The sequence below is a fragment of the Medicago truncatula genome, chromosome 7 (assembly GCF_003473485.1).
Source record: "Medicago truncatula cultivar Jemalong A17 chromosome 7, MtrunA17r5.0-ANR, whole genome shotgun sequence".
Taxonomy (NCBI): Eukaryota; Viridiplantae; Streptophyta; class Magnoliopsida; order Fabales; family Fabaceae; genus Medicago; species Medicago truncatula.
The window spans coordinates 29274705-29330886 of record NC_053048.1 but is presented as its reverse complement, the minus strand read 5'-3'; the positions used below and the strand labels follow the sequence as shown (position 1 = coordinate 29330886).

At 34.4% G+C, this 56182-nt stretch overlaps 6 protein-coding genes and 1 pseudogene across 7 annotated transcripts; 6 read left to right on the top strand and 1 right to left on the bottom strand.

The window, feature by feature from the left end:
- Positions 1-403: 403 nt before the first annotated feature.
- LOC25498540 (L-type lectin-domain containing receptor kinase IV.1-like) lies at positions 404-1545 on the top strand (annotated as a pseudogene).
- Positions 1546-18594: 17049 nt separating this feature from the next.
- Positions 18595-21384, top strand: LOC25498537 (L-type lectin-domain containing receptor kinase IV.1). The gene has a single exon (XM_013593464.3). The coding sequence runs from the start codon at positions 18767-18769 to the stop codon at positions 20756-20758; it is 1992 nt and encodes a 663-aa protein (XP_013448918.2). The 5' UTR covers positions 18595-18766; the 3' UTR covers positions 20759-21384.
- Positions 21385-27643: 6259 nt separating this feature from the next.
- LOC25498536 (L-type lectin-domain containing receptor kinase IV.1) lies at positions 27644-29902 on the top strand. 2 transcript variants are annotated; one of them, XM_024770234.2, is made up of 2 exons: positions 27648-29317; positions 29457-29604. In XM_024770234.2, the coding sequence occupies exons 1-2, from the start codon at positions 27763-27765 to the stop codon at positions 29483-29485; spliced, it is 1584 nt and encodes a 527-aa protein (XP_024626002.1). In that variant the 5' UTR covers positions 27648-27762; the 3' UTR covers positions 29486-29604. The 2 variants fall into 2 exon arrangements, with proteins under 2 accessions (XP_013448917.1, XP_024626002.1); XM_013593463.3 differs by having other exon boundaries at positions 27644-29902.
- Positions 29903-38871: 8969 nt separating this feature from the next.
- Positions 38872-39927, bottom strand: LOC120577052 (uncharacterized). The gene has a single exon (XM_039827957.1). It carries the CDS (start codon positions 39925-39927, stop codon positions 38872-38874), a length of 1056 nt encoding a protein of 351 aa, XP_039683891.1.
- Positions 39928-41952: 2025 nt separating this feature from the next.
- LOC25498534 (L-type lectin-domain containing receptor kinase IV.2) lies at positions 41953-43083 on the top strand. The gene is made up of 3 exons (XM_039827956.1): positions 41953-41956; positions 42215-42342; positions 42541-43083. The coding sequence occupies exons 1-3, from the start codon at positions 41953-41955 to the stop codon at positions 43081-43083; spliced, it is 675 nt and encodes a 224-aa protein (XP_039683890.1).
- Positions 43084-48482: 5399 nt separating this feature from the next.
- LOC25498532 (L-type lectin-domain containing receptor kinase IV.1) lies at positions 48483-50638 on the top strand. The gene has a single exon (XM_013593459.3). The coding sequence runs from the start codon at positions 48490-48492 to the stop codon at positions 50503-50505; it is 2016 nt and encodes a 671-aa protein (XP_013448913.2). The 5' UTR covers positions 48483-48489; the 3' UTR covers positions 50506-50638.
- Positions 50639-53864: 3226 nt separating this feature from the next.
- Positions 53865-55921, top strand: LOC25498530 (L-type lectin-domain containing receptor kinase IV.1). Its single transcript, XM_013593457.3, has one exon. The coding sequence runs from the start codon at positions 53873-53875 to the stop codon at positions 55880-55882; it is 2010 nt and encodes a 669-aa protein (XP_013448911.1). The 5' UTR covers positions 53865-53872; the 3' UTR covers positions 55883-55921.
- The last annotated feature ends 261 nt before the right edge of the window (positions 55922-56182 follow it).

Genomic DNA, 56182 nt, shown 5'->3' with positions numbered 1-56182 from the left:
TAAAAATGATTAAAAAAAAAATTGCAAGATGGTAAACCAGAAATAACCTATATTAGAGGGAACAAAACACCGTTAACCTTTTTAAGAAATTAGACAACATTAATGTTTTAATTTCACATATTCAATTTTGCATCAAGACTTCGAATATATAAACGTTGAAAAACATTCCCCCACTACTACAGATGGAAAGAAAATTTGTGGTTCAAATGTGTAACACATTTTTTTCACTAAACTAAACAAGACATTACTTAATAGGAGTTGGATGCAATTTTAGTAACCATGTGATGGTTATTTTATTTACCCAAATTAGACATGCAATTTTTCCTTCACTTAGCACAAAATCTTATAAATAACAAACACCGAACAGAACTACACAAGCATTGTTCATTCACAAACTAAAATCATGTTCCTCAAGTTTGTCTTTATGTTATGTTTGCTTGTTACATTGGTAGCAAGTGAAGACAACGGTTTCATCTATAAAGGATTCCAATCATCACATTTATATCTTGATGGTATTGCTGAGTTAACTTCAACTGGCTTACTAAGACTCACCAATGATATCGGGCAAGATACAGCACATGCTTTCTATCCAAATCCTATAGTTTTCAAAAACACTTCTAGTGAAACTGTGTCTTCTTTCTCAACTACTTTTTTATTTGCCATAAAATCTGAATATCAAAAGGGCTACCAGATTCACTTCCAAACCAATACCTTGGTCCCTTTAACGATTCCAACATTGGAAACACTAGCAACCATGTGTTTGCTGTTGAGCTTGACACTATTCAAGATCTTGAGTTTGATGATATCAATAATAACCATGCTGGTATTGACATCAATAATTTGAAATCAGCTAATTCAACTCCTGCAGGATACTATAATGCTATTGGTCGATTCAACGACTTATCCCTTTCTAGTGGATATCCTATGCAGGTATGGATAGAATATGATGGAGTGAAGAAAAATATTGATGTTACATTAGCTCCAATTAATTTTGGTTGTAATGTTGTTAAACCAGCACGACCTTTGTTATCATTCACGAAAGATCTTTCTCCAATTCTCAACAATAGAATGTATGTTGGATTCTCATCTTCAACCGGGGTAATTGTAGCTTCCCATTATATTCTTGGTTGGAGTTTTAAGGTTAATGGCCAAGCTCAAAACCTTGAAATCTCTAAACTTCCTGAGCTAAGAATATTTGCTACTGAACTAGGAATATTTAATGAGAAAAAAGAGTCAAAAACTTTAACTGTTGGGTTGCCTTTGATTTTCCTAAGTTTGCTATTCATAATAGCTTTAAGGATTATGTATCATATCGAACAGAAGAAGTTTGCTAAGGTTCTTGAAGATTGGGAACATGAATATGGCCCACATAGATTTAAGTTCAAAGATATATACTTTGCCACAAAGGGTTTCATGGTAAAGGGGCTGTTGGGAGTTGGTGGATTTGGTAGAGTCTACAAAGGTGTGATACCAAATTCCAAACTTGAGGTTGTTGTGAAAAGGGTGTGTTGTTTTTGTAATTTTCAAATTATGACAGAGCTTTGAAACTATTACCGGGGTGAGTCACGATCAGGTCGCTTTCTTTAAGACGTTTCGCGGCACTATCTAAGTTGTGCAAGGTAGACTACCTAAGTCCTCCAAGATTTTTCATCTCAAGTTCAGTTGCCAATTGCTCTTGGAGTCTTGATATTTCTTCCATATCATCCCCTGTAATGATCATGCCATCCACATATATTATTAAGGCTGTTACCTTTCCCAAACGGTGTTTCAAAAATAGAGTATGGTCAAAATTACTTTGTTGAAAACCATACATTCTCATAGCTGCACTAAATCGACCGAACCATGCCCGTACAATGCTCGTTGCAACTTACACACTACTTCAGCCTTTGAAGATGTGTTGTACCCTGGTGGAATATCCATATAGACTTCTTCTTCGATATCTCCATGAAGGAATGCATTTTTCACATCAAATTGATGCAATGGCCAGTCTAAATTCGCTGCTAATGACAACAAAACACGAATAGTGTTTAGTTTTGCTACTGGTGAGAACGTTTCTTTATAATCCACACCATATGTTTGGGTGTACCCCCTTGCCACCAGCCTTGCCTTGTACCTTTTAATGGATCCATCTGCTTTGTGCTTAATAGAGAAAACCTATATGCACCCTAATGTTTTTTTTCCTTTTGGTAATGAAACTAGACATCATGTATTATTCTTTTGTAAGTAATCCATTTCCTCATTAATTGCTTGTACCCACTTTGGATCTGTTAAGACTTCTTGTATTCTACTAGGAACATGGAAGGAGGACAAAGTATGCACAAAAGCTTTAACAGGTTCTGATAATTTATGAGTAGATACATAATTAGCAATTGGATATTTTGACATTTTCTTCTCAAAATCTAGGGAGTACCGCTTAGGTGGCTTACCACGACTCTGTCTAAAAGGTAAGTTGTAACGGACAGATGTATCTAAATCATTTATACGAGGATATGGAGTAGGAATATTTACCTCAGGACAATTCTCAAGAGATGGGTCATCATGTACTAAGAAGTGAGTTGATGATTTGACTTATTTTCAATTTCAGCTTCTAGTTCAACAACTTGTGTCGCACTACAATCATTCACTTTTCTCTGCTCTTCATCAGTCATCATAAGGTCAGGTTCAACAGATTCAAAAGTATGCACAGCCAACCTCACTTCTTCATGTATAGGGTCATCTTCATATGGTGGCAAATTTACCCAATTTTGCTCTTCATCTTGTAACTCCCCTTGAAGAGGAGAATTAGATATGGGTGAAAAGGAATAGAAATATTCAGATTCCACAAATGTGACATCCATGGTGATGTAGGTCCGTTTCGTGATTGGATTGTAACAACGATATCCCTTCTTATGGGGGCCATATCCTAGAAAAACACATCGAACAGTACAAGGATCAAGTTTAGTGCGTTGATTTTTATGTAGATGAACAAAGGCAACACATCCAAAGACTCATGGATGGATCATTAAAACAGTAGGTAGTGGAACATGTTCAGTTTATCAAATGTACAGCTGTAGCTATTGCATCTGTCCAATAACTACGAGGCATATGAGCACCAATTAGGAGAGCACGAGCTGTTTCTAGGATATGTCGGTGCTTCTGTTCTGCAGCCCCGTTTTGTTGTGGTGTTTGAGCACAAGAAGTTTCATGAAGTTGGAAATAAGCTTGAAAATCCTTGTTGATTTATTCTCCACCATTGTCAGAACGAAGAATCTGAAGTTTAGCTGAAAATTGTGTCTTAATCATTGCATGGAATGTTTGAAAAACACTAAAGACATCATCTTTACGGCACAATGTATATAACCAAGTCATTCGAGTACAATCATCGACAAATATCACAAACCAACGAATGGCAGAAACAGTAGCTATTGGGGAAGGCCCCCAAACATCAGAGTGGACCAATGAAAAAGGAACATTACTTTTATTCAAGCTAATTGGATAAGATACACGATGATTTTTGGATAAAATACAAGTATTAAATTTTAGCTCTGTATCGTGTACATGTGAAAATAAATCAAGTAGTAAATACTTCATATAACCAAAGGATAGATGCCCGATGATGCCATAGCCATATTTGCCTTTCCTTAGTATCAGTATTGTGACGCATATGATGGGCTCTACCAGAACTGAAATCATCCACATAATATAACCCCCGAGAAAGTTTTTAACATAAGCCCTCAAGGACCCTACCAAGACCTCCTGAAACTTTTAACTGACCAAGGGTGGGGAAGACTGCTCCAACCTATCACCGACCTCAAAGTTGAGCTCGTGCGTGAATTCTACACCAATGCTCTTCCCGAAAACCTTACCGACCCATTCGTCTTTAAAACCTATGTGAGAGGTCGAACCATCCGCTTCGATCGCGAAGCAATTAACACATATCTTGGTGACCCATTTTCCGCTAAGTGATGAGGATGATATGGATGAATTCCATGAAAACCAAAACAGAGGCACCTTTGACATTGAGCCAATGAAAGAAACAATCAAGAGGGGTATCTTGTTAGAGGGTACAACATATGATGTGAGCGATGCTGGCAGAGAGTACCGCGCTCAGTATAAATTTATGAACAACACCTCTAAATTCATCCTGAAGTTTATCCTTCACAATGTCAAACCCAACAGCCACTTGTCCGATTGTATCGTGGATGTATGCCCACTAATCTACTACATTCTCAAGGGCATCAAAGTCGACATAGCCCACACTATTGCTTGGGAATTGAAGCTTGTCACACTTCAAGGAAAAGGTGAACCAAAAACCCGCCTCGCTTTCCCCGGACTCATTATGGGCGCGGTACTCTCTGCTAGCATCGCTCACATCATATGTTGTACCCTCTAACAAGATACCCCTCTTCATTGTTTCTTTCATTGGATCAATGTCAAAGGTGCCTCTGTTTTGGTTTTCATGGAATTCATCCATATCATCCTCATCACTTAGCGGAAAATGGGTCACCAAGATATGTGTTAATTGCTTCACGATCGAAGCGGATGGTTCAACCTCTCACATAGGTTTTAAAGATGAATGGGTCGGTGAGGTTTTTGGGAAGAGCATTGGCGTAGAATTCACGCACGAGCTCAGCATTGAGGTCGGTGATAGGTTGGAGCAGTCTTCCCCACCCTTGGTCAGTTAAAAGTTTCAGGAGGTCTTGGTAGGGTCCTTGAGGGCTTATGTTAAAATATTTCTTGGGCCACATACTCTGTTTAAGCAGTTCCCTGTATCTATCTTGGTGGTATCGAGATTTAAATCTCTCTTGGTCGTAAGGTTGGTTTCTAGGTAGGGGTCGTGGTGCGGATGCTTCTCCTTTCTTTCGTTTACCGGTGTTGTCGGTTTCTTTGGAGCCATACCTGCAAAACAGCCAGGTATGAAACTTGTGCGATATCACGGACCGTTCGACACCAAATATCATTCTAAGTTAAACGATAATTCGTTGTTTGTTTTAATAACTAAATTTCAAATGATAAAGTTGAGATTAATAAGGCGTGAAACTTGTTAGGATTAGAGTTCCTTGATCAAGCGTCACACGTAACCTAATGATCATACATGGATTCTAGCTTTTCTTTGATATTATCACGTATCCCTCGACAACACCATTCGTGTCCAAACAATATTGTGAAATCAATTGTATCATTCAATCGTCGATGTCTCAAACTATTGAATGATTAAAGAGTTGATCTTATCATTTAATCGATGATTTCTCAATCTATTGAATGGTAAGAAAGCTTTTAAGTTTGGATACAAAAGGTGATTATCAAAACATCAATTCCATGTCTAGAACCTATGTTTTGATAGATGATTATTCTAAACCTAGATTCAAAAGTATTTCTCAATCACAATTAAATCAAACATAAGCATTAAAGTGCAAGAATAACATCAATATCAAATCAAATGCTAGAACCATATATTTATAGATCAAAAGATTACATGTTAAGCTAAGATCAAGTACCTCTAATCCCAACAAAGGAGATTTAGCTACTCATTGTCATGGAAGCCTTGCAAGAATGAATTGAAAGGGAAGGATCCATTACACACTTGTGATCTCTCAACAAAATGATGTATAATCCACTTTCTATCACTCTCACTCTATCAAGAACAAGCCCTATCTCTCTCTCTAAGAATATTACAAGTGAAAAACTATGAAAAACTCAGTGTCCTAAATGAAATGATTGAATGAGCTATTTATAAAATTTTAATTCTGCATCAACTCGCCTCGCGAGCTCCTTCATTCGCCAGGGCGAGTGAAGTTCCTTCACCATTGGGTTTGTGCCACGTCAGCTGTGAGAAGCCTAAGCCGCCCTAACTCGCCTCGCGAGTACATTCCCTCGCCATGGTGAGTTGCTCCTTCTTTCATTCGCTGTTGCGAGCTGAAGGCGAGTGAAACACCGATGCTCTTTGGAATTGCTCGCCTCTGAAGTTCGCCTTGATCTCGCCATGGCGAACGTACCCGCTTTTTACTCGCCATTGCGAGTTGGTGGCGTGGGATCTTTGTTGGCTACTGGAATTGCTCACCTTTGACTGGCCATGGCGAGTTGGAGGCGAGTGACTTCATATCCTGCCTCTTTGTACTTTGCTTGATGTCTTGAGTTCCAATTCTGCACAAATGGGTGAAGTAAGATAGATAAAGCGTAAAAGGGCAATAATCACCTATCTCTCGGCTTTTCCCTCAATAACTTGCAAAACAAGTAATAAAAGTGCTTTGAATATTAATTTAAAATACAACTTTCTAGCACTTATCAGAGTGATTTTGGTAAATTCACTCGAATCAAATGTCATGTGGTCAGTTGCTCTTGATTCAATTATCCAACCATTATCAACTTCCTGGTTAGAATTAAGAAATGCATAACCATAGTTACCTTGTTCATTATTTGTCTTTTCAGTGTTATGAGATTCTATAGATTAAATGAAAGATAATTGAGGCTCTGAATTCATTAATGCAACTCGGGCAGACCCTCCATTAGTAGCAGCTTCATGTTGTTTCTTTGCTTTGAATTCGTTCCACCATTCTGGGTACCCATGTAACTTGAAATAAGTTTCATGTGTATGCTTCAACTTTCCACAATGAGTGCATCCTCCACCTTCTGATGGTGCCTTGGTCTTAGAGGCTGCAATTGGTTTTCTACCCTCAAGTGAAGGAGACATATGAAGAGAAGGCAGTGGTTTTTTTCAATCTTGACTCCTTTAGAGGGCATAACAACGCCAAAACTGTTCTCTGCTCCTGTTATCATTACTTCCTGTCTAATGTCTTCTCTTCTTACATGAGCATAGGCCTGTTCAACAGTAGGAAATGGTTGCAACTGAAGCACATCACTTCGAACTTTATCTAGTCGGTCATCCAACCCATCAAGAAAAACATACACTCGATCTTCTTGTATGATTGATTTATATTTTTGTATATCAATTTGACACACCATTGGGTTAGGACGACGAAAATCAATTTCTCTCCAGAACCTTTGAAGATCATTGCAATATTTTTCTATGGATCTTCCATTCTGTTTTATTTTGGTCACCTGTCTTTTTAGATCATAAACTTGAGATGTGTCAGAACCATCAAAATAAGTTGTAGATATAGAATCCCATACCATTTTTGCAGTTGGAAATCAAATGAAATTGGAAATCAGAGATGTGTCCATCGAGTTGATCAGCCACCCCTTCATAATTGCGTTTTCAGTCCTCCATTTCCGAAAACCCGGGTCTGTTGATAGAGGTTGTGGCAGATGTCCATTGATATACCCCAATTTGTCCTTTCCAGAGATATACATCTCAACAATTTGGGACCATACTGGATAGTTAGAGCCATCCAACTTTATGCCGATTTGAGCCGCGAAAGAGTCATTCGTTGTGTGGGTCTGCATAAACTCTAAAGAAATGTATGGACCATATTTGAAATGCACTAAACTCTAAAGAATGCCTTAATCCATGTAAGACAGATGAAACACTTTTTTTTAATCGGAAAAATTTATTAACGCCGACCCCGCAAGACGCAAGATATGGACGACAGTTGAAGCACCTAGTAGGAAAAGCCCACTTAAGCCTTTCTTCTAGTCAGTTGATGAACACAACACTCATGAAACAGAAATTCTACGTGATTTCAGCAACTCATTTTAATCGTAGATTCAGTGTGACATGCATACTAATCAGTAATCACCCGTCGACATTCACATTCACAATGAAGGCATGTTTAAGTTAGACTATGTAGCATTGACATTCACAATGAACGCATGTTTAAGTTAGAATTTATCACGTGATGTTACTAAAGGGAGTTCAAAATTCTAATTTGCAACAAAATATAAATGCACATGAGATTAAAACAAAGTTGTAAACAAGTAGAAAAGTCTTCGAATAACGATGGATTGGTCGTAGAAGAAAATAATGTCGAACAATCTAATGAAAATTTAAAAGATGACGATCCCATCAATGACAATGATAATATTTTTTATATGTCAAATATTGACGTAAGTATCGATAACTACTTCATCCCTCTTAAGATATCTATGATCCTAGAAATTAAGGTATTCTTGATAATAAAACCCTTGATATTTTAATTGAAAAAATAGTCTATTATGGAATTGAATATTACATTTTCTATTGTGAGTCGGAAGGAGGACTAAATTACATTTTGTTTATTTGCATTCAATGTAACTTTTCATATTCCAAAATAAATTGATAGTATTAATAAGAGGTATTTTGGAAGAAAAAAAAAGTAACAAATGCATCTAATAATTTATAGTGTGTCTTATATTTAGGGACTTTTTTATTTTTTTATTTTTTGTAAATAGTGAGTATGAAATTGAGTCAAAACCAACATACTTTTTTTGGTCTTATGTATAAGCAAAAACCAATGTATCAAGTCTATATATATACAAGATATCTATATATCTATATAGTATAAATTTAGGACCTATTTCAAGTCCTAATATAGAAGTAATTTTCTTTTCTCTTGGTGTTGACATGTGGCATCATAAATCAAACCAAATATTTATTTTTTTAAAGTGACATGTGGCATCATAAACCAAACCAAGCATTTTCGTGCATTTGACAATTAATGAAAAATGAATAATAAAGGAATATTGGATTAATGAAATGAACAAATTATTATCTTTATTATTTTTAAATATTATCTTTATTGAATTATAGTTCTGAACAAACCTATCATCCTCATGCATTTGGTTTTCAATACTCTTCCATATTAATATTTGTAACCATATGTATCATTTATATTATAATGAAATGCAATATTAATATTCTTTATACAAAATATTATTTTGACATTGACCAATTGCTACCCTATCAAATTGATTTTTGTTGGCCAATTCACATTGTAATGAATTTATAAATTAAACAAATGAACAAATTTTTTTTTTATTTTCATGATGATAATATATTAATAATATTGTGAGAGAATTTTATTATCGTATATTTTATAATTGATAGTAAATAATGAAATTTTAACGAGACTGTTTTACATGATATCATATTTCAATTATAATATTTTTAAATATGCAGAAAAATTGTATATATTCTTTTAACCTATTAAAAAGATGATCAAATTTATAATTTATCATAAAGTATAAAATCTAAAAAAAAAAATAATAGTACTAAAACAAATATTATTCACATTTTTATTTCTCTAAACTATTCTTCTTTTTTTTAAAGAAATTTTATTAAACTCTTCAATTTTTATTTTAGGACAGAAAAGAAAAACGGAAGTACATTGAATATGCATTAATCAAATTGAATCAAAGAAAATAACACTGAAATCTCACTTTTAAGTACATTGAATATGTATTAATATTACTTTTAATTTGGTCAATTTTATATTTGTTCATATGTGAATATGATGCAAGATCAGCAGCTGAAGCACATGATGGTTTCATGCCTGTTCTTACACGAAATCAGAAACAAAAACTTAAGGTACAACACGTTTTATCCAAGCAGCCTTCCAAATCCCGTGCACGGGGTGACACTAACCCGCATGCCCAATGATTTTTTATTGGTGAGATTTGGATTGACACTCTTCCAAATGAGGTGAAAATTGATTTTTATAGGATAGTTGTGGGTTACCCAATTATAGATTCCCTTAATCTACTTTTGGGTTGTTTATTTGTATTTTTCTGTTTCTTTTTCTGTTTTCTGCTTTTTTTTTTTGTGGGTTTTGGTATTGTCCCCCCACCTTTTTGTATGTAACTTTTTCCCCTTTTTTTAATAAATTTTTTGAGTTTGGCGGCATAGGATAGAGGTATCTCGGGGTGCCAACCTAGTTGGGATGTCGATGATGACTCCTTATGCATGTCCTCTCCTTGCTTAAAAAAAAAAAAATATTTGTTCATATGTTACTGTTTTTTTTGTACAAAAAGCGTTACTTATTTTATAAGTGGAAGTGTTACTTAATCATAACAAATATTAAAAATGCAGTCCAAAATATCCTTCGGTGCATTAAAATGTTTTCAAAAAATATGTTTCACCCAAATTAATAAACGCATCTAAAATTAATAAAATGATTCACCAAAATAAATGTTTCATATTTCAATAAAATGACACATTACCAAATTACCTAGTGAAATACGTCTATATATTAGACATCCGAATCGGTCTAATTTCACAAGACACACTTGTATCACTTTTTTTTTCTTTCTATTTTTCATTTTTGTTATGATAGAGAATCATGATCAAACACATTGCATTTCTACAAATTCGCTGAATCACAATCAAAAGCAAAGGGATTTTCACATAGGAGTGTTAATCATTTATAAATATTATGTAATTGAATTTCTACTGTGTTTGATAGTCCATTTGTCATCTTATTTCAGTTTGTATTTTTCTAAACACTTAATGCATGGGACTTTTACATGTAATTGAAATTTTGTAGTTATGTATTATGTTTGTACAGAAAAAAATATATATACATGTAATAGAAATTTTATAGTTATTCTTATGTTTGTACAAAGGAAAAATGATTTGTATTTGTGAACAATCATTCTTTCTAATTGACATTTCATGGTTTATGCTTTGATTTTTCTTTTTCATAATTATGTGATCTATATATTCTTATAAAGATCAAACGTTGACATCTGCAACAATATATATCAATGTTATTTTCTCTTTTTTTTGTTTTGATACAATTAGTTATATAACATCAAGGACCTAAGTATATTCATTTATTTTATTCTGGATAAAAACATTTGATGATCGAATGAAATCTTATTTTTCAAAAAAAAAATTGACTAAATCATAAAAATGATTACCAAAGAGTATGTTATTAGTTTTAATGAGAATTAATTATTTTCAAAAGAGTATGATCGCAAGATGTAACAATCTGACTACAAATTTTAAAGGGAATAACCAAATTGTCATCAAATTGAGAAAAGTTAGGCGATGATTTTTTTTCTTCAGATCATATTATTAATATTGGTGTCAAAATTAAAAATAGTATTGAATCATTAAACCAAGTTAAAAAAAAAATCGTTTTTAAATTTCACTCTCAAAGTTGACCACAAAAAAATCTTTAGTCTCAACGTACAAATACCATTAATGTCTGTCTTCTCTCCTTGCTTATCAAAAAAAAAATACCATTAATTTTTTATTAATTAACATCTTAATGTTAATTACTAAAATTAACTCACCAAAAAATATATTGAATTCGAAAACACCGTAATTCAAAATTGATATTTTTTACTTAAATATTATATTTTTTTAATTCGAATTTCAAATTTTGATGTTCTATTTTAATACCTATTTGATATGTTTGTTGAAAAAGGTAACAAGAGTCATGTTATTAAAGAATTTTAATCATTCCTATTCATGAAAATTTTATAAAAAATCATAAAGTGCTATTTTAAAGTTTCATCAAAATATGTGCAGTCAGTGATGGATGGGTAACCAATAAATAAAAAAGGTTCAACAAAATATTTATTTTCTTACAGAAAAAAGTGAAAAGAATATATTAATTTAAATCATTAATGTCACTTTTAAATTGTAACATTCTTATTGACCAAAAAATAAAATTGTAACATTCTTTGGACTTTGGCCCTCTTTTGTACCAAAATTTTTTTTTGTAACATTCTTTTCTATCATATAAAAGTGAAAAGAATACACTATTATACACATGCTGGATAATGAAATGATTTTGCAACTTCATTGTATATCAATTGCATTTTCTTGATAAGGTTATTGTAAAGGAAATAAGAATTGGTTATGAATTATTTAAGAAAAAGAAAAAGAATTGTGTTATGAAAAAATGTTATTTTTTTTTATCTTTTACAAAATGTTAATTCCATTTTATTTTTTTTGTCAGGTGTTAATTCCATTTTTATTACTGGCAATTTTAATGTGGAAGTAACAACTTTGATGGAATGCAATTATTAGTCATAATTTTTTTTTTTGTTACAATCATAATTTGACATTCTACCACTCTACTTTTTTTGTGTGTTAATTCTACCACTATACTTGATCTTTTTTTTTTTTTGTTACAATCATAATTTTATATTTTTTTTGTGTTTTTTGGAAAAATCAATTAAATGAACTGAAGAGAGTTCCTTTGATGATGATACCTATTTAAAAATAAATAAAAAATTAAGCAAACATGTTTCAGTATGCACGCCTACAGGTGTTCACGGGATGAGTCGGTTTTCATTGTAATCTATTACCCGATACCATCAAGTTTCATTAGGTTGGATCAATAAATAATTACGCGTAACTTTTTAAAAAAAATCTTAAAAATATATATAATTAAATGACATTCTATATTATACAAATTTCAAGACTTTGACTAGATTCTACAATTTTTTTTAGGTAAATCAGGAGAGAGGACATGCATCAACGACATCCCAACTAGGTTGACACCCGATGAACTCCCATCCTATACCGCCAATCTCAAATTTTATTAAAAAAAAGGGGGGAAATTACAAGAGGGGGACTAGGCCAAAACCCTAAAAAAAACAGAAAACCAACAAAAAAAACATACAAAAGAGAAAAAGAGCCAAAATCACAGCCTCCTACGGAAATCTAAACTGAGGTAAACCACACCGGTCCGCATAAATATCTTGCTGAAATTCTGATGGACTTCAATAGCAATGCATTGATCAGAGATATGACCTCTATCATTCAGACAACTCTTAGTAGCTCCAATATCATGCCAATACCAAGAAGGAACAAGCGAGAAACTAATCATAGGTTCAACCAAGAAAATAAAGTCATGTTTATGAGATACATAAAGATTTTTCAAGGCCACTTTGGTGTCCGAGTTACCAACACCACTGACATTCCAGTACATAATTAACTATCATTGATCAGAGGTGGAATTTAATTAAAATTGGAACACTTGAATTTAATTGAAACACTTTGAATCTCTATGACATGGACCGAGTATATAATAGTGTGAACACTGGGTCAATGCGTAGAAGAAACACATTGTATAGCTCACATACAATGTTAAATGAGCAAGGATGGATATATCACTGCCTGAATGCAGTAAAAAATAAGCAAGGGTCTCCACATCTTTGTGAACGAGTGTGGGTAAAGAAGTTAGTTAATGAGAGTATGACCCGTTTTAGAACATGGAATAAATTGGAAACAGTTGATGCTATCACTAAAATGAAAATTAATTTTATGTGCCAACAAGAAACTATGTGGGTAGGTGAAAAGACAAAAGAATTAGATAGTTCAAGATCTAAGCATTGATAAATTGGAAAAGTTAGATCGAGAAATGGTGTAGGCATTATTGTGGATAAGGAATTGAAAAAGGATATTGTGGATGTAAAGAGGATGTGAGATTTGATTGTATCCCACAAATTTTTAGTTTAATAAGACATCTTTATTTTTTTATTTTTTTAAAAGGAAATAAGACATCTTTGATGTTATGAGTGTTTACGCACCTTAGGTAGGTTTGGAAGAATATTCTAAAGTTAAATTTTGGAAGGATTTGAAAGGTTTAATTCAAGATATACCAGAAGGAGAAAATATTTTTCTAGGAGGGGACCTAAATGGGCATGTAAGGAGTGTTTGATAAGTTTTAAAGGCGTGAACGAGGGTATGGCCGTGAGGACATAAAAGCATAGGGTAAATCCATCCTAGATTTTTGTAGTCTTTAAATCTTACTTTAGGAAAATAAAAAGGAAATTTATTACATACAAGAGTGGGATTTCATGTTCTCAAATAGATTTATTTCTTATTTGGAATTATGACAGAAATATTTGTTTGAATTTAAAGTTTTACAAGGAGAGAGTTTAACTATCCAACATATAATATTGGTTATTGATGTAAGGTTTAAGATAAGAGCGGAGATGAGAGGCCATGATTGAGATACAAAGATCAAGTGGTGACATTTAAAGGATCAAAACCAAAGTGTTTTCCTACAAAAGATTTTGAAGGAAGATTGTGTGAAGTTACATATAAGCGAAAATGATACGTGGAACAAGATGACATATGAGATTAGAAAAGTAGCAAAAGAGACACTAAAAGAATTAATAGGTTTTGGACTTAGCTAGGAGTAAAGAATCTTGGTGGAACCAAAGACTTCAAATTAAAGTGAGAATCAAAATAGTACTTCACTAATAAAAAATAGGGATAAGGGTGATACATTTGAAGACTATTACGCATTAAGAAATTTAGCACATTCCAACCTTGATGACAAGGTTGTTTTCGAGGGGTGTGTATTTTAGGATATAATAAAGGCTTATTAGTGTAGTTTAAGGAGTTAAGAGGTACTTTTTTTAGGACATAGTAAAGAACAAACTAAGAGTTACTAACTCTACGACACCATTCAACATTTTCCATATTTTTTAGGCTGATATGTTTAAATATAAAGGACTCTCATATAAAGCTAATATTTTTTCTTTCTCTTCAACGTGCACACATATGCATGCAAAGGTGTTAATATTAATTTTGTGACTTTACATTTAATATGCAGATCTACGTATCGGTGACGTTGACTTGAAGAACCTGTGTTTGATTGAAATTGAAATGCTGCTTCAGGAAAACGGACGGTCGATTACTGACTTAAAATCTATGCCCAGGCTAAACGCAACAGATATGCTAACTTTCACAAACAAGCTTATCATTGATGAGCTAAATTACAACAAAGATGAACTGAAAAAGACACACGCTGATATGTTACTAATGCTGATTAATGAACAAAGATGTGTGTATGACAAGATCATGGAGTCCGTTGGTTCTGACGACGGTGGTTTCTTTTTCTTATATGGTTACAGTGGTCCTCGAAAAAAAATTATATGGAAAACATTGTCGGCTGCTATTAGATCGAAGGGGAAAACATTGCCCATTGGCTCTTCTCTTACTAGGTGGAAGAACCGCGCACTCGACGCTGACAGTCCCTATTGAGATTAATGAGGCATCATCGCTTACGATTGAAAAGGATAGTCCTAGGGAAGACCTGGTGCATGTAGCAAAGTTGATAATTTGGGATGAGGCTCCAATGATGCACCGATGGTGTTTTGAGGCAGTTGATCGATCAATGCGTGATATCATGTCCAAGAATGATCCCCTAAACGAGTTTAGACCTTTTGGTGGAAAGACAAAAGTTTTAGGTGGTGATTTCATGCAGATATTGCATGTCATCCGAAAAGGAACGAGGCATGATATTGTTGATGCCTCAATCAGTTCATCAAAGATATGAGCTTATTGTAATGTGTTGAGGCTTACTGTTAATATGGGATTGGGTGCATCTTTGGTACCTGTAGAGCAGGAATAAATTGCTAATTTTGGCAAGTGGATACTCTTAATTAGAGAAGGCAACGACGCTTCGGATGAGATGGTGAAATGAAGGTAGAAATTCGTGAAGATTTGCTCATATCAGACACAACAAATCTGTTGATGTCACTTATAGACATTGTGTATCTCGATTTAAATGATAACCTTGGTGACCTGCTATTTTTCCAAGAAAGGGGAATACTCGCACCAACGCTTGATTCTGTTGAGCAAGTTAACGAATATATGATGTCACTGATTCCAGGTGAAGAGAAAGAGTATTTAAGTTCTGATTCTGTTTGTCGATCGGGTGAAAATTCGTTGTTACCCTAAAATACAATATTTACATTAGACCATTGGTTTTGTAAAAAATAAAAACAAATAACAATCGGAGTTTCTGTAGCCCAAACTATATTTATACACACCAGTAAAAAATTTAACATTTGTATTCACAGACTAGGTGTATACATTTGACACTGACTATTATATAAAAAAAAATACAATTTTTTTAGTTTTTATGATTAATATAATACATTATGTCAACAAATAATAATATACAGTACGTCCGCGTATTTTTGCAAAAATATTACATATGCTAAGTTTAACAATGATTACATCTTATACTACAAATAATTAGTATAAATATAAATCCAAATACTTTAGTCGTTATGTGCAATGTTTAGATATTTTTAAATATATACAAAATTAACAAAATTAAGATGATACTTTTTTCCATATCAAATTTAAATTATAACCATACTTATATAACTTTAAGATAACATCTATACATTTGATAAAAAAAAAAGGTTTTTATTTCCCGTGCTTGGCACGGGTCACTCTACTAGTATCAGTTATTTCAAGTCGTAGTTGTATTTTTCGCACTATATAGCGATTCCCATCTTTTTATCTTTCCACAACGTATTCATTCATCATTTTATTTGCAGCATAATCAATGGTAACCGGCCAATTCCACACATTGATTTGCAGCATAATCAATAGTAACTGGTCAAGTCCACACATTCAAGTGTGAAATTAAAAATAAAAAACTATAAACGACATAGATGTTTTGATTTCACATATTCAATTTAGCATCAAACACTTAATATGTAAAAATTGAAAAAACATTTACCCACTACTACAGTTGGAAAGAAAATTTGTGGTTCAAATGTGTAACACATTCATTTTTCACTAAACTAAATGAGACGTTTCTTAGTATGACTCAAGATGATAAAGGCAATTTTAGTAACCATTTGATGTTTCTTTTATTTAGTAATAATTCGTAGCTGAGTTAGGTTCCAGGACATTTCTTAGTAGGACCCAAATTAGATTGGTATTTTCATCTTCACTTGGCACAAAATCTTATAAATAATAAACATTGAACAGCAGAACTACAGAAGCATTGTTCATTCACAAACAATAATCATGTTCCTCAAGCTTGTGTTTATGTTGTTTTTTCTTGTTACATTGGTAGCAAGTGAAGACAACAGTTTCATCTATAATAATAGAGGATTCCAATCATTTCATTTGTATCTTGATGGTATTGCTGAGTTAACCTCAGGTGGCTTACCAAGACTCACCAATGATACAAAACAATACAAAGGTCATGCTTTATATCCAAAACCAATAGTTTTCAAAAACACTTCTAGTGAAAGTGTGTCTTCTTTCTCAACTACTTTTTTATTTGCCATAAAATCTCCAGATCCAGAACTAACTCTTAGTGGCCACGGGATTGTTTTGTTGTTTCAACTTTCACCTACAAAAGGGCAACCAAATTCACTACCAGGTCAATACCTTGGTCTCTTTAACAATTCCAACAATGGAAATAGTAGCAACCATGTTTTTGGTGTTCATCATACCTATAGCGAGAGCCAATATGTCACTTCTCTTTACATATAGTGCAGCACCTAAAAAAGAAAGTTAGATTTTACAATTAGTCCATTACATAGTTTTTAACCCTGACTTAAATAAACAGTAGAGAAAAAGTTGAGATAACTCCCATTGTAGAAAATATGGTAAGCTCATTTTAGGTGATGTGGGCATGTGTGAAAAAGCCCCATAATAACACCATAACGAGGGTAAGAAAAACAGAAACTATGATAAAGTGGTGGAGAAGAAATGAAGAAGAACCAGAAAATTGAAAAGACAGTAATGTTTTTGGAGAACAAATTTATGTTATTAAGGTTACTCTAAACCTCTAAATTCCTTAAAAATTCTCTCTTTTAGAGTAGAAAGATTGCTCAACATTCAACAAATATGTCAAAAACTGTATTTTATAGCTGTCAATCCCGAGTAAATTGCCTCCTGATTTACCTCCATCTCCGGGCAACTTGCCAGCACATATGACCGACGGAACAGGCTGACTTGAAATGGCCTATGATTTTTCCATGAAGAAAAATATGAAATTTTGATTCAAAACCAATATTATCTTTATCCACCCTTCCACCACGTATTCTTTCATCATTTTCTTAGCAACCAAGCAAATCATAGACTTAGATAAGTCAATAGTAAACAGTCAACTCCACACATTCAAGTGTGAAATTAAGAAGAAAAAAACTACGCTTATTTGAAGAAATTAGACGACATTGATGTTTTAATTTCACATATTCAATTTAGCATCAAACATTCAATACGTAAACATTGAAAATGTGCACTTGGGAAAAAATATGGTGGTTCAAATGTGCACAACTATTCAAATGGTCCCAAATGAGTTACACAAAAATTCATTTTTACTAAACTAAATGAGACATTTCTTAGTAGGACCCAAATGAGATACGCAATATTAGTAACCATTTGATGTTTCTTTTGGTGATAATTCATAGCTAAGTTAGGTTCCAGGACATTTCTTAGTAGGACCCAAATAAGACTTGCAATTTTTTCTTCACTTTGGACAAAATCTTATAAATAATAAACACTGAACATAACTGCATAAGAATTATTATTCACTAATGAAATTGGGGGCCTAACTCTACCTTACAAAACAGGTTCAATAAGGTGAGGATTGTCTCCTCTATATAAACTCTTACCAAGAGTCTTATCTATCCGATGTAGGGCATGGGTTTTTCCCAATATTCACAACCAATAATCATGTTCCTTGGACTTGTGTTCATGTTGTTTTATCTTGTTAAACTCAACTAGCAGACTAAAACTCACCAATGGTACAGAAGAAATTAGAAAACATTGATGTTTTAATTTCATATATTCATTTTTGCATCAAACATTTAAAATATGTAAATATTGAAAAACGTTCATCCGCTTCTACAGTTGGAAAAAAAAAAATGTGGTTCAAATGTGTGACACATTCATTTTTACTAAACTAAATGAGACATTTCTTAGTTGGACTCAGATGATAAAGGCAAATTTAGTAACCTGGTCATGAAATGTTTCTTTCAGAAATAATTCGTAGCTAGGTTCCAGGACATTTCTTAGTAGGACCCAAATTAGACATGAAATTTTTCTTTCACTTACCACAAAATCTTATAAATAATAAACACCAAACAGAACTACAGAAGCATCATTTATTCACAAACTATAATCATGTTCATCAAACTTGTGTTCATGTTGTTTTTTCATGTTACATTGGTAGCAAGTATAGACAACAGTTTCATCTATAAATATAATGGATTCCAATCATCAAATTTATATCTTGATGGTACCGCTGAGTTAGCCTCAACTGGCTTACTAAGACTCACCAATGATACAAAACAAGAAAAAGGACAAGCTTTCTATCCAAATCCTATAGTTTTCAAAAACACTTCCAGCGGAAGTGTTTCTTCTTTCTCAACTACTTTTGTATTTTCCATAAAATCTTCATATCCAACTCTTAGTGGCCATGGAATTGTTTTCGTTATTTCTCCTACAAAAGGGCTACCAAATTCACTACCAAGTCAATACCTTGGTCTCTTTAACCAATCCAACATTGGAAACGGTGGCAACCATGTTTTTGGTGTTGAACTTGATACTCTTCTAAGTAGTGAGTTTGATGATATCAATGATAACCATGTTGGTATTGATATCAATGATTTGAAATCAGCTAATTCAACTCCTGCAGGATATTACGATGAATATAATCGATTCAGGGATTTATCCCTCTCCAGTGGATATCCTATGCAAGTATGGATTGAATATGATAGAGTGAAGAAAAAGATTGATGTTACCTTAGCTCCATATAGTGTTGGTTTTAGTCATAAACCAACACAACCGACGTTATCATTGACCAAAGATCTTTCCCCAATTCTCAACAATAGAATGTATGTTGGATTCTCATCTTCAACAGGGTTCATTGCAGCTTCTCATTATATTCATGGTTGGAGTTTTATGGTTAATGGCCAATCTCAAAACCTTGAAATCTCTGACCTTCCTGGAGAAAGAGTATTTGCTGAGAAAAAAAAGTCCAAATTTTTAACTGTTCGGTTGCCTTTGATATTGCTAAGTTTGGTATTCATCATAACTTTAGGGGTTATGTATTATATCAAATTGAAGAAGTTTGCTGAGGTTCTTGAAGATTGGGAACATGAATATGGCCCACATAGATTTAAGTTCAAAGATCTATACTCTGCCACGAAGGGTTTCAGGGAAAAGGGGCTACTGGGAGTTGGTGGATTTGGTAGAGTCTACAAAGGTGTGATACCAAGTTCCAAACTTGAGGTTGCTGTGAAAAGGGTGTCTAATGAATCAAAACAAGGGATGAGGGAATTTGTGTCGGAAATTGTCAGTATCGGTCGTCTTCGACACAGGAATCTTGTTCAACTTCATGGCTATTGCAGGCGAAAAAGGGAGTTACTTTTGGTTTATGATTACATGCCGAATGGAAGTTTAGACAACTATTTATACAACGAACCAAAAGTGAGGTTGAATTGGATTCAAAGATTTAGAATCATCAAAGGTGTTGCTTCAGGTTTGGTTTATCTTCATGAAGAATGGGAGAAAGTTGTTATCCATAGAGACATAAAAGCTAGTAATGTGTTGTTAGATTCTGAATTTAATGCTAGATTGGGAGATTTTGGTCTTTCAAGGTTGTATGATCACGGTGCCGATCCTCACACGACTCATTTGGCTGGAACTATTGGTTATCGTGCTCCTGAACATATTAGAACAGGTAAGGCTACTAAATTTTCTGATGTGTTTTCTTTTGGTGCATTTCTTCTTGAGGTTGTTTGTGGTAGGAGGCCTATAGGTCGTGTAGGAGAATATGAGAGTCTAATTCTAGTTGATTGTGTGTTTGAGTGTTGGAAAAGAGGTGATATTCTTGAGGCAAAAGATGTAAATTTGGGGACAGATTATGTGTCTGAAGAGGTGGAGTTGGTGTTGAAACTTGGATTGTTGTGTTCTCATTCAGAGCCTTTGGCTAGACCAAGTATGAGGCAAGTTGTGCAGTATTTGGAGACGGATATACCCTTTCCAGATTTGTCTTCGCTTAGTTTATCTACTTTTGGTTTAACTTTTGGGTACCAAGAATGTGTTGAGGACAAGACAATGCCGTATACTTCTGTGTCTATTGCTGAATCCGTTCTCTCTGGTGGTCGTTGATTTTAAAACGTACGTGAAATTGATGCTTAATTGGTGCATTTTGATTTTGTAATGTGTTAGATTTTGGTAAAATGGATTAAAGAGAGTTTGTTATCTGAAAAGTGAAATCATGTTTAAGTATTTTAATAGATACATGAAAGCTTTTACTCATTAAACTTTTTGGTTCTGATTTTGCATATACTCTATCTTCAAATGCAGTAAAACAACCTTCTCTTTCTCTCTCTCTGAATATAAAGTTTTGCATAAAGTTTTGCTATACCACATAAAGTTTTGCATTGGTGGGAAGTTCTGAATATCCCATTAGAATCCAAATTGCCTTTGAAGCTTTGAATACGTAAAATTCTTGAAGCCCTGGTTATGGCAAGGAAAGGTTGTTGATGATTTGAGTATGGTTTGCAATTATCTTTGAATGGCGTCAAAATTGCAGAATGCTCAATCTGAGCGGCACCAATACACCTCTACATTGCCTATCATTGTGAAGCATCCGTGTTTGTCGCCGTCGACGTCGCCTGGTTGAGTCTGAGTTTCGCGGTGAGCAGAAAGATCGCCACCGGGTTCATATAATTTTTCTATTTTTTGGAGTCTGGAAACGTAAGTGTTTGCCTGAAAACTTTTAATTTTTTTTTGGGTGAAGTCAAATGACAAAAGGATTAAAATGTGAATTTTTATGGTTTTTTTTTTTTAGGAAAAATTTGAATTTTCATGGTTAACAATAAGGATTTTAGTTTGTAATTTGAAGATTTTTTTTTATTTTCTGTACATTAGACTAGCTGACTATGCAAAATGGATAAAGTGACGCGCTGATTTGGATATGACTGTATAAAATTACTTACATGACTGCTGTTTTTTTTTCGTGGTGTCTAGAGTTTAAACTCCAGACTTTACATATATTTTGCATTGTTTTTGCCAAATGGATTAAGCTCACAGGAACACGACGTGCTAATTTGACTTTTCATACGTGGCATGTGACATTATTTTTTAAAACAAAAAATAAAAGATTAAAAAAAAAAAAAAACCTTCTGTCAGTGTCTTCTCTTCTCTAGTCTTTCTCTTCCTCCTTCTATTCTATTATCTTTTTCTAAACTAAAAAATCTCTTCTTTTTCCAAACCCACGCTAACAAAACAAATATGAGATAAACCTAAAAAATATTTGTTGTTGTTGTTGTTTGATTCTTCTTCTACTCTTCTCCTCGTTACCCTAGTTGAGCTTCATCATCATTATCAACAATAGACATTAGAATTTTTTTCGTACATTAGTTTTTTCTTGAGTATTAGATCTGGGCATTTGCATTTTAGACATGAACTTTTTCTTGAGCTTTAGATTTGATTGGTATAAATTTGATTTGGAACAGTTAACAAAAGAGATACCAAATTGAAAAACTTTGAAGAAATTTTACAGAAAAAATTGATTTTTTGTTGTTGTTGGCTCGTTATTGGTATGCTTTATTTGGATTTTATTTGATGATGAAGTCATAAATGTGAAGAAAAAGATGAAGGAGATGAGTTGAAACTGGAGGAGAAATTTTTAAAGAGTTTGTGTTTATTGATGATGATGTTTACTGAGAAAGATGAAGATCATGGTGGTGGAGAAATAAGTAATTTGCATAATAAAATTAAATTAGATTCATAAAATAACTGAATAAATACCTTATGTTGTGTTGATATGGATTGTGTTTGTCGCACGTGATGAGCGGAGCATTGGTAAAAGTGAAGGAATCGATGTTAGCGTTATCACCCATGAATGTGGAAGGTGAATTTTTTTGCACAGAGGGGTGTTTGGTGGAGGGAAGATCGTGGCGAATGATGGATCGTGACCTAAAAAATGTTGAAAAATGAATTCGTGGGCACACACATAGGTTTCACGCGCCATGCTATTGGACGTTCATGAGGGTGCGTGCGGCGACGGGTGGCAGTGCGGTTGGGCTGCAGAGGTCGCAAGAGTGAGACAAACCTATTGGTAGTGGCACACCGGAGGGAAGATGTGCAGCGACAAAGATAAGGGATGCTTAGTGGCCGTTTTGAGGCATATAAGAACAAATTGTGAAACTTAAAACTATTGATACCATGTTGAGATTGTATAATGGTTGTGTCTAATATGAACACACTGAATGTTTATTTATATTCATATGTTTGTGTGTACAATTGGTAGCATATTGAATACAGTTGACTAATGTTGATTCTTAACACATCCCTTAATATATATTTGATACATAAAAAAAAAATGAATGATAGTTGTACAATCAAATTTAAACAACTTTTGTGATAACTTTTTTCCTCTCTTCTAATTGGACAATATCGTGAGAGAGAGAGAGAGAGATTAAAAGTACAATGACTGTATGAGAGAAAGTTGTCATAAAAGTTGTTTAAAAAAAGTTGTTCAAATATCATTTTTCTAATAAAAAATAATACACTTTTTTCTTTATCTATCATCTATATCCTATCTGCATGTGTGAAGTTTGTTGTCATAGCAGCTTCACTCTTCAATGCTTTCGCGCACTTCTGTTGTGTCAAACTCATTGCATCTTTATCTTCCACAACCCAAGCATTGCTTCCACTGATCTTCTTTATGTTCCATTTCGATTCAAAGGTGCTCACTTGAACAAATTACCCATTCACCGCACGGTGGGCGCCAATTCTTGAGAATTCAAAAATGGATCACACCAATACACTTAGATTTGTAGGACAAATATCAATAGCAACCAAAACAAATGTAGTCTCGAACAGTAGCAATGACAACATCATCAACAACAACAGACCTAGTTACTAAGCAAAACAAATCTACAAGTATAACCAAAGCATAAATATAGTATAGTAGAGTAGAGAAACAACATATCAATATTTGTTTACCTAATTCGGCCAAAAATGACCTACGTTTGGGGAAGAGAGAAACCCTCCAATCCAATATAAAATGAGTGATACAAAGAGACTACAAAAAGTTAGATCTGAGAGCTCACAAGAACAATCTCTAATTTCTATCCATTTTTCAATTCACTCAAACCCAAATTGAAAGAGAAAACTAGAAAAAAGTGTTTGATATTTCCTCTAATGAGACCTAATTATTCAAGATGACAAGTGTTTTTCAACATAAGAATATCACTCAAAAACACTCAACCCTCACCCACAACAACTAGGTCAAAAATTGCATTTTATAGTTGTAAATCCCGAGTAAATTACCCAGCAATTTGCCTCCATCGCCTCGTGATTTGCCAACAAATTAATGTGACCGATGGAACATGTGGCTCGAAATTTCGCCTCGATTTTTGCAAGAAGAAAAAAATTTCCTTCATCCTTTTTTATAAGAACACTTTACAAAAATCACGTGTCTTAAGAAAAGTCTTTGGAGTAAAATTTTTATCTGAAATGTATGTATCTATTGCTATATTACCCTTTGTATATAAGTACATTCAATGTTATTTTGCATTTTCTATGATAAATTTATAGTTGTTATACCCTGATTTTGGACCTAAAAATACTCGTTCAAATTTCTTTTTTAACGCTGATATTTGTCAGTTCTCTCTTATTTTACTCTGAATCTTTACTCTTTTTTAAACATATTTTACTGCCTCTGTCTTTTCTGACGTTACAAGTCATTTAAGAACCCTCTGAAACGTCGCATTACTTTTCTTGCATTTTATTTCAAAAAACCATACAAAAGGGTATTTTGGTCATTTCCTGCAGTGGAACCCATTTTAGCCCCTGTGTTTGCCTCTGAGTCTTTTCAACCTATCTGTACAAATCATTGTTGAGTCTTTGTTTAAAAATTATTTCAAAAATTGCATCTGAGTCAGTTCGAGTCAGTCTAGTCCCTAGGGGCGTTTTGGTCTTTTCCTATCAAAAATTCGACAGGGAGGTATTTTAAAATACCTCATGTCGGTAATTGGTTCGTTTTAGTCCTTTGGTTGATTTTAATTTTGGTTTCACTTTACGTTTTATCAAATTTGTTTTTTAGTCCAATTTTATTTTAAAAAATTACATTTTTAGTCCAAAAACATTTTAAAATTGCATTTTTTAGTTTTTTAAAAAAATTGCTGTTCAGTCCTTATCTTTTATTATTTTGCAGAAACGCCCCAAAGGGCATTTTGGTCCAAATTTTCGTATCAGTCCAATCCCCAGTCCAGGTGTCTTTTTTTCATTGGCTCAGATCAAAAACAAAAAATTTCTCAAGAACACAAAGAACCCTAACCGAAATTCATCATCAATTCTCAGAGATTCGTGTACGAATCTTCATCATTGAATCGATTCCACCGCAATACAAGGTGCGAATTCCTCACCGGAAGTGAAGAACTCAAGCACCGATCACGGTGGAAGAAGAAGAAGGGAAAATCGAATCTGTACAGAGGAAGGAGAAGAGGACAGAATCGAAAAAACGCAAGCAATCGAAGCCAGCAACAGAAACGCAAGCACACGAAGCTGAAGCAACAGCAATCGAAGCCGAAGCAACAGCAACGAAGCACACACGCGAAGAACACGAAGCAAAAACGCCAAGCCAAGAGCCACTGCAATCGTGAGTTCGAAGTGCCAAAGAGGTAACCGCCGTCGTTCTCCCTCTCTTCCTTTCCGTTTTCTTAAATTTTTTTTTTTTCATCAAGGTTCAAGTTTAGATCTACTCCGATTCAAAACTCTTTTGAAAAAACTAAGCTCGGATTCGAGTAGTATACAAAAAAGGATGTTCAAAAACGTAAAAAGTTTTTGAATCGGAGAAGTTTCGAACTCCGGCGCGGAGGCGCCACCGCCGTCCGCCGCGCCGGAAAAGCCATGTGAATCGGAGAAGGTGACCGGAAATCCTAGAGAGAAGTGAGAGCTTCTCTCACTAGATTGAGGGAAGAAAGAGAAAGAGGAGAGGAAAAATGAGAAAAACCGGTTTTCACACCTATATATAGGCTGCTGAACCGAACCGGTTTATTCTTGGTTCTTTCCTTTCTTTCTCATCCGTTGGATCTAGATTTTAATTCCTGGATCGATCCAACGGTCCCTGTGCTCTCCACCTGATCCGTTTCCAGCAGCATGGGTTTGGGCCTAGTTTTTCGTCTTTTTTGTTATTTTTTTTTGCTATCTGCACCCTGTTTCTTTACTAATTGAACCTCTGCATGTTTGAAAAATACTCTAAAAATTGCACAAAAAATATCACATGATTCTTGGTGGATTCTCATATTTTTGTGATGCTTTTCAACTAAAAAAAATGATAAAGATCACATGTGATGTTTTTGTTCAATTAGTGTATTTGTGGTCCATGTATGTGCATTTTTTTAGTGCAATATTCCTCATGAAGCGTTGACATGTGATATGACTTCTTGGAGTGCAATTTTGTGATGATTTTGCTGCTGATTATAGGTGCAATTTGCTGCTTTTGTATATCAATTTTAATTCCCTCTTCACCTTGCCATTTGTATGCATTTTCATTAGTGAATAAAGTGTCAAAATGTTTTGAAAGTGCGCCATAAATTCTAGCATAAAATATGTCCCATCTTTTTCATTTTTTTTTACACAAAGCAAGACCTCTAAAAACGCCAAAATAAAGGGATTATGGGTCATACATGTGCTAGAGTTTTATGTCCATTTTCACACACATTTTGCCACTTTATTTGCTTCTTTTATGTCTTTCCTTTCAATATTATTTTTTGTGCACTTCTATTATTCTATGCTTTGTTTTGCTAATCATCTCATCCTTTGTTTCATTCATCTCATGAGCATTTCACCATTCCATTTCTATTTCCACTAGTTTAGCCATTTTTTTTACTTTTATTCATATGATAAATGGTGTAATATTTTAGATAGTTTAGTTTCCATTTTAATTTTCGCAAGACCATAGAATGTATACTAGGACAAAATGTAACGGACTATGGACTATCTCTAATAATGTACACCGACACAAGCACCGACACTCGCACACACGTTGCATGATTATCGATTTAGGTGTATGTTTAGGAGTTCGACGCCTAGTGAAATTTCTTCTTCGAAATAGGCTAAATTTTTCAAACAAACTTTGGAGTCAAAACTCCAATGCCTTTTTGTGAAATAAAAATAAAGATCAAATTCGACATTTTTCTTCTATGCCTTACGGCTTCTCTCCTCCTCTTCAAAAATCATTTTTCAAATAAAATCAAACTCAACTATCTCTCCCTCCATTCTTGATAAACAACATTCCTTTCATAAATATAAAAGGTAAAGCATAGGCAAAATTAGAAAACGGTTCCTATAGGATACTATAGTCGCGACGGGTGCCTAACACCTTCCCGTAACGAAATCGACCCCCGAACCTAGAACTTTTTAAGGGTTTCTCTCCATTTACCCTTCCCCAAAAAAATAGAGAACATCGAGGATTGAAAGGTTCAAGTCCAATCAATGGCTTGACACCCTAAAATCGAGATGACAATAGTATTAATAGGGGTATATTAGAAAGAAGAAGAAAAATAACAAATGCATTTAGTAATTTGTAGTGAGTCTTGTATTTAAGGACATACATTTTCTTTTATAAATCGTCTTATATTTAGAGATGAGGTGACTATGTCAAAACAAACATATATCTTTTTATCCTTCCACCACATATTCATTCATCATTTGATTTGCAGCATAATCAATAGTAACTTGTCAAGTCCACACATTCAAGTTTGAAAAGAAAAAAAAAAACACTTTTAAGAATTTAGACGACATTGATGTTTTAATTTCACACATTCAATTTAGCATCAAACACTTAATATGAATACGTTGAAAAATATTCCCCCACAACTACAGATGGAAAGAAAAATTGTGGTTCAAATGTGCTCATTTATTCAAATGTGTAACACATTAATTTTCACTAAACTAAATATCTCAGATGATAAGGCAATTTAAGAAACTTTGTCAAGTGATGTTTCTTTCAGTAATAATTCGTAGCTAGGTTCCAGGACATTTCTTAGTAGGTCCCAAATTAGGCATGCAATTTTTACTTCACTTTGGACAAAATCTTATAAATAATAAACACCGAACAGAACTACACAAGCATTATTCATTCACAAACTATAATCATGTTCCTCAAGCTTGTGTTTATGTTGTTTTTTCTTGTTACATTTGTAGCAAGTGAAGACAGCAGTTTCATCTATAATGGTTTCCAATCATCACATTTATATCTTGATGGTATTGCTGAGTTAACTTCAGATGGCTTACTAAGACTCACCAATGATACCGGGCCAGATACAGCATATGCTTTCTATCCAAATCATATAGTTTTTAAAAACACTTCGAATGCAAGTGTGTCATCTTTCTCAACTACTTTTGTATTTACCATAAAATCCATGTATCCATCTATTAGTGGCCATGGAATTGTTTTTGTTCTTTCTCCTACAAAAGGGCTACCAAATTCACTACCAAATCAATACTTTGGTCTCTTTAACTACTCCAACATTGGAAACAGTAGCAACCATGTTTTTGGTGTTGAGCTTGACACTCGTAAAAATTTTGAGTTTGATGATATCAATGATAATCATGTTGGAATTGATATCAATGATTTGAAATCAGCTAATTCAACTCCTGCAGGATATTATGATGATACTGGTCGATTCAGGAATTTATCCCTTACCAGTGGACATCCTATGCAGGTATGGATTGAATATGATGGAGTGAAGAAAAAGATTGATGTTACCTTAGCTCCAGTTAGTGTTGGTTTTAGTCATAAACCAACACAACCGACGTTATCATTGACCAAAGATCTTTCCCCAATTCTCAACAATAGAATGTATGTTGGATTCTCATCTTCAACAGGGTTCATTGCAGCTTCTCATTATATTCATGGTTGGAGTTTTATGGTTAATGGCCAATCTCAAAACCTTGAAATCTCTGACCTTCCTGGAGAAAGAGTATTTGCTGAGAAAAAAAAGTCCAAATTTTTAACTGTTCGGTTGCCTTTGATATTGCTAAGTTTGGTATTCATCATAACTTTAGGGGTTATGTATTATATCAAATTGAAGAAGTTTGATGAGGTTCTTGAAGATTGGGAACATGAATATGGCCCACATAGATTTAAGTTCAAAGATCTATACTCTGCCACGAAGGGTTTCAGGGAAAAGGGGATACTGGGAGTTGGTGGATTTGGTAAAGTCTACAAAGGTGTGATACCAAGTTCCAAACTTCAAGTTGCTGTGAAAAGGGTGTCTCATGAATCAAGACAAGGGATAAGGGAATTCGTGTCGGAAATTGTTAGTATCGGTCGTCTTCGGCACAGGAATCTTGTCCAACTTTATGGCTATTGCAGGCGAAAAAGCGAGTTACTTTTGGTTTATGATTACATGCCGAATGGAAGTTTAGACAACTATCTATTCAACCAACCAAAAGTGAGGTTGAATTGGAGTCAAAGATTTAGAATCATCAAAGGTATTGCGTCAGGTGTGGTTTATCTACACGAAGAATGGGAGAAAGTTGTGATTCATAGAGACATAAAGGCTAGTAATGTGTTGTTAGATTCTGAATTTAATTCAAGATTGGGAGATTTTGGTCTTTCAAGGTTGTATGATCACGGTGCAGATCCTCACACAACTCATTTGGCTGGAACTATTGGTTATCTTGCTCCTGAACATATTAGAACAGGTAAGGCTACAAAATTTTCTGATGTGTTTTCTTTTGGTGCATTTCTTCTTGAGGTTGTTTGTGGTAGGAGGCCTCTAGGCCGTGTAGGAGACAATGAGAGTCTAATTCTAGTTGATTATGTGTTTGAATGTTGGCAAAGAGGTGAGATTCTTGAGGCAAAAGATGTAAATTTGGGCACTGATTATGTGTCTGAGGAGGTCGAGTTGGTGTTGAAACTTGGATTGTTGTGTTCACATTCAGAACCTTTGGCTAGACCAGGTATGAGACAAGTTGTGCAGTATTTGGAGAGGGATATACCTTTGCCATATTTGTTTTCGCTTAGTTTATCTTCTTCTGGTTTATTTTTTGGGTACCAAGTATCTGTTGAGGACAAGACAATGCCGTATACTTCTGTATCTATTGCTGAGTCTGTTCTCTCTGGTGGTCGTTGATTTCAAAAGGCACGTGAAATTGATGCTTAATTGGTCCATTTCGATTTTGTAATGTGGTAGATTTTGTTAAAATGGATTAAAGATAGTTTGTTATCTAAAAAGTGAATTCATGCTTGAGTAAATAGTTTAATAGTTACATGAAAGCATTTTCTCATTAAACTATTTTTTGTTTTGATTTTGTTTATACTTTATTGGGTCCAAGTTTGCATCTATTTTGAGTAGACGAATGACACTACAATTATTATTTAGTAAATTCAAAGGGTAATCAAAGAAATAACCTGTAAAACCTTCAAATGCAATAAACCAATCACTAAATAACTTCAGAAATTATGTTTGTGCTAAAGACTCAGACAAGCTCTTCATCTTTTCTCCTCCACTCGTTCTAATTTCTTCTGTTGTGAAAGTGACTCAAAATTGAAGAAATTGGAATTCTGGAAGTAGAAAATCAGTGGCCGATTTTAAGTGCTGGTTTTTTGTCTGTTGGTTCGAGAAAAATTGGTGTTCGAATGGTGCAATTCGGTGGCCGATTTTAACAGCAGGAAATAAAACAGAAACGTATTTTCGGGCCTAGATTTGTTCCAGTTTTATGAGGGATACTTTTACTATAAATATAGGCTTTGTATCCGAGTAAACCTTGAGATAGAGGGGGCTGAAACAAGAGTTTAGAAAGGCAACAACAAAACTAAGGTTTGTATAGAGTTTATCTCTTGAAAACAAACACTAGAGTTTGATGGTTGATTCAGATTAGAAAACACTATTAGGATTGAGTCTCTTGGTTATGGGAAGAGATTGAGACTTTGGGTAGAATTAGGCGGGAGACTTATTCTTGTAACCCATTGATATCTCTTTTGTAAAATTACTCATTATTATAGTGAAACAGAGGGCTGCTCTCTTTTGTAAAATTATGCATTAAAAAAATACTAATTAAAATTGGTCACGGGTTTTAGTTACTAATATGCTTTGCATCTATCATGAGTAGTGAAATGTTATTATGGATCCCGTGTTTCAATTGTACCCTCCAATTTTTTTTTATTTTTTTTATTTTTATTTTTTTGTGGTAGTGAAGGTTTGAACCCAGGACCTTACATATATTATACATTGTTCCTTATAGCTGAGCTAAGCTCACCTCCAACTATTTTATAATGACCCATTTATAGAAAAACAACGAACAAAATTAAAGTGATTAATCATAGTGTATTAAAATATTAATGATTGAAAATAATCAAAGATTTTATTTACTAATTATGTTTCGGTGTGAAAAATAACATACAAAATACTGATATGGGTCCCATAAAAAATCAAAATTAAAGTATTATATAGGCTTAAAATGTGTTTCATCCTTGTAATTAGGGGTCATTTAAAAATTGGTCCTTGTAATCGTTAATCTTGACAAATTACCCCTGCAAACCTTAATCATTTAAAATTTCATCACTTAACCCACTTAATCACCGCCATGTTAGTAATTTGATGACGTGGCAGTGTTGACCCATCAAAAGTTTAGGTGAACAGACCGAAATGCCCCTAAGGTTCTAACACATACACTTAAACGTAATAACTGTTTTACCCTTAAGTTCATCTCTTCTCCTTCTTCATCTTCAAAACCCAGCACCACAACCACCACCATCTCCTTCATCCTCATCATCACAAACAACACCACACAACTCATATCTCATTCTCCCTTTCTTTCCTTATCACAACACATACAGTAATAAAATCCATTCCTTATCCCTTTCTTTCCATATCACATCAAACACCGTGTCGGAGCGTCCAGTTCTTTACCACACGTGTTTTTGGAATGAAAGCGACGACGGCGACGGTGACCTCACAATGTGTGTTTTTCATATCTATAAGGAGGGAAGGGATGAGTTGCAGTTGGAAAAGGAATGAGGCAAGGGAATTGAAGTTTGTAACTGCCATCGGTGTTGTTTTTTAACTGCTTCAAGAGTGTGAGAGTCAGATTTTTATTGTTGATGAAATCACCAAACTCTGTTGAAGTTAGTTTGTCAAGTAGTGTTTGATCAGAAGCAGAGAGAAATGAGTTGCTGCCATCTTTTGAAGTTGTTTTACTAAATGTTGAATGAAGGTAAGGTAGCTTAAAGATCTATCAAGTTGGTTACAAATTATCAAAGGGATGAGTTGCAACTTTGGGATTAAATTCTATGTGATAGAGTTTTTTAATTTTCGAATTTGGTGATAAATTTCTAGGTTGTTTATGCATGAATTTGTGGATGAATTTCTTGAGGAAAACTTCCTTAATGTTTATTGGAATCAATGAGTTTGCTGTTGGTTTTTGTGTGTTCTTTTATTTTTTTGTGATTGGTGTGATTGTGTGCATTCTTGTGACAAATTGGCACTGTTGATTTATGTGAGAATAATTGGTGTTCAAAAAACCCATATCAAGGGTATTTTTGTTCTTTCAAGCCATATTATAGATGAGGCAGTGATTAAGTGGGTCAAGGAACGAAATTTTAAATGATTAAGGTTTGCAAGGGTAATTTGTCAGGATTAAGGGACCAATTTTTAAATGACCCCTAATTGCAGGGACGAAACACATAATTAAACCTATTATATAACATTTTTTTTTTTTTACAAGAATTATATAACATTGTTATCTTAAAAAAAATTCACATAAAATTTCATAAATAATTAAACATATACCCGTAAAATAACATATACTGGGATATATTTTGTTTATGTTATGAATATAAGTAAATAGAGACAGTAATAGAGAGAATGAGAAGAAGAGAGAAATATTCTTATTCACTGATGTGTGTATCAATGTTACAAATGAGCTCTATTTATAGGGAAATAGAGTAGCTAATGAACTAAGCCCAAAACCTAGTAGTATGGCCCACTAACACATTTGCTATTTGGACATCCAATATTAATATTTATAACACTCCCCCTTGGATGTCCATCGAGGATATGCCTCATTAAAACCTTACTAAAATAAAACCCCGTGGGAAAAAAAATTCTAGTGAAGGAAAAAGAGTACAATATCCTTTTGAGTTTGAATTGCCTCGTTAAAAACCTTACCAGGAAAACCCAATGGGATAAAACCTTGGTGAAGGAAAAAAAGAGTGCAGAACACATTTATTTCTCCCCCTCATGAAGACAAATATCTCTTAGACGGCGAAGACCAATTCTTAGTACAAGTTTCTCAAAAACTTTACTTGGGAGCGACTTTGTAAAAACATCTGCAAGATTATCACACGACCGAATTTGTTGAATGCTGATATCACCATCCTTCTGAAGATCATGAGTGAAAAAGAATTTTGGAGAAATGTGTTTTGTTCGGTCTCCTTTAATGTATCCTTCTTTCAACTGAGCGATGCATGCTGTATTATCTTCGTAAATTATTGTTGCATCCATTCTTTTGGAGGATAAACCACAATTCTTTTGGATGTGCTGAATCATGGATCTTAACCAAACACATTCTCTACTTGCCTCATGTAATGCTAAAAGTTCCGCGTGATTTGATGATGTTGCTGTTATTGTCTGTTTCACAGATCTCCATGAAATTGCTGTATTTCCACTTGTAAACAAATAACCTGTTTGTGATCTACCATGATGAGGATCTGATAAATAACCTGCATCTGCATAACCAATTAATTCTAGTTTGGGTACTTTAGGATAAAACAAACCCATATCCATTGTACCTCGAAGATAACGAAGTACATGCTTGACCCCATTCCAATGTCTTTGTGTAGGTGAAGAACTGTATCTTGATAATAGGTTAACAGAAAATGATATATCTGGACGCGTATAATTAGCAAGGTACATTAATGCTCCTATTGCACTAAGATATGGTACTTCAGGACCAAGTAGTTCTTCACCTTCTTCTCGAGGTCTGAAAGGATCTTTCTCCACATCTAGTGATCTAACAACCATTGGAGTAGGTAATGGATGAGATTTGTCCATGTAGAAACGTTTTAACACTTTTGCTATGTAGGTTTCTTGATGCAGAAAAATTCCATTATTTAAATGTTCGATTTGTAATCCGAGACAAAACTTTGTCTTTCCCAAATCTTTCATTTCGAATTCTTTCTTTAGGCAATCTATGGCTTTTGGAAGCTCTTCGGGAGTCCCAATAATGTTTATGTCATCAACATAGACAGCAATTATAGCAAATTCATTTTCAGATCTTTTCATAAAAATACATGGACAAACAGAGTCATTTTTGTATCCCTCCTTTAGCAAATATTCACTAAGGCGATTATACCACATGCGTCCAGATTGTTTTAGCCCATAGAGAGACTTATTTAATTTTATGGAGTAGTCTTCCCTAGATCCTGAACTATTTGTATCAGGTAAGTTAAATCCTTCAGGGATCTTCATGTAGATGTCACTATCAAGTGAGCCATACAAGTAGGCAGTAACCACATCCATCATATGCAAATTTAGCCCTTCATAAGCTATAAGACTAATTAAGTATCTAAAAGTAGTTGCGTCAACTACAGGTGAATATGTCTCATTAAAGTCAATCCCAGGTCTTTGCGAAAATCCTTGAGCAACGAGTCTTGCTTTATATCTTGCAATTTCACCATTTTCATTACGTTTACGCACAAACACCCATTTATACCCAACTGGTTTCACTCCTTTAGGTGTTCGGACGACAGGTCCAAAGACTTTTCTCTTGTTGAGCGAGTATAATTCTGCTTTAATTGCATCTTTCCATTTTGGCCAATTCTCGCTTTGTTTACAATCTTTAATAGACCTTGGTTCATGATCCTCGTTATCATTCATTACATTTAGCGCTATATTATATGCAAAAATATCGTCAACGTTGACTTCATGTCGGTTCCATTGTATTCCATTAGTGACATAATTTATTGAGATCTCTTGATTTTCATGTATGTCAGGTACCTGATCAGCTTCTTCTGGAACTGAAATATTGATTATGTCAGAAGGGTCTGTTGAAGTTTCTATATCCTCATTTGGGCCGTCTTTTCTTTTAGCTCCTTTTCTTGCACGAGGATTTTTATCTTTGGAACCGATTGGTCTGCCACGCTTCATGCGTGGTTGAGACTCGTTTGCAATATGAGATAGTCCGACAGGAACATTCAATTTTATTGGAGCATTAGCAGCTGGTATGTATGATTTAGTCACACTTTTTGGATCAGTGAATGCATTTGGCAGTTGGTTTGCTAAACTTTGCAAATGAATTATCTTTTGAACTTCCAGTTCACATTGTTTAGTTCGAGGATCAAGATGAGACAATGAAGGTTCATTCCAACTGATCTCCTTTTTCAGCTGCATTTTCTCTCCCCCTAATGTTGGGAAATTTGATTCATCAAAGTGACAATCAGCAAATCGAGCTGTAAATAAATCTCCTGTCGTGGGTTCGAGATACTTTATAATAGATGGAGATTCATATCCAACATATATTCCCAACCTTCTTTGAGGACCCATCTTAGTGCGTTGTGGTGGAGAAATTGGAACATACACCGCACATCCAAATATTCGCAGATGGGAAATATTAGGTTCTTGACCAAAAACCAATTTCAAAGGGGAAGAGTCATGATAACTGGTTGGCCGGATGCGAATCAATGTTGCAGCATGCAGAATTGCATGTCCCCAAGTGGAAATTGGGAGTTTACATCTCATGAGAAGTGGTCTTGCAATTAACTGTATACGCTTAATAAATGATTCTGCAAGTCCATTTTGTGTATGAACATGTGCTACAGGATGTTCAATGTCAATTCCAATGGACATGCAATAATCATTGAATGTTTGAGATGAAAACTCAGCAGCATTATCAAGACGTATTTTCTTTACAGGATAATCAGGGAAGTGAGCTCTTATTCTAATTAATTGAGCTAGCAATCTCGCAAACGCCTGGTTGCGAGTTGACAATAAACAAACGTGTGACCATCTTGTTGATGCGTCGATTAAAACCATAAAATATCTAAATGGTCCGCACGGTGGGTGTATTGGCCCACAAATATCACCATGTATGCGTTCTAAAAAATTTAGAGATTCACTTCCAATTTTTGTTGGTGATGGTCGAGTTATTAACTTCCTTTGTGAACAAGAAGTGCATGAAAATTTATTAGATTGAAGAATCTCCCGGCTCTTCAATTGATGACCACTGTAACACCCCGTTTCCCAAAAATCCATTAATTAATAATTCATGCATCAGAGTAATTCCCAAACGGGCATGTCACACTACATTTTCAAAATTTCTTAAATAGAATATAAAATCTATTTAATAAACATCCTTCAAGTCATTATTAAATTTGCAGCGGAAAATTTGCATCAAAACAACGATAGCAATAGTTTAAATCTCCATAATTAAATCTTTGGCATAGAGCCTTATCAACATAAATTCAACAACCATAGGGCTACGTCAGCAATATTCAAATTTGATACATAGGAATGAAAAACAATAAGAAAATCCCATCCCGTACGTATCAGAGCCCTAGACACTTTGAGCCACCACTTCTAATAAACTTCAATACCTGCAAGTTACCCATACGAAGGGCAACAATTCCAAGCAGAAGGGGTGAGATTCACAAACAATAATAATAGATATATAAATCATCAACTTAATTAAATAACGTAATAAGCAACATATAAGTCAACAATAATATTCATACTTCTTCGACTTTAATAACTCTTACTAAATCAACCAACAACGACAACAACAACTCGACCACAACACAACCTACAACAACGACAATATCACCATCAACGACAACGACAACATCATCCACTACATCAACGACAACGAACGACAGGGTACTATTTTCAACTCAATGAATGACTAAGCATTCCGAGGCATAAGCCCCCAACAATTTGAATGATGAACATTCCAGGGCATGAGCCCTCAACAGATTGAATGATTAACATTCCAGGGCATGAGCCCTCAACAGATTGAATGACAAGGCATTCCAGGGCATAAGCCCTCAACGGTTGAATGACGAGCATTCCAGGGCATGAGCCCTCAACAGATTGAATGACAAGGCATTCCAGGGCATGAGCCCTCAACAGTTTCCTAATCATGAAAGGACTCCACTTGTGTATATCAGCATACAACTTAACTACGACAAAGACAACATAGGCAACAACAACGACAACGACTGTGCATAATAACTTATGACTTACTCCCCAACTTGGTCAACATCAACAATCTATGACTCCGTTACTTAGAACGACAACTTGCAACCTTACAACCTGAACCAACATCTTGTATAATCCAATTGAATGCATGTATGCATACACCAACAATCAGCAGCAAATCATATTCAATCAACAGCAACATATAATAACAAGCAGCGAGACAACAATAATAATAATCATCATATACAATAAGTAGGACTCATATCAACATCTTTCATATTATATAACTATCCCCTCGTTGTTCATCAACCTAAGTCGACGTCATTAAACATTATAAACATCCTCTCTGAATCTCCGTATAATCAAGAATAACTTCTCCCCTACCTCATGGGTCTACTCATATCATCACGTGCGACAAATGATCGCCAAATCCTAAACAAGGCTTCTGAAATGGGACAACTCGCGAGGCGAGAGGCTCTACTCGCCATGGCGAGTTAGGGTAAATTACTCACCATTCCATTCTGACACCATTCCAAGTTCAATCTCATTCTAAAACTTTGCCTAATCATTAAGGTATATGTTCAGGCCCTCATAAACACCCAAGGTTAAACTCACAGCTCAAAAACACGAAATCTTGCAAGCTCTCTGCCCACACTCGCCACGGCGAGTAAACTTGCTCGCTATGGCGAGCTGCGAAATGCAACTCGCGAGGCGACCACTCCTGCTCGCGAGGCGAGCGATGATCTTCATCACTCGCTATGGCGAGGTTCATCACTCGGGAGGCGAGCGATGAATAACAGTACGGCCAGGTTACAGTTTTTCTCAAAAATTCACCCAAACCCATTGTTCTAACCTTAAAACTGATTCTAAACATCAATATATGAAACATTTAAGGTCTGTTCATCATTTCTACATCAATTCACCCTAATTCCATCATTTAATCATCAATTCTCTCCTTAACCCTAATTCCCAATTCTCCAAATTTATTCATAATCTTTATTAAACAGAATCAGAATTATATAAACTAAAATCATTGCAAGTTAGCCTCACCCTTACCTTAGATAATCGAAATCGCAGCCCTTCTTGGTTCTCTTCCCTTTCCTTGACTCTTCTCTTTTTTCTCTGTTGTACGTGAAAACTGCCTCTCCCTTCTATTTTCTATTTCTTAATAAATATAACCTCTCAATATTCACTTTACTCCCCCTAAGTTTACTTAATTCTCGTAAAACCCCCAAACTCCAATTAAATCCTATTTCTCACTTATTCTATTAAATAATAAAATAGTCATTTAATGAAATATACCACACCACAAAATCAACGTAAATCATTTAAAAATCATATAAAAAGACTTTAAATAACTAAAAATAATTAAATAAAATTGGGGCGTTACAACCACATGAATGTTCAATTATTTTTCGCATCATTATAGATCCGGGATGGCCCAACCGTTCATGCCAAACCACAAAATTATCATGATTTGTAAACTTCTGGTTTACAATTACATTTGCTTCAATTGTACTAATGTAGGTGTAGTACAATCCAGAGGAAAAAGTAGGTAGTTTTTCCAATACACATTTTCTATCTAAGTCATGTTTTGTGATGCAAAGATATTCAACACTTACTTCGTTTCTTGTTTCGAGATGGTATCCGTTTAGGCGAATATCTTTGAAACTTAATAAATTTCTATGAGACTTAGGTGAGTACAACGCATTCTTAATATATAATTTTGTCCCTCCACATAATGATATATTAGCTCTTCCAGAGCCTTCAATTATCTTTATAGTACCAGATATGGTATTAACGGTTGATTCTCCTTTTAATAGGTAAGAAAAATATTTTTTATCTTTGAGAATTGTGTGGGTAGTTGCACTATCAGCGAGACACATTTCTCCATAGCTACTCATTCTATAAAAAAAAAGAATAAGAATGATAAGAAATTGTTTAAACGACGAGGAAATAACTTTTATTGTCAATAATATTGAGAAATTCAAAGACACACTTAACATGGAGAAATTCAAAACTTTCTAAAACATAAGACTTTATTACTATCATAAAAAAAAACTACTTCTTCACGGTTCCATCTCCAATAAGGTGATCAATTTTTCCATTTGGATCTTCAAAGAAATCACCAATATCCAAAGGAGTAGTATCCAGGTCACCATAAATATCATAATCAGCATCATCACCATCATTATAAGCATAATGAGTTTCAACCTTTTTTCCTTTGTTTTTCAGTGATTGCTGATAAAGGTCAACCAAATGCTTTGGAGTACGACATGTACGAGACCAATGACCTTTGCCACCACATCGATAGCATATATTTTCATTTGTTTTGCTATTTTGTCCACCTTTTTCCTTTTCAATCTTTTCATTATTTTTCCACTTCTGGTGGAAAAATGGGGTTTTGAATTTTCCATTAGGATTGTGGACATGACCACGACCACGACCATGACCACGACCACGACCACGACCGCGACCGCGACCACGAGCTTCTCCAAAATGGTTGTGTTGTGATGCATTCGCTTCAGGGAATGGAGCTACACCAGCAGGGCGAGCTTCATGATTTTTCATTAGAAGCTCATTGTTTTGTTCAGCAACCAAAAGACAAGAAATTAAATCAGAGTATTTTTGAAACCCCTTTTCACGGTATTGCTGCTGCAGGAGCATGTTGGATGCATGAAAGGTTGAAAATGTTTTTTCTAACAGATCTGCATCTGTTACCTTTTCACCACACAATTCTAATTGAGAAGTAATTTTGTATACTTCAGAATTATAGGCAGTTACAGATTTATAGTCCTGTAAGCGCAAATGCATCCAATCATACCTAACTTTTGGGAGGATAATGGCTTTCAAGTGCTCGTATCTATCTTTTAGTTTATTCCAGAGCACAAGTGGATCTTTCACAGTGAGGTATTCATTCTTAAGTGCTTCATTAATATGGTGACGAAGGAATATCAATGCTTTTGCTTTTTGTTGTTCGGATGCCTTATTTCCTTCTTTTATGGCATCTGCATTTCCTTCAGCAGCTAAGTACATTTCAGCATCTACGGCCCAAGTCAAATAGTTGTGTCCAGAAATTTTTAGGACCTCAAAATGAAGTTTTGACAGATTTGACATTCTTACTATCATCAAATTATAAAATTAATCAAGTTAGATAAAATATAACAGAGTTAGAAAAAAAATAGAAGAAACTATTATGTAGATTGATCATGTGAAAAATAATTAAGACATAACTAATAAAACATTAAGGAGCATGACTATTATGAAATATAAAAACTTAATTTGTTTCGTAAAATAGAATTTATTTTGATAGACAATTTTCCGGAAAAGATAGGCTTTAAGAAAATTCCCTCCGTCCTAGATTGACCAGACTGTGGAATGAAAAAGAATGCTATTCAATCTGTGTTATATAACTATGCAAAAAAAATTGTGTTATATTTTTTTCAGCCATGGTTTTGTAAAAAAAAATGTTGATTTGTTCCTAAATATGTGTTGCAGTGGGTGTCTATATTTGTTCCATAAATTTGTATGCTAAGTACGTGTAATAGTATGCTGATTTGTTTCATAAAAAAAATTGTATGCTAATTTGTTCCTATCATTAATTACTAGTGATAAACACTTCTTGAGTTAATATTAATTTATTTATAAGATAATTACTACAAAATAAATGATGCAATTTCTAACGTGATAAATGCAACACATGAATACTACGTGTCCTTCTTTTATAAATGAGAAGTATAATTCTCATAATTAGTTGATAAAATGATACACGTTATAACGTTATTGTCTCATGCTTATCCAAAAGAAAAATATCAAGTTTGTTACTGATATTATTATACAAGAATTCAATTACTCATGCAACCTGCATACTTTAATAACCATTATATTTTACCATGGCAGTTGTTTATGCATATACAAATGTTATTCAACAAAAAAAAATGCACAAATATAATCAAGGACAATCGTACGACAATCATAATTAAAATGGTAGTACTTTTGCAATCCTTCAGGGATTAAATATTTGAGTTCAGCAAGAACTATCTACTAAGTTTGATAAATTATTTGTGTAATCCTTCAGGGATGCATTAATGTTGAATTCATCAGAAATTCATAAAATAATTTAAAAAAATGATTTTTAAGTGATCCTTCGGGGATGCACTAGTACTACTGTTGCATTCTACATGAACTCATTAAGAAACTTTTATATGTGCAATCCTTCATGGATGCATTCGTACTGTTTTTGAATTCTTCAGGAATTCATTAAAAAATTTTGTATGTGCAATCCTTCCGGGATGCATTAGTATTGGATTCTTCAAGAATTCATTAGAGTTTCTTTATTTACTTTTAAGTGGTCCTTCAAGGATTGAATTCATAAAATAAATAAACATTATATAATTTGCAAAAAAACAATGATTTGTATCTATTAGGTCCTGATTCCAATTGATGGAATTGTAACAGTGACCTAAAATCATCGATACAAGAGTACAATTATCACTGTATATGAATTATAACAACAATTAAATAGGCACATAGATATATAATCCTTGTCGAACACCAATTTCTAATGATCCTGTTCCTAATGAATCACGTATATACACGAGGACATTATAGCCAAGGAAAAAAAATGAATTAGTGAAATATATTGTATATTAATACCTTTTCAGTGATTAGAGCGTGCTGATAACGTGTTATGAATATAAGTAAATAGAGACAGTAATAGAGAGAATGAGAAGAAGAGAGAAATATTCTTATTCACTGATGTGTGTATCAATGTTACAAATGAGCTCTATTTATAGGGAAATAGAGTAGCTAATGAACTAAGCCCAAAACCTAGTAGTATGGCCCACTAACACATTTGCTATTTGGACATCCAATATTAATATTTATAACAGTTTATATATTGTCCAAACATATATTTGTATTTACATGCACTCATATGTTTTATTAATAATTTGTCAAAAATATATATGTTAATAATAAGTGATAAATATGGGTCCCGTGTAAAAACTAACATTAATATTCATAATTTGTCAAAACAAATATATTTTATTAATAAATGATAAATATGAGTTCCGTGTAAAAACTAACATTAATATTACTAATTTGTCAAAAACAAATATATTTTATTAATAAGTGATAAATATGGGTCCTGTAAAAACTTTCTTTTATTTTAATATTGAATTTCTATAAAATCTTCTATTATTTTACATGCAAACATTTGTTAAAAATACTCGAACCGTTCCCATTTTGAATCTTACGTGTTTATATATGCGAGTATAAAAAGATACTAATTATCTAGTAAAAATACCTCTCAAAGTTTAGATCGAAAATTTGTTCATTCACTCTGACGGGATAAATGCATCGTATTTCATCATATGTCTCTCTTTTCTCTCTTATTCAACAGTCACCAAGGCCAACAACTTCAACTTCTTTAAGCCCTATAGTCTTAAAGTATTCATTTCTCAGACAGAATATGATGATAAAAATGGCCAATTCAAGAACTTGACCCTTTTCTCTGGCTATCCTATGCAGGTATGGATAGAATATGATGGTGAAAATAAAAAGATTGATGTTACTTTAGCTCCAATTAATGTTGTTAAACCAAAACAACCTTTGTTTTCATTGACCAGAGATCTTCCTCCAATTTTGAACAATAGTATGTATGTTGGATTCTCATCAGCTACTGGTTCAGTTTTCACTTCTCATTATATTCTTGGTTGAAGTTTTAAGCTTAATGGTCAAGCTCAAAATCTTGTAATTTCTGAACTTCCTAAACTACGAAGATTTGGTGAGAAAAAAGAGTCCAAATTTTTAACTGTTGGGTTGCCATGGGTTTTCCTAAGTTTGGTATTCATGATATCTTTAGGGGTTATGTATTATATCAAATTGAAGAAGTTTGATGAGGTTCTTGAAGATTGGGAACATGAATATGGCCCACATAGATTTAAGTTCAAAGATCTATACTTTGCTACAAAGGGTTTCAGGGAAAACGAGCTACTGGGAGTTGGTGGATTTGGTAGAGTCTACAAAGGTGTCATACCAAGTTCCAAAATTGAGGTTGCTGTGAAAAGGGTCTCTCATGAATCAAGACAAGGGATGAGGGAATTCGTGTCGGAAATTGTTAGTATCGGTCGTCTTCGGCACAAGAATCTTGTTCAACTTCATGGCTATTACAGGCGAAAAAGCGAGTTACTTTTGATTTATGATTACATGCCGAATGGAAGTTTAGACAATTATCTACATAACCCACCAAAAGTGTTACTCCAACATTAGTGCACCCTCTACCTCCTTGTGTTGCTCCGCCATCGCCAAGTGTGGTAAATGATGAAGGATTTTTCCATCTCATAAAACTATTTACACGTGAGTATAATAGGATCGTGTCCATAGAGAGTTGTGTATTTCATAAGCATTTTCATAATATTTGTCACGTTAAGTGTTTGGGTATAAATTGTTTGTTTGTGTAAAACTATTTTCCTATTCGACATAAAAGTCAAACGAGAAGAGATAGGGCTATTTCGCTTGCGGTCAAAGACATCAACCAAGCGTAACAGATGCAATCTCTCGATCGATTAACGGATTCTAGCTTTTTAAACTATATTATCACAATCACTCGACAATATCATTCGTGTCCAAATGATATCGTTATTTCTAAGGGATCGTTTAAACATCGATTTCCCAAACATTTAAACGATCACGAAGTCGATTGGATAATTTAATCGACGATTTCCCAACCGATTAATTTACCCAAAAGCATTAAGTCCTAGATTAAAATTGATTATCAAATATTAACATCCATGTCTAGAGTGATAACTTAAGATAGATTGTTTTTTTTTTTGAACAAGCAAAAATGGAATATATTAAAACCTCAAAGAGATCAATCAAGCACAAGGTGTGCTAGACAAATCTCAACAGTATACAACTACAAAAACAACAATGAATCCAACTGAACAAACTAGCCAATGCCCAAACAAACAAAAGGGCTTGAACACCACATATGAAAATTATTACGAATAGAAATATTAGTAGCCTTCATCCACCAAAAGGATTGCACTTTGATTTTCTCTACCAATTGGTGAACAGTGTGTTCCCTATTTTTGAAGACCCTGCTGTTTCTTTCATTCCACAGAACCCACATAGAACACAACCAAATAAGTTGCATGAAAGTACGTATAGAACGAGATGGACCTGCGGAATACACGAACTGATAAAAATGATCTAACAAACAGAAGGGCTCGGCGGTAGCTATCCCTAGCCAAGACCGAATGTGCCCCCACAAGGCATCAAAGAACGAACAAAAGCAAAACAAATGAAGCGCAGTCTCAAAGTCACCGCAACCAATCACACAAAACTGATTATCATGAGAAATAACACCACGCACGGACAAGTTGTCCTTCGTCGGTAGTCTATTACGTAGGAGTCTCCACGCAAAAATAGATACCTTCAAGGGAACCTGTTTATGCCAAATTAAATCCGATAGAACATCTGATGCTTGGACCGGTTGACTGGTGAGCATTCGGTACACACCGCTAACTGAGTAACCATTCGACGGATCAAGTCTCCACGTCCAACGATCAGTAGAATTATGCTGCAAGAAAATGTCAGACAATAAAATCCTACACTCCCCTAACAACTCCTCCTCCCAGGCCCACAACCTCCTACGCCATTGCCACGCCTCCCCCCCTTCGTTCCAACCTAATGCAAACATATCTGCCACCGAAATAGATTTATTGACGGCTAAGTCGAACAACCGCCTAAACCGAACACACAAAGGCACACCACTCACCCACGGATCCAACCAAAACGCCGTATCAACCCCATCACCCACCTTACGCTCAACATTGTCCCTAAACCACCCTTCACCTACTTCACCTAACCCATCACGAATACCTGCTACCTCCTTCCACCACAAAGAAACACTCCGGCCCCCAACCGCCAACCTCCTGTCCTCCTCACCATAACGCGCTACCAACACCCTATACCACATACTACCCTTATCGACTAATAACCTCCAACACCACTTGCCTAACAGAGAAACATTAAACTCCCTCAACCTCCTCACCCCCAAACCACCATTAAATTTGCTAGCACAAATATTGTTCCAACTAACCCATGAAATTTTCCTATGATCCTCACACCCACCCCAAAAGAATTTTATAAACAAAGATTCAAGGGTAGAAAGTATACCTGATGGAGCTCTGAAGAAGGAAAGTGCATAGACAGGAAGAGAGGACAGGACAGCCTTAAGAAGAACTAGACGACCACCAAAAGATAGGAAATTACTACGCCACCCTGATAATCTCTTTTTAACTCTATCCACCACCGGCTCCCAAAACGACAGACGCCTCGGATCACCACCAATCGAGAGACCCAAATACACAAAGGGGACCTTACCTACTTTACACCCAAGCATATTTGCTGCATCATTCAACCAAGAAACCGAAACATTAATCCCCACCAACAAACTTTTATGGAAGTTCACTTTTAATCCCGACATCGCCTCAAAAATAAGATAGATTGTTATTCTATTTCTAGATTCAAAAGTATGTGTCCATATCATTTGGAATCTCAATAAAACAATAAAAGCAAGAATAACAACAATATTGAATAAATAGCTAGAACCATACATTAAATTATCAAAAGATTACATAATAGCTTGTTTGAATACCTCAAAACCACAAGAATGGATGTAGCTACATATGTCTATGATAGCTTTGCAAATGATGAAGAAAAGATGAAGATTTCATGACAAGATCCATGATGTCTCAACAAATCTTGGCTTGAATCTACTCCTAACTACCTTGCCTTGTATTTCTCTCTCTAGAAATGCCCTAACCTCTCTCTAGAATGCAGAAAATATGAATAAAAATGTAATAATCTCCAAGAGAGAGAAGGAAAAACTATTTATATGGGCAGAATTCGTGTTAGCACGCTTACGCGTGCTCTGGTTGCTTAAGCGACCCACCAAAATATCTTTCTTAGCCCAATTGGGAGCTACCACGTGTGCCTTATCCATATGAAGCTGATGAACTTCGCTTAAGCGTGTGAGAAGCGAGCAGAAAGCGTGCAAATCTGGTGCTCACTGGACAATGGTCGCTTAAGCGTGCAACTATTTTCTTCATAAGCGTGGTGCAAGCGTCTGGAAAGCGAAGATCTTGATGCTCTCTGGAACTGGTTCGCTTAAGCGAACAGGAGGTCGCTTAAGCGACCATCTCTTGGTTCAAGAGGTTCTTTCTTGGTCCTTGCTTGTCATTTCCTGCATAAATTGGGTAGAATCAGGCATGTAAAGCATAAATGGTAAAAATACACTCAAATGGTAGCTTTTCCTTAGATAACTTGCAAAACAAGTCACTATTTTGCCTAAGTTAACACCTGAAATATGTTACTTTTGAGCACTTATCAGTAAATAAATATGAATTTGAGAGAGAAGAAATGGTGAAGGGTTTTCAAAAGAAGAGATGAAGCATGACAAAAGGTGTTCCTCAATGACTAGTGAGAGAAGCATCTTCTATGCCAGAGACCATTTGATTTAATTTCATTTTCATCCCTCGTTACATCTCGCCATGCCTACTGGCCTCTCCACTAGCCACATCAGCCGACAAATCATTAGTTAATGTTCCTCCATGCGTTCTTGTTGATTAGTAAATCTTTAACGTGGTCGGATTCAACTCTCACTAGCAATGTGATGACCTTTTTAGCGGATGATTAGTAAATACCTCTATAAACGTTCATTGAACCTTAATTTCTTAAGGTCTACACTGATCCTTGTGAGCCCTCAGAACCAAACTCATTTAAACTTTCGTATTAAAAAATAAACAAAAATAACAAAGTTGATAGTTTTTCATGACCTTATATGGGGTGTTCCTCATCTAAACTTTCGTTTATAAGTAAATATATATTATATAATTATATAAAGGGAAAGGATGATACGCACCCACTTTAATTTTAGAAGGTGTGCATTGGCATCATACACCTATTTGATTTGGACAAAAAATACCCCTTCTCTCTTTTTTAATTGTCATTAAACACATGTCCTTTAAAGTAATTTTCATGTCTGACCAACACCCGTATTTTCTCTCTCTCTCTCTCTCTCTCTCTCTAAAAAAAGAGGTGTGTTATTTGAACAACCAATTGAATGACAACTTTTGTGATAACCACTAATTTACAAAGGAAAGTAGATAGTGACACGGAAACCAAAACAATAGAGAGAGAAAGTAAAAAAATAATGTGAGTGTGAGAAATAAAGTTGTCACAAAATGGTTGTCAAAATATCATTTCTTCTAAAAAAAATCCCCCCCTATTACTAAATTACGGACCGTGATTCACTGCAGTCTCTTAGTCATGTTGTAAAAAAAATCTCAACCATCCAATCTATTACATGGTTTAGATTTAGGAATTCTCTAATTTCCCACCATAAGGTAACACCACATATTTAAAACCCAATTGCAATTGAATAGAGGCATGTTCTTCCCAATGTCCACCGCAACATAACACCAACATAGGTTGCCTCAACTGCAACATAAAACCACAACATTGTCCACTGCTTCATCCCTAATGGCTGTAGTTAATTTGACTGTGTGACTGTGTGTCAATCACAATCCCTAAATTACCTAGAGTTCATTCAATGTTACAATCCCTAACTGTGTGACTGTGTGGTCCATAAATGAATGAACCTTACAAATCAATTTTGTTTATATTTAAAAACGGAGGGAGTAGTATTAATATTGGGTATATTGGAGAAAAAAGTAATAAATACATCTAATAATTTATTGAGTCTTTTTTTTTTTTTTGAAGAAATTTATTTAGTCTTAATATTTAAGGACAAACAATTTTTTTAAAATAATCTTATATTTAGGGATAGAGTGAGTATGAAATTGAGTCAAAACCCACTTATATCTTTTTATCCTTCCACCACGTATTAATTCATCATTTTATTTGCAGCATAATCAATAGTAATAGGTCAAGGCCACACATTCAAGTGTGAAATTAAAAAAAAAAAAACATATACTCCCTCCAGTCACATTTATAAATAAAAAATTACTTTCTAAATTTATTGAATGTGTAATGTATTTGTCCAAATACATTAGATATTCAATGAATAAAAAACAAAAATATTTCGGAAGGAATACTTATTTTAAGAAATTAGATGACACTGATGTTTTAATTTCATATTCAATTTAGCATCAAACACTTAATAATGTGAACATTGAAAAACATTTGGAAAGAAAATTGGTGGTTCAAATGTGTAACACATTCTTTTCAATAGACAAAATGAGACATATCTTAGTGGGTTGCACTTAGGTTGCTTTGATTTTTGTGTCATTGGTGCCTTTGTTCCTATTTCCCTCTTAACCATTCATTCTCTCTAATCTAATAATTTATTTTAATCATTGATCCATCATTCTCTCTCGTAGAAAATGAACTAAAGAAATTTAAAGACACCAAAGCCAAAGACACCCAAGTATTTTCCTTTCTTGGTAGGACTCAAATGATAAGGCTAATTTTGTAACCATGTGATGTTTCTTTTAGTAATAATAATTCCTAGCTAAGTTCCAGGACATTTCTTAGTACCTAGGACCCAAATTAGACATGCAATTTTTCCTTCACTTAGCACAAAATCTTATAAATAACAAAACATCAAACAGAACTACAGAAGCATTGTTCATTCACAAACTAATAATCATGTTCCTCAAACATGTGTTCATGTTGTTTTTTCTCGTTACATTGGTAGCAAGTGTAGACAACAGTTTCATATATAATGGATTCCAATCATCACATTTAAATCTTGATGGTATTGCTGAGTTAACCTCAAATGGCTTACTAAAACTCACCAATGATACAGAAAGAGCCAAAGGATATGCTTTCTATCCAAATCCTATAGTTTTCAAAAACACTTCCAATGAAAGTGTGTCTTCTTTCTCAACTACTTTTGTGTTTGCAATAAGACCTCAATATCCACCTTTTAGTGGCCAAGGAATTGTTTTTGTTCTTTCTCCTACAAAAGGGCTACCAAATTCACTACCAAGTCAATACCTTGGTCTCTTTAACGATTCCAACAATGGAAACAGTAACAACCATGTTTTTGGTGTTGAGCTTGACACTCGTCAAGATTTGCAGTTTGATGATATCAATGATAACCATGTTGGTATCGATATCAATTATTTGAAATCAGCTAATTCAACTCCTGCAGGATATTATAATGATCATGGTCAATTCAGGGAGTTATCCCTTTCCAATGGATTTCCTATACAGGTATGGATTGACTATGATGGAGTGAAGAAAAAGATTGATGTTACTTTAGCTCCAATGAGTGTTGGTGCTAGTAATAAACCAACACAACCTTTGTTATCATTGACCAAAGATCTTTCTTCAATTCTCAACAATAGAATGTATGTTGGATTCTCATCTTCAACAGGGTTACTTGTAGCTTCTCATTATATTCTTGGGTGGAGTTTTAAGGTTAATGGCCAAGCTCAAAACCTTGAAATATCTGAACTTCCTAAGCTAACAGTATTTGCTGAGGTAAAAAAGTCTAAATTTTTAACTGTTGGGTTGCCTTTGATTTTGCTAAGTTTGCTATTCATGATAACTTTAGGGGTTATATATTATATCAAACGGAAGATGTTTGCTGAGATTCTTGAAGATTGGGAACATGAATATGGCCCACATAGATTTAAGTTCAAAGATCTATACTTTGCCACAAAGGGGTTCAGGGAAAAAGGGCTACTGGGAGTTGGTGGATTTGGTAGAGTCTACAAAGGTGTGATACCGAGTTCCAAACTTGAGGTTGCTGTGAAAAGGGTGTCACACGAGTCAAGACAAGGGATGAGGGAATTTGTGTCGGAAATTGTTAGTATCGGTCGTCTTCGGCACAGGAATCTTGTTCAGCTTCATGGCTATTGCAGGCGAAAAAGCGAGTTACTTTTGGTTTATGATTACATGCCGAATGGAAGTTTAGACAACTATCTATATAACCAACCAAAAGTAAGGTTGAATTGGAGTCAAAGATATAGAATCATCAAAGGTGTTGCTTCAGGTGTGGTTTATCTTCATGAAGAATGGGAGAAAGTTGTTATCCATAGAGACATAAAAGCTAGTAATGTGTTATTAGATTCTGAATTTAATGCTAGATTGGGAGATTTTGGTCTTTCAAGGTTGTATGACCATGGTGCAGATCCTCACACAACTCATTTGGCTGGAACAATTGGTTATCTTGCTCCTGAACATATTAGAACAGGTAAGGCCACTAAATTTTCTGATATGTTTTCTTTTGGTGCATTTCTTCTTGAGGTTGCTTGTGGTAGAAGGCCTATTTCTAATGTTGGGGAAAATGAAAGTGTAATTTTGGTTGATTGTGTATTTGAGTGTTGGAAAAGAGGTGATATTCTTGAGGCAAAAGATGTAAATTTGGGGACAAATTATGTGTCTGAAGAGGTTGAGTTGGTGTTGAAACTTGGTTTGTTGTGTTCACATTCAGAACCTTTGGCTAGACCAGGTATGAGACAAGTTGTGCAGTATTTGGAGCGGGATATACCTTTGCCAGATTTGCCTTCGCTTAGTTTATCTTCTTCTGGATTAACTTTTGGGTACCAAGAATATTTTGAGGACTTTCCTTTGTCGTATCCTTCTTCCATGGACAAGACAATGTCACATACTTCTGTTTCTATTTCTGATTCACTTCTCTCTGGTGGTCGTTAGATTTTGGTTGTGGATTAAAAAGATTTGTTAAATCAAATGGAAAATCATATTTGAGTTAATAGTGTAATAGATATATACATGAGTTTTATGTAATGTTTGAGTTTTAATTTAGTCTCTTTCTCCTAATAGATACAAGGAGTTTCATTATAGTGTAATTGTAGTCTCTTTCTCTTATTGGAATTTTAATTCATTGATTAAAGTACTAATATTTTCAACACCATGAAAAATCTATCTGATGCTTCACCATAGTCACCACTTACAAGTCATAATATGCCTTAGAAATGCTATGTACGTGATAATGGATATCATTGCTTGAAGTTGCACTACAAGCAACTTCAACCTGAACCTACAACAGCAGAAGATGGTTCGATTTACAGAATCCTGCAAATACGAGCATCGATAACTGGACATATATTTGCTTCTGTATTTTCTAGGAAATCATCTAAATACATCTTAAGGTTTTTCCATAAAGCCTCGGCAAAGTTCTTTAGCTTTTCTTCTTCACTCTTTCTATTTTTTTGGGCTAGTACTTCTAGACATCCACCTATAATATTGAGCAACTAATCAATGTTTAATATACAGGGCTTGGCAGGATAAGTTATCAACACATAATTATAATCACTGTCATGGACAACGTCTAAGTTAGCAAAAATTGAACCGAGGACCTCCAACTCCTTAACCCTTAGCTGAAACCAGTTGAGGTACTCAACCCTCGACCAACAAATACAGTGATAAAATTTAAATTTTCCATTCATCAGATAGCATCAACATATTAACTAATGTAGCCATCAAGAATTTTTAGGTAAGTACCACCTAGCACAGGCACATCATATAACATAAAACGAAAGAGCGAATAACCTATTTCAGTCTAAAAATAGTATTGGTCACGACATCGTGCAATTTAGCCCCTAAAATTAACATATTCTAAAATGATCATTGAAATTGAAAATTTTCAATCACATTAGTCTCTTCAAGACAATTTCAAGGACTATATCGACCGACCCAAAAGGACTAACATTACAAATTTCAACCCCTGTAATTTTATAGACTTAAATGGTGATTCACTCTAAATGAAATATAACATTTATTGAGCCATATCTGAAATGCAGTTGGCTCTAAAGAATGCCTTAGTGCATGTAAAACAATTAAAACACCTATAGTAGGAAAACCCACAGCCCACTTAAGCCTTTCTTCTATAGTTGCAATAACTGTTACCAGTTGATGAACACACCATTCATGAAACAGAAGTTCTGCTCGATTTAAACAAATCATTTTATTCCAACATTGATTGTGACATGCAGAATTATCACCCGTGAATGACACAATAAACCAATCATTGATTGTGGAGGATCAAAGAGTTCATCATACCTATAGCAAGAGCCAATATGTCACTTCTCTTTACAGACAGTGCAGCACCTAAAAAAGAAAGTTAGGTTTTACAATTAGTCCATTACATAGTTTTTAACCCTGAACTAAATAAACATAGAGAAAAAGTTGAGATAACTCCCATTGTAGAAAATATGGTAAGCTCATTTTAGGTGGTGTGGGCATGTGAGAAAAAGCCACATAACAACTCCCATCGTAGAAACTATGACTTGAAAAAATGGGTAAAAATTAGAGGCTGTTTCTTTGTATCAATCATTTCATATTGGATTGGAGAGTTTCTCTCTTCCCCAAACATAGGTCATTCTGAGCTTCTCTCAGATCTACATTCATGCTTTGATTATTGTGGGTTTACTTTGCTTAGTAACTAGGTATGTTACTGTTGTTGGTGTTGCTGCTGCTGCTTGAGACTACATTGGTTTTGGTTGCCATTGATATTTATCCTAACACATTTAAGTTTATTGGTGTGATTACATTTTCGAATTTACAATATTTGCGCCCAAGGTGCGGTGAATGGGTAATTGCTCAAGCGAGCACTTTTGGTTCAAAATGAAACATCAAGAAGTTCGATGTAAGCAGTGATTTTGGGCTGTGGAAGATAAAGATGCAATCAGTTTTGGCACAACTGAAATGTGCAAAAGCATTGAAGGGTGAAGTGTGGATATCAACAAACTTGACACATGCAGAGAATATATAGATGATAGACAAAGCAAAAAAACATTATTTTATGTATCAAAGATATATTAAAGGATGTCACGAAGGAAGCGACGACAACAACTATGTGGACAAAGTTGGAGGCATTATACACGACAAAGTCTTTGACTTATATATAGTTTTTGAAACAACAACCCTACTCAATTAGGATGGTGGAGAACAAACCTATCATAGAGAAATTGACAGAATTTTACAAGATACTTTTGACTGGAGAACATTGAATCAGAATTGAAGGTGATGACAAAGCTTTGCTTTTGCTATGTAAAATGCATATTTCGACATATTTATTGATCAATCTTTCTACTCTAAAGGAGAGAATTTTTAAGGAATTTAGAGGTTTAGAGTAACCTTAAAAAGTAACTTAATAACATAATTTCTGGTTCTTCTTCATTTCTTCTCCACCGCTTTATCACTCAAACCTAGATAAAGATCCAAAGAGAAAACGATAAAAAGTTTTTGGTCTTTCAAGATCTCATTATCCAAGATGTTTACAAATTGTTTTCCAACCTAAGAATATCACCCAAAAACACTTAACTCTCACCCTATAAGTTCTCTAGCTCTTTTGGAGTAGAAAGATTGTTCAACAAATGAGTGAAAAACTGCATTTTATAGCTATCAATCCTGAACAAATTACCCTGCGATTTGCCTCCATAACCCCGTGATTTGACAACACATGTGATCGATGGAACAGGCGGCTCGAAATTGCCCGACATTTTTCCATAAAGAAAAATATGAAATTTTGAGTCAAAACCAACATATATCTTTTATCCTTCAACCACGTATTCATTAATCATTTTATTTGCAGCAAAATCAATAGTAACTGCTAAAGTGCACATATTCAAGTGTGAACTTAAAAAAAAAAAAAAAACACTATACTTCTTTTAAGATAATAGACGACTTTGATGATTTAATTTCACATATTCAATTTAGCATCGAACACTTAATATGTAAACGTTGAAAAACATTCCCCCGCTACTACAGATGGAAAGAAAATGTGGTTCAAATGTGCACATTTATTCAAATGTGTAACACATTCATTTTTACTAAACTAAATGAGACATTTCTTAGTTGGACTCAGATGATAAAGGAAAATTTTAGTAACCATGTCATGTGATGTTTCTTTAAGTAATAATTCGTAGCTAAGTTATGTTACACCATGTGTAACACAAATGCACACTTGTAATTTTTTCTTCACTTAGAAAAAATCTTATAAATAATAAACATTGAACAGCAGAACTACAGAAGCATTATTCATTCACAAACTATAATCATGTTCCTCAAGCTTGTGTTTATGTTGTTTTTTCTTGTTACATTAGTAGCAAGTAAAGATAACAGTTTCATCTATAATGGTTTCCAATCATCACATTTATATCTTGATGGTATTGCTGAGTTAACCCCAGATGGCTTACTAAGACTCACCAATGATACAGAACATGAAAAAGGACATGCTTTCTATCCAAATCCTGTAGTTTTCAAAAACACTATCAGTGAAAGTGTATCTTCTTTCTCAACTACTTTTGTATTTGCCATAAGACCTCAATATCCAACTCTTAGTTCCCATGGAATTGTATTTGTTGTTTCACCTACAAAAGGGCTGCCAAATTCAAAAGCAAGTCAATATCTTGGTCTCTTTAACCAATCCAACAATGGAAACAGTAGTAACCATGTTTTCGGTGTTGAACTAGATACTCTTCTAAGTAGTGAGTTTGATGATATCAATGATAACCATATTGGTATTGATATCAATGATTTGAAATCAGCTAATTCAACTCCTGCAGGATATTATGATAGTAATGGTCAATTCAAGAATATGAGCCTTTTCAGTGGCTATCCTATGCATGTATGGATTGAATATGATGGTGAAAAGAAAAAGATTGATGCTACTTTAGCTCCAATTAATGTTGGTTTTAATGTTGTTAAACCAACACGACCTTTGTTATCATTCACCAAAGATCTTTCTCCAATTCTTAACACTAGTATGTATGTTGGATTCTCATCTTCAACAGGTTCTATTCTATCTTCTCATTATGTTCTTGGTTGGAGTTTTAAGGTTAATGGTCAAGCTCAAAACCTTGATATCTCTAAACTTCCTGAGCTAAGAACATTTGCTCCTGAGCTAAGAATACTTGACGATAAAAAAAAGTCAAAAATTTTAACTGTTGGGTTGCCTTTGAGTTTGCTAAGTTTGTTATTCATGATAACCTTAGGGATTATGTATTATATCAAATGGAAGAAGTTTGCTGAGATTCTTGAAGATTGGGAACAGGAATATGGTCCACATAGATTTAAGTTCAAAGATCTATACTTTGCTACAAAAGGTTTCGGGGAAAAGGGTCTACTAGGAGTTGGTGGATTTGGTAGAGTCTACAAAGGTGTGATACAAAGTTCCAAACTTGAGGTTGCTGTGAAAAGGGTGTCTAATGAATCAAGACAAGGGATGAGGGAATTTGTGTCGGAAATTGTCAGTATCGGTCGTCTTCGACACAGGAATCTTGTTCAACTTCATGGCTATTGCAGGCGAAAAAGGGAGTTACTTTTGGTTTATGATTACATGCCAAATGGAAGTTTAGACAACTATCTATACAAGCAACCAAAAGTGAGGTTGAATTGGAGTCAAAGATTTAGAATCATCAAAGGTGTTGCGTCAGGTGTGGTTTATCTACACGAAGAATGGGAGAAAGTTGTAATTCATCGAGACATAAAGGCTAGTAATGTGTTGTTAGATTCTGAATTTAATGCTAGGTTGGGAGATTTTGGTCTTTCAAGGTTGTATGACCATGGTGCAGATCCTCACACAACTCATTTGGTTGGAACTATTGGTTATCTTGCCCCTGAGCATATTAGAACAGGTAAGGCTACTAAATTTTCTGATGTGTTTTCTTTTGGTGCATTTCTTCTTGAGGTTGTTTGTGGTCGGAGGCCTATAGGTCGTGTGGGAGAAAATGAGAGTCTAATTCTAGTTGATTATGTGTTTGAATGTTGGAAAAGAGGTGAAATTCTTGAGGCAAAAGATGTATATTTAGGAACAAATTATGTGTCTGAAGAGGTTGAATTGGTGTTGAAACTTGGCTTGTTGTGTTTGCATTCAGAGCCTCTGGTTAGACCAAGTATGAGACAAGTTGTGCAGTATTTGGAGAGGGATATAGCTTTGCCAGATTTGTCTTCGCTTAGTTTATCTTCTTCTGGTTTAACTTTTGGGTACCAAGAATGTGTTGAAGACAAGACAATGCCATATACTTCTGTGTCTATTGCTGAGTCTGTTCTCTCTGGTGGTCGTTGATTTCAAAAGGCACGTGAAATTGATGCTTGATTGATTTGGTTTGATTTTGTAATGTGTTAGATTTTGGTAAAATGGATTAAAGAGAGTTTGTTATCTGAAAAGTGAAATCATGTTTGAGAAAATAGTTTAATAGTTACATGTAGGGCTGAGAATAGGCCAGGTCATCCGACAGGGACCTACGGCCTAGCCTATTTAAAGCATAGTTCGGCCAAGCACGGCCTAGCTCATTTAATGTAAAGGTCAGGCTCAAGCTTTTAATAAAGCTCATTTAATTAAATAGGTCAGACTAAGGCTTAGAAA

Bases quoted from the DNA above. Each gene is read 5' to 3' on its own strand.
- LOC25498534 (XM_039827956.1), top strand. The intron at 42,343-42,540 runs GTATGGATAGAA...TGAAGTTTTAAG, and splicing joins TCTCTGGCTATCCTATGCAG to CTTAATGGTCAAGCTCAAAA.
- LOC25498537 (XM_013593464.3), top strand. From the start codon at position 18,767: ATGTTCATCAAACTTGTGTTCATGTTGTTTTTTCATGTTACATTGGTA.
- LOC25498532 (XM_013593459.3), top strand. From the start codon at position 48,490: ATGTTCCTCAAACATGTGTTCATGTTGTTTTTTCTCGTTACATTGGTA.
- LOC25498536 (XM_013593463.3), top strand. From the start codon at position 27,763: ATGTTCCTCAAGCTTGTGTTTATGTTGTTTTTTCTTGTTACATTTGTA.
- LOC120577052 (XM_039827957.1), bottom strand. From the start codon at position 39,927: ATGTCAAATCTGTCAAAACTTCATTTTGAGGTCCTAAAAATTTCTGGA.
- LOC25498530 (XM_013593457.3), top strand. From the start codon at position 53,873: ATGTTCCTCAAGCTTGTGTTTATGTTGTTTTTTCTTGTTACATTAGTA.